The 72,089-nt window shown below is 38.8% G+C and overlaps 3 protein-coding genes and 2 pseudogenes across 3 annotated transcripts; all 5 read left to right on the top strand.

The window, feature by feature from the left end:
• Positions 1 to 7,026: 7,026 nt before the first annotated feature.
• LOC147368346 (olfactory receptor 7A10-like) lies at positions 7,027 to 8,888 on the top strand. Its single transcript, XM_086408790.1, has 2 exons — positions 7,027 to 7,976; positions 8,694 to 8,888. The coding sequence occupies exons 1-2, from the start codon at positions 7,057 to 7,059 to the stop codon at positions 8,773 to 8,775; spliced, it is 1,002 nt and encodes a 333-aa protein (XP_086264916.1). The 5' UTR covers positions 7,027 to 7,056; the 3' UTR covers positions 8,776 to 8,888.
• Positions 8,889 to 9,395: 507 nt separating this feature from the next.
• On the top strand, positions 9,396 to 34,657 carry LOC147368347 (olfactory receptor 7A10-like; annotated as a pseudogene).
• Positions 34,654 to 35,597, top strand: LOC147368348 (olfactory receptor 7A10-like; annotated as a pseudogene).
• Positions 35,598 to 52,280: 16,683 nt separating this feature from the next.
• LOC147368349 (olfactory receptor 7A10-like) lies at positions 52,281 to 53,303 on the top strand. Its single transcript, XM_086408789.1, has one exon. The coding sequence runs from the start codon at positions 52,305 to 52,307 to the stop codon at positions 53,301 to 53,303; it is 999 nt and encodes a 332-aa protein (XP_086264915.1). The 5' UTR covers positions 52,281 to 52,304.
• Positions 53,304 to 64,048: 10,745 nt separating this feature from the next.
• Positions 64,049 to 64,837, top strand: LOC147368350 (olfactory receptor 7A17-like). Its single transcript, XM_086413563.1, has one exon. It carries the CDS (start codon positions 64,049 to 64,051, stop codon positions 64,835 to 64,837), a length of 789 nt encoding a protein of 262 aa, XP_086269689.1.
• The last annotated feature ends 7,252 nt before the right edge of the window (positions 64,838 to 72,089 follow it).

Below are 72,089 nucleotides of genomic sequence, written 5' to 3' on the forward strand. Positions count from 1 at the left end.
TCTTGCCATTCCCTCCTGGCTTGGACAGTTTCTATTTAAAGATCAGCTGTTATCCTTATGGGAATTCTTTGTGTATTATTGTTGTTTTTTCTTGATGCTTTTAGTATTTGTTCTTTGTATTTGATCTTTGTTAATTTGATTAATATGTGTCTTGGGGTGTTTCGCCTTGGGTTCATCCTGTTTGGGACTCTCTGGGTTTCTTGGACTTGAGTGATTATTTCCTTCCCCATTTTAGGAAAGTTTTCAACTATTATCTCCTCAAGTATTTTCTCATGGTCTTTCTTTTTGTCTTCTACTTCTGGGACTCCTATGAATCGAATGTTGGAGTGTTTAATATTGTCCTGGAGATCTCTGAGATTGTCCTCATTTCTTTTAATTAGTTTTTCTTTTTTCCTCTCTGATTCATTTATTTCTACCATTCTGCCTTCTAATTCACTAATCCTATCTTCTGCCTCTGTTATTCTACTATTTGTTGCCACCAGAGTGTTTTTTATCTCATTTACTGCATTATTCATTATATATTGACTCTTTTTTAATTTCTTCTAGGTCCTTGTTAAACCTTTCTTGCATCTTCTCAATCCTTGTCTCCAGGCTATTTATCTGTGATTCCATTTTGATTTCAAGAGTTTGGATCAATTTCACTATCATTATTCAGAATTCTTTATCAGGTAGATTCCCTATCTCTTCCTCTTTTGTTTGATTTGTGGGCATTTATCCTGTTCCTTTACCTGCTGGGTATTCCTCTGTCTCTTCTCCTTGTTTATATTGCTAAGTTTGGGGTATCCTTTCTGTATTCTGGCAGTTTGTGGAGTTCTCTTTATTGTGGAGTTTCCTCACTGTGTGTGGGTTTGTACAGGTGGCTTGTCAAGGTTTCTTGGTTAAGAAAGCTTGTGTCGGTGTTCTGGTGGGTAAAGCTGGATTTCTTCTCTGTGGAGTGCATTGAAGTGTCCAGTAATGAGTTGTGAGATCTTTATGGTTTTGGAGTAACTTTGGGCAGCCTGTGTATTGAAGCTCAGGGCTGGGTTCCTGTGTTGCTGGACAATTTGCTTGGTATGTCTTGCCCTGGAACTTGTTGGCCCTTGTGTGGTGCTTGTTTTCAATGTAGGTATGGAGGCATTTGATGAGCTCCTGTAAGTTAATGTTCCCTGGAGTCAGGAGTTCCCTGGAGTCAGGGTTTGGACTTAAGCCTCCTGCTTCCAGTTATCAGTCTTATTTTTACAGTAGTCTCAAAACTTCTGCTTCTATACAGCACCATCAATAAAACCTCCAGGTTAAAGATGAAAAGTTTCTCCACCATGAGGGTCACCCAGAGAGGTTCACAGTGTTACATGGAGAAGAGAAGAGGGAGGAGGGAGTTAGAGGTGACCCGAATGAGATGAGGTGGAATCAGTAGAGGAGTAAGTGGGCTAGCCAGTAATCACTTCCTTATGTGCATTCCACAACTGGACCACTCAGAGATGTTCACGGAGTTATACAGAGAAAAGAAGAGGAAGGAAGGAGACTGAGATGGCCAGGAGGATAAAAGGGGGGAATGAAAAGTAGAGAGACAGATCAGCCAGTAATCAGTTCCCTAAGTGTTCTCCGCCGTCTGGAACACACAGAAATTCACAGAGTTGGGTAGAGTAGAGAGGGAGGAGACACAGGCGACCTGGTGGAGAAAGAGGACAGTCCAAAGGGGGAGAGAGCAGTCAAGCCAGTAATCTCACTCACTAGTGAAAAATGGGTACTGAAGATTGGATTCTTAAAGGTACAAAATTGGTAACAAATACCTAAAAGCAAAAATTAAAAATCTAGAGTAGAGTTTGGAATTTCAAAAATACAATGTTAAAGAAAAGAAGAAGAGAAAGAAAGAAAAAAAAGTCACAAAAATTATTTAAAAAGAATATAGGTACAAAATTGATAATAAATACCAAAAAGCATAAATTAAAAATCTAGAGTAGAGTTTGGAATTTCAGAAATACAGTGTTAAAGAAAAGAAGAAGAGAAAGAAAGAAAGAAAAAAAAAGTCACAAAAATTATTTTAAAAAATATGTATAGGTACAAAATTGATAACAAATGCCAAAAAGCTAAAATTAAAAATCTAGAGTAGAGTTTGGAATTTCAGAAATACAATGTTAAAGTAAAGAAGAAAAAAAAAAAAAAAAACAAGAAAAAGAAAAAGAAAAAAAAAAAAAACAAGGTTACAAAAATTATAAAGAATATATATATGAAGTTTGCTTTAAAAAAATAGCGTCTTTTTTTTTTTTGCAAAGTAATAGTAGGTTATAAAAGTGAAAATTAAAGGAGTAATAGAGGTCTTAAAATTTTTTAAAAAATTAAAGAAAGAAAGAAAGAATGATCGTAAAAATAGTAAAAATATATCTAGGACTTTCTCTGGTGTTGTGGGGTCAGTTCATTTTCGGCTAGTTCCTTGGTCCGGCTTATATTTCTCAAGATCTATAGGCCCCTTCCTATGTAGTCCGTACTAACGACAGGGTTTTAATCTATTGCCTGTCGCTTCCAAGGCAGTTCCCTCTGTTATAGATTCTTCTGTTTGCTGGTCTCTTCAGTGTCTGATTTCCGCCCTGATACAAAGGGGGCGGTGGTGGACACTTTTTTTTTTTAGGCTCATTGTTCAGTCGCGCTGTGGGGAGGGAGGGATGCTGCAAACAAATAACACTGGCATGTGCTCGCAGTGCCTCAGCCACACTGGGCCTGCCCCCGCTCACGGCGCGTGTAGCCTCCCTGCCCACACTGCTCAGGCTCTAGGTTGCTCCGCCGGGAACCATCGAGGCTGGCCCTGGGCTGCTGCGTCTCCCAGGTCTAAGCTGCTCAGGTTGAGGCACTCGGGTAGTCCTCAGAGGTGCAGAGTCGGTTGGGCCTGCGTTTTGTGCCCTTCCCAGGTCCGAGCAGCTCAGGTGATGAGGTGTTTGGCAAGCATGCTTCCTGCGACTTATCACTTCCCCACCGCTCGGTTTTCTGGGTGTACAACTGGCACACCTTCTCAGGTGGATGTTGACCGTCCAGAACCCCAAGAAGTCTTAGTTAGCAAAGAAGCCTGCTTACTGTTTTTTTTTTTTTTTTTTTAACTTTACAATATTGTATTAGTTTTGTCAAATATAGAAATGAATCCGCCACAGGTATACCTGTGTTCCCCATCCTGAACCCTCCTCCCTCCTCCCTCCCCATACCATCCCTCTGGGTCGTCCCAGTGCACCAGCCCCAAGCATCCAGTATCGTGCATGGAACCTGGACTGGCGACTAGTTTCTGGCTGCCTGTCACCAGAGGGGGATGATCTGCAGCTGGCTACCTCTGTTCAGTCCTTTGTTCTTTGCATGGGCCTGGCAGTGTCTTAGGTTAGTGCTGGCTTTTCGCGTAGTAGTTAACCCACAGTCTGGTTTGGTAGCCCAAATTAGTTTGCTCAGGTAGCGCTCGGGGCATTCCGGCCAGATCCTTACTCTAAGCAATGCATCCCGCGCCTCCCTGCCCAGCCCCCACTTGCTAGTGGCGGGTACTGGCATCCGTGCTGCTTCTCCACTGCGGGAGTAACTGTTGGGCTCATAATCTGTGGGTTTTAATTGTTTATTTATTTTTCCTCCCTGTTATATAGCCCTCTGTGCTTCCAAGGCTCAGCACAGGCTCGGCAGTGAGAGTGTTTCCTGGTGTTTGGAAACTTCTCTTTTTAAGACTCCCTTCCCGGGATAGACCTCTGTCCCTCCCTCTTTTGTCTCTTTTTTTGTCCTTTATATTTTTTCCTACTTCCTTTCAAAGACAATGGGTTGCTTTTCTGGGTGCCTGATGTCCTCTGCTGGCATTCAGAAGTTGTTTTGTGGAATTTACTTGGCGTTTAAATGTTCTTTTGATGAATTTGTGGGGGAGAAAATGGTCTCCCCGTCCTATTCCTCTGCCATCTTAGCTCCTCCCCCAATATTTTTCTATATAAGTGTACACACTTTAAAACACAAATCTTAATAAAATATGAGGCCTCTGTTCATTTGAATAATAAATCATAAAAGAAAAAGTTTATTGCAATCATATAGATGCATAAATGTGATATACTGTCCTCAGAGATAAATCATATGTTAAAAGGATATATTATCTTGGCCTCTGTAGGATTTTATGGAATCTGGTGTGGGGAAACCTCTGCATGTTGGACTAGCAATAGAATCAGGTCTAGACTGTGCCCATAGCTATTGTAAATAGTGCTGCTATAAACATTGGAGTACACTGTCTTCTTAAATTACGGTTTTCTCAGGGCATATGCCCAGTAGTGGGATTGTTGGGTCAACTGGTAATGTTATTCTTAGTTTGTAAGCAATCTCCATACTGTTTCCCATCACAATATTATAAAGCAATTATACTCCAATTCAAATAACTTAAAAAAATAAACAAAAATAGAAACACTTCCATACTGCCATGTATTTATTTTGACTATGTGGAGAAGAACACATGCCTCATACATTGTTTTACATGCCTTTTACATTGCATATTGCAGTATTTGCAAATATAGAAATAAACACATAGGTACATACACAGACAGATATACTAACATACAAAGGACTGAACAAAGAGACCCCTGATATGATTTTGTCTGTATCCTTTCTCTGAAGGATGCTCTTTGGTAAGTTATTTTGTGTTTTATTTAATCTATTATATTTAATTCTTAGGAAAGATAGTTTAATTCCCTAGTAGGTCCTCCCCTCAGAATATGGAAAATATTCGTTTTGTGTGTCCTCCATACCTATTTTAGCATTTCCCTGCCTCTATTCATCCTTTCATCATCTTTCAGCCTTGGCAATTTTGTGGGACCATAATCTTTCAAGTTCAAGTGATTTATATTTATTCATCTGCCATTTCCAACTAAGTCTGATGTGGGTGGGGTCAGAATGGCAGTGAGTAGCATCATTACATGTGTCAAGATATTCACAGCATAGGAAAATAACAAGGAATTAGAAGTAGACATTGATGGCTTATACAATTAAATTAAGTGTGTGAGGAAATGTCCCTTTCCTTTAGAATTATTAATTTTAAAAATGGTTCGTGAAAGAGCTTCCTATAAGCAATGTGAAAGCATAGATGAAGATTTTGAAGACAAAGGAGGCGTGAACATTTCCCAGTAAGAAAGCGACTGAGACTCAAAAAAAGGGAAGAAGTATTATAGTGACTCTGAGCATTAAAGCTTTCACATCTGTGAAACAGTCAAGTTCAATGCTTACTAGATCTATGTGGCCGAGAGCAGGGCAATGTGAATGTGAAGTTTATAGAAAGTACACAAGATGAGCATCCTTTTAAGCTACAGAATTTTGGCTTCATTCTCCAGTGGTGATTCGCTATTCTGAATTATATGTTTATTCATTTTACTCATTTTCCTACTTCATTCAGTAAACTATCTTTGCATCATAAGGATATCAGTCCTTTTCTTTTGAATAAATTGATATTTTTCTGCTTTACTGGTTATTCTGGGCATCACGGGGCTTCTTTGGTGGCTTGGTGGTAAAAAATCCTCCTGTAAGGCAGGAGATGCAGGAAACACTGACTCAACCCCTGGGTGGGGAAGATCCCCAGAGAAGGAAATGGCAACCCGCTCCAGTATTCTGGAAAACCCCATGGACAGGGCAATAACAGAAGTTGCAGCACTCCCCAAACTAAAGAAGATTTCTCCTCATCTCCTTCTCTCAGAGACCACCTAATTTTATTAGGTTATTTTTCTCCCTCATGTCTATTTCTTTCTTACAACTATGCTTTTTGAACTTTTTTAAATGTTTCATCAAATAAAGAGGGAAAATAGTCATATTAAAATGGAGAGCCATGTTTCACTGTCCATAGAAAACTTAATAACTGGAATTTGGGTACCACTTCCCCATAATTGAGGTTATAGATAATCTGGTTTTGACAGCTCATCTTGTATTATTTCTGTTCTAATTTTGCAGCTGAAGTTGAGAGTGTGTGTGTGTTTGTGTGTGTGTCTGTGTGTGTGTTGTGAGGTATGAGAGTTCTTATGGCAAGAGGAGCTGAACTCATATACACAAATTATTCTCCTTAAAATACAGACAGCAGAGAGTAACATGGAAACTTACACTGCCGTATGTAAAATAGACAGCCAATGGGAATTTGCTATATGACTCAGGGAAATCAAACAAGGCCTTTGTAACAATCTAGAGGGGTAGGATAGGGAGGGAGATGGGAGGGAGGTTCAAGAAGGAGGGGACATATGTATATGTATGGCATCATGTTATTTGGCAGAAAACAACAAAATTCTATAAAGCAATTACCCTTCAATTAAATACAAAATCAGAATGATGGCCATCATAAGATTAGAGCAAAAATATATTAAATAAAATAAATAAAATTTATAATGCACAAGAACAACATGTGAATGATGGACTCCCTGTATCTTCATTCCTTAGCACTCTGCCCTATTTCTCATCACTCTCCCTCTTGGTCATTTCCCCTTGACATGCAAACTTCCACTTGAACCTTGACTATCAGAAACTTCCAATTGAGCCTTGACTATCAGACCCTTCCTCAGGGTCTTTGCACTGGCCCTTCATCCTTCCAGGCCCACATTTCCTGAGATAACCTTGACACCCCAGACCCTCTTCCTTGATATCTCTGTTCAAATGTTACGTTGTTTGCCAGCCTAGCTGGACACCCAGTAAAATATAACACCTTTACTACTACCTTCTATATACCTTCTCTACTTTTCTTCATTTGACATCTTATTATATTTCTACTTGTTTACATTCTTTCTCCATCATTAAACTGTAGGGACTTGTGACTCTCAGCATACTCTGCTTATTCAGGAGATGGTGAGTACTCAATATGTAGCCTCAATACTTTGTCAGAATCCCTCATTCAAAGTTTACAATACATGACCTCTTGGTGAAAAGACAGAGATGAACAGGAATTTGTAATCAGAGGATGTCCCAAAAGGGAAAAGTTTCACACCAAAACTGTAGGTGTGGATTTCTTGACCGCAAAATATAAATTGTACATTTTAAATTATACCAGTAAGGTCTGTTTTTGTTAAATCAGTCTTATTATTATTTTTATTGCTAGGTAGAGCCCTGCACTACATGGAATCGGGAAACGATACACAAATTTCAGAATTTCTTCTTCTGGGATTTTCAGAGGAACCAGAACTGCAGCCCTTTATATTTGGGCTTTTCCTCTTCATGTACCTGATCACTGTGTTTGGAAACCTGCTCATCTTTCTGGCTGTGAGCTCAGACCCCAAACTCCACACCCCCATGTACTTCTTCCTTTCTAACCTGTCCTTTGTAGACATCTGCTTCACTTCCACCACCATCCCAAAGATGCTGTGGAACATCCAGAGGCAGAGCAAACATATAAGTTATGCAGGCTGTATTAGCCAGATACACTTTTTCCTACTCTTCGCAGGGCTGGATAACTTTCTCTTGACTGTGATGGCCTATGACCGCTACCTGGCCATATGTTACCCTCTGCACTACACAGTCATGATGAACCCCTGGCACTGTGGACTGCTGGTTCTGGTGTCCTGGGTGATGAGTGCTCTGAATTCCCTGTTACAAAGCTTAATGATACTGCGGTTGTCCTTCTGCACAGGCTTGGAAATCCCTCACTTTTTCTGTGAACTCAATCAGGTTGTCCAATGTGCCTGTTCTGACACCTTTCTTAATGACATAGTAATATATTTTGCAGCTGCAATCCTGGGTGGTGGTGCATTCACTGGAATCATTTATTCATACTCTAAGATAATCTCCTGCATACGAAGAATTTCATCAACTCAGGGGAAATATAAAGCATTTTCCACCTGTGCATCTCACCTCTCGGTTGTTGCCTTATTTTATTGTACAGTCTTATCTGTGTATCTTAGCCCTGCTTCTACCCACAGCTCACAGTCAAATATAACAGCTTCAGTGATGTATACAGTGGTCACACCCATGCTGAACCCTTTCATCTACAGTCTGCGGAATAAAGACATAAAGAGGGCTCTGAGAAGATTCATTGGGGTGTCATCTTTAAAAATGCCAACTTACCTCTGGTTGAAGAAGTGTAAATGATTGCCATGCTAAAGAAACTGGAGTAAGAAATCACTATTTTTTTGACCAGATTGTAGGTGTAGATGATGCTTTTTCTATTATTTCCTGGTATTTCCTTTGCTTTGACCTTAACTTCTATCTACACTTAAGAGATTCAATTTTTTAAGATTTCCACTCTAACATATAAAATATTTTTCTGCTTTCACACAGTCAGAGAATAATAAATAAATGATCATGATATCTGGCTATTAGTCATTTATTAATGATATAGACAGGTGCAGATTAGTTTGCATTAATGGTGGAAGTTAGATTGGGCAAAAAAATAGATAAGGACTTTTTTCCAAGCAGAGAAAGTGCCCAGGGGTTTATAAAACATGGCAGATTCATGTTGATATATGGCAAAACCAATACAATATTGTAAAGTAATTAGCCTCCAATTAAATAATTTATTTAATTTTAATTAATTTAAAGAATTTAACTTAATTTATTTATCTATAAAAAATAAATAAAGATGACCTGAAAAAAATTCAAATCCACCACATGTAGAAGAAAAACTAGTTCTTTCTTAACAAGAAAATGAAGCAAAATTTAGCAGACATGCAGGACCATACGTATGGAGAAAAATTTGGTTGCCAACTAACTGAGTGCATCAACTAGGTAAGAATGGGCTAATTTGAAGTAATTGATAGGACAAGGAGTAGAATTGTGATGGATGCCGGATCAAAAGTGTGTGGTCTTGGTGGGAAGGAAATGAAACTGGGAGGTGACTAATGAATTGAGAATGAAAGGAAGACTTGAAAGCCCTGAATTTTTGCTGGGCATATGGTTGGATGGCATCACCAACTCAATGTACATACATTTGAGCAAAATGACCTTCCTTTCAAAATCTTTTCATACACTAGGATTGTAATGCCTCCTTCCCTTCATCCCTCCCTCCCTTTCTTCCTTCCTTCTTTCCTGAGTTCTTTTCTTCCCACCATTCTCCTGTTGTTTTTTTTTTAACCCCACAATGACTATTTCTTGTCTTCTGTATTGTCATACCTTAAACACCATCTTCCCCCATCCATATGTAAACTGATACCCTTGACCCCTAACTACTCACTGAGAAATCAGAAGAACTTAGAAACAATTTTCCAAAGGGATGCACCTCCATAACAATCCACCCACCAACTCTACCACTAAAATCTCTGCCTTCCTACCTGTCACTCTAAACACTGCTGCTATGAAAGCCAGTATATATATATATGTAGAATCTCATCAGCTCAAGGGAAGTATGAAGCATTTTCCACCAATGCATCTCACCTCTCAATTGTCTCCTTATTCTTTTGTACAAGCCTAGTAGTGTACCTTAGCTCTGCTGCTACTCCCAGCTCAAGTATACTGCCTTGGTGATGCACACTCTGGTCACACCCATGCTGAAACCTTTCATCTACAGTCTGAGAAACAAAGACATAAAGGGGGCTCTGCAAACACTCTTTGTGATGGTGAGTCCAAAAAAGCCATTTATACTGGATTTGAAGAAATGCCCATGACTACAGAGCTCAAAGTTTGAGAGTCAGTAGTTGTGATTCTTTAATCAGATTGTAGATGTAGAAGTTGCCTTTTTATTTGTTTCCTGGAATTTTTTATTGTTTTCACCTGCTCTGTACAATGTAATTACCTCATTATCATGAAAATATCCAAAGGCTTTCTCTTCTTTTTCTTTCCTCCTGTGTCCCTTCTTTTTTCTCAAACTTTGATATGAAATGTTGGAAATTCCCATGTATCTCATGGAACTGCCATAATTTATTAAGAATCATTTCTTATTAAATGACAAATATCACCCCATGTAATATGTCTTCAGTTTTACTAAAAAGACTAGTCATGAGTTACCACTCTATTGGGGAAAAAAAAAAAACACCTAAGCTTGGAAACTTGGTCGTGTTTATAACATTACAGAGAGGAAAAACCTGAGACTACAGTTGTTTTATGTCTATGTCCATTGTTCCTTTTTAATATCACTTTCTGAATAGGTGTTCCTGATAATGAGGACTTTAATGTACTAGTGTCTTTTTTTTATAATAAGCCATTGAGTTTTATTCTCCTAAATAGGATTCTGTTCTCTTAGCAGGCTCTATATCCACACTGAATACCATAGTTACTGGAAAAAAACTTATTATCAAATACATGTCTGACAGTTTCAGTCTATACAGAAACAGAAACCACAGTAAACAGATTGACTTCATATGACCTTCAAGTCAGAGAAGACATTGAAAATCATGAAACAAACTTGAAATTATATTTTGTAATATTATGCATGTCATTCCTTTTCAAACTATACATCTACTCAATAAATTAAGGAAAATGTCCTTACCCGTAGGTAAAGACAGTACGAAATAGAGGTATTAGCATAATATATAGGAAGCAGAGAATACTGAGAAGTTAATATACAAGAATTTCACAAACTAATAAACAGGCAGTTCATCTCCTAGACTATATGTGGAGACATTCACAACATCCATAGTTTTATCCATTTATGAATGGAATTTACATACCAGAAATGAATGTATGTTTCAGGGTCTATATTTCAGATTCAGTTGTAATTTTTTGTCTAGATAGTTCATTAAAGATTAAAAATGTTTTTAAATTGTAAGAAAAATTTTGAAAATAGTATGGAACATCAGTGTCAATGTATAAGATGATTTCTTCATTGAAGTGAAGGACTGATGAAACTGTTTTATATTTTCTTATTGAGTCATCTTATTCTTCCTGCTTGAAAACTTGTAGTGATGCCTACAACCATTATTTTCCCCATTGTTCTACATAAAAAACCTGAATCATTCTAAATACTGTCATAAACAAAATGAGCAGTAAATGATATTATCCACTTCATATCTCCCATATGATACAATAGAATTCCTTCAGTTTGCATAATCAGGATTCATGAAAGAACTCGAATTTCTGCCTACTCAAATCATTCAGGGTCAACAGATTTTGTGTACAAATATGTATGTCCTTGCAAGCTCTCCTTGGTATCTGGACATGAATATCAATGAAGTCACTTTTTAATGCAGTTCTGTAGGCTATCAGACTGCCCAAGTGGTCTAAGGCATCAGACTCAAGCTAATACGATTTTGTGAAGAAAAATTTAAAAAAAAAACAAAACTTGAGTAACAAAGTAATCAGAAATGCTGTCTCCAAATGTCAGAACATGGTCTAACGTGGGGCCAGTAATCCAAAAAAGACTGGATATGTGTATGTATAACTGATTCACTTTGCTGCACACCTGAAACTAACCCAATATTGTAAATTAACTGTATTCCAATAAAACATTTTTTTAAAAGAAATAGTAGATTCCCACTTCATTCACTTTGATTATTATATCTTTAGTGGGTTGCTTTATCAGCCATCCTAAAATAAAATGGTAAAACATAATGTGCGTGCATGCTAAGTCACTTCAGTCGTGTCTGACTCTTTGTGACCCCATGGACTGTAGCCCACCAGGCTCCTCTGTACATGGAATTCTCCAGGGAAGAATACTGGAGTGAGTTGCCATGCCTTTCTCCAGGGCATCTTCCTGACCCAGGGATTAAACTGGTGTCTCTTATGTCTCCTGCATTGGCAGCCAAGTTCTTTACCACTAGCACCACCTGGGAAGCCCCAAAATATAATGTATTTATTATTTAATGGGATGGTATGGTTTGGAATTTTTCCAAGCACTGTTAGTTTCCTCATGAGCCTGTAATTAGCTGTCTATCTCTACATAGGGTTTCTAAGACTCATCTGTGCCTGGCTATAGTGCTCTTCCATCTTAAAATAAATTATAGTTAGTTTGTTCATTTCTATATCTAGTTAATCTAGTTTACAGGAAAAAAATATTTTATCATATGTACATTGCCTTAATTTATTCCACTGCTGCTATGGTCATACATAACACTTTACTTTCTTCCCAGTTAGAAGACATATCATCCACACTTGTTCAGTGTGGCTCAGCTACCTGTATTCAATCTTACCCTGAGTCATGCATCTTTAGATTTTTTTTCCCCTTTAACTAATTACAGTATGCCATGGATGGCATCACTGACTCGATGGACATGAGTCTGGGTGAACTCCAGGAGTTGGTGATGGACAGGGAGGCCTGGCGTGCTGCGATTCATGGGGTCACAAAGAGTCGGAGACGACTGAGCAACTGAACTGAACTGAACTGATGTGATAAACTGGAGAAGGAAATGGCAACCCACTCCAGTTCTCTTGCCTGGAAAATCCCATGGATGGAGGAGCCTGGTAGGCAGCAGTCCATGGTGTCGCAAAGAGTCGGACAGGACTGAGCAACTTCACTTTCACTTTTCACTTTCATGCATTGGAGAAGGAAATGGCAACCCACTCCAGTGTTCTTGCCTGGAGAATCCCAGGGATGGTGGAGCCTGGTGGGCTGCCGTCTATGGGGTCACACAGAGTCAGACACTACTGAAGCGACTTAGCAGCAGCAGCAGCATGCGATAAGCTGAATATATTTAACATGTACTAGTAATAGAGGTGGAGAAGGAAATGGCACCCCCACTCCAGTATGCTTGCCTGGAAAATCCCATGGACAGAGGAGCCTGGGTAGGCTGCAGTCCATAGCATCGCTAAGAGTCGGACACGACTGAGCGACTTCACTTTCACTTTTCACTTTCATGCATTGGAGAAGGAAATGGCAACCCACTCCAGTATTCTTGCCTAGAGAATCCCAGGGATGGGGGATCCTGGTGGGCTCCCATCTATGGGATCGCACAGAGTCGGACACGACTGAAGCAACTTAGCAGCAGCAGCAGTAATAGAGGAAGTAGAGGGACATTCTCAGGGTGACATCGAAACAAGATGGCAGTGTAGGAAATCCTATACCTGTCCCCTCCCAGAAACATCAAATTGGATAACTATCCATTCACCAGAATACCTTCATACAAGCAAAGCATTTCTGGTGAGGCTTTACAGCACCTTGATGAAGGAAACTACTTTTTTTAAAGATGCATTGAATAGAATAGGAAGGACAATTTCATATTATCCTTGCCACTCCTACCCCAAATCTAGGCATCTCAGGACCAAGACAGAAACATCCAAGTGGGGGAAAGACAAGTGAAGGAGGTATTTGACTTCACTTCATATTCCAGTGCCATGTCTTTAGTAGTGTCAGTCTAGCCCTTGTGGTCTAGACCCCAAACAAGTTCCTGCAAACACAAGATCTGAACTCACTGCAGCACCAGGCTATTCCTCATGCTTTCAGTGTCCATGCAAGCTCCAGCAGACAGCTTATGCTGTCTCCTTCAGACACAGGCTTGTGGCTCATCTAAGCATCAAGGCTGGCCCCTGAGACCCAACATCCAGGCTTGACATGGAACCAACCCAGCATATGGTCCCCATTCTCTAGGAAATCTCCCTCAAACTAAAGATCTCAGCCTTCACCAGAACAAAACCAAACTCTACCAATTGAAATGTCAAGCCCATAGCAGGGGTCCCTGACACATGGTTGGCAACTTTGGACAAAAATTTCATTCCTGATCATAGAACTACATGTCATGCTCACCACCACAGACTCAAGCAAGTGATTTCAAAATCCAGCCCTTGCTTGTATGGTCTCAGACATTGGATAGACCACAGGGACCCGAGAATTAGGCAACTTGATTACTCAGACCCCAGGCCTGCCCACCCAAGGACTCCAGAAGCACTTCCACCTGTGGACATCATCAGGGAACTCACTCAGTATCTTTTGTAGGATGACTGCAGAAGGACTTGGGCTACTATCAGGAAGAAATTTTTTAAAATCTGTTTTCAGATTTTACTGTTTTCTACAGCAGATGCACCAATTTACATTACCACTAACAGTGTAAAGAGGGTTCCCTTTCCTCCAGACCCTCTCCAGAATTTATTAGCTGACTTTTTAAAGATGACATTTCTGACCAGTTTGATGTTGTACCTCATTGTTGTTGATTTGCACTTCTCTAATACATAGAGATGATGAGCATCTTTGCATGTGCCTATTGGCCATCCTCTGGAGACATGTGGATTTATGTCTTCTGTGCATTTTTCAATTGAGTTTTTTTTATTTAATTTGAATGTTTTTGAAATGAACCCCTTGTTAGTCACATCTTTTGCAAATATCTTATCCCTGTCCATAGGCTGTCTTTTCTATTTATTTATGGTTGCCTTTGGAAGCAAAAGCTTATAAGTTTGATTAAGTCACACTGGTTTATTTTTGCTTTTATATCTATTGTCTTGGAAGACTGACCTAAGAAAACACTGCTATGATTTATGTTGGAAAATGTTTTGCCTGTGATCTTTTTTAGAAGGTTCATATAAGTGTATTCACTTATATTTAACTCTCTAAGCCATTTTGAGTTTATTTTTGTGTATAGAGTAAAGATATGCTCTCACTTCATTGATTTACATGTGGTTGTTCCAGATATCTCAACACCACTTGCCAAAGAGACTGTCTTTTTCCCATTGTTTCTGTTTTCAAAATTTAAGTGTACATAGGTCTGTGGGTTTATTTCTGGGCTCTCTACTGTATTATATTGATCCACATGTCTGATTTTTGCCAACAGCACAGTTTTGATAACTATAGCTTTATAGTATTGTCTGAATGTGGGAGGGTTCTGCCTTCTGCTTTGTTCTTTTGTCCTCAGGATTTCTTTGTCAACTGTTGGTCTTTCATGGTTCCATATATATTGTTGGATTATTTTTTCTAGATCTATGAAAAATGTCATGGGTATGTTGATAGGGATTACCTTAAAACTGTAGATTGCTTTGGGTAGTATGTCCATTTAACAATATTAATTCTTCCATTCCAAGAGCATGAAATAATTTTCAATTTCTTTAAATCATTTTTGTTATTGTTCAGTTACCTGGTCATGTTTGATTCTTCATGACCCATGAACTGCAGCACACCAGGTTTCCCTGTCCCTCACCATCTCTGGTTGTTTGCTCAAGTTCATGTCCATAAAATTAGTGATACTATCCAACCGTCTCATTCTCTGTCACCCGCTTCTCCTCCTGCCTACAATCTTTGCCAGCATCAGGGTCTTTTCCAATATTGAATCATTTTGAATTTTCTTTCTTAATGTTTTGTAGTTTTAAGTATATAAGTCTTTTTCCTCTTTGGTGAGGTATTTTCCTGAGTATTTTTTAGATGCAATTTTAAATGAAATTGCTTGTTTACATTCCCTTTCTGAGATTTCATTGTTAGTGTAAAGAAATGCGACTGATTTGTGTATGATAATTTTGTATCCTGTTACCTTGATGAATCTGTTCATCAGTTCTACTACTTTTTGTATGGAATATTTAGAGTTTCATGTGTATATAGAGCATCATGTTGTCTGTGTTTAATGACAACATTACCTTTTACTTGAAAATCTGAATAAATTTTATTTCTTTTTCTTGTCTTCCAGTTCTATATTAAAGAGAAATGGTGAGAGTGGGAATCATAGTCTCGGTCTAGATTCTAGTGGAAAGTCATTCCGCTTTTCAATGTTGAGTATCATATCAGTTTTCAATTATCATAAGTAGTTTTTATTATGTTGAGATATGTTACTTATATGGCATTCCTACTGATTTAGATGGTAAAAAATCTGCCTGAAATGCAGGAGACCCAGGTTTGATCCCTGGATCAGGAAGATGCCCTGGAAAAAGGAATGGCTATCTGTTCTAGCGTTCTTGCCTAGAGAATTTCATTGACAGAGGAGTCCCGTGGGCTACAGTCCATGGAATTGCAAAGAGTTGGACATGACTAAGCACTAACATTTTCCCTATATATTTACTTTAATAAAGGTTTTTATTATGAAAAGATGATGAATTTTATCAGTACTTTTTCATTTTCCTATTATGATTTTTATTATTTCCTTCCTTTTATTATTTTTTTCCTTCCTTCCAACTTTGGGCTCTTTGCTCTTCTTTTGCTACTTCCTTTAGATGTAAAGTTAAATAGTTTGTTAGATATCTTTCTTGTTTCTTGAGTAGGTATGCATTACTATGAACTTTCCTCTTGTTAACACTATTGCTTTATCTCAGAGGTTAATATATGTCATATTTTGATTTTCATTTGTCTTCAGGGTTTTTTATGACTCCTTTGATTTCCTAAATGACTCAGTATTGTTCAGTAGATCATGTTTAGCTTGCAGATATTTGTGATTTTCCAGCTTTTTTCTTATAGTCCATTTGTAGTTTCATGCCATTACAATCAGAAAAATGCTTAATATAATTTAAGTCTTCTAAATTTATTAAGATTTGTATTGTGTCCCAACATATGGTCTATTCTTGAGAATGTTACACATGCACTTATGAAGAATGTGTATTCTGCTGCATTCCATTTGGATGGAATCTTGCTACTCAAAGAGTGGTCCACACACTAAGACCTGTAGTATCAACACGAGCAGAAGGTTTCTTTGATTTTCAGAATCTCTGGGCCTATCAGAACCTGATGAATCCCAATCTACATCAGAACTACAAACCCACATGATTCTTATGCACAATGAAGTTGGGGAAATGCTGGTCTGGAACTGGTTTTCTCATCATCTCAAGTTAACAATTGGACTGCATAATTATTTGTATTGAGTACTGTAGTTGTCTAGTAGTATTGTTTCAGACATTGACAAATATCTCCCAAGGGAAAATTATCTTTGTTTGACAACCAGTGGCCTATGGTTGAAACATGGTGCATCCTGACAGAATTCTGACCAAAACCCTTTCCTTCCTCAGTCTGAGCCTTTAAACAGATAATTTAACTGCTTAAAATGCATTCCTGCAATGGAAAATTGAGCTCACAATACTACTTCTGAGCACAAACTTTTCTTAAACTTAAATCAAGTAGTGCCTGTAAGATGCTAATCTCAGGTTCAGTTCAGTTCAGTTCAGTCACTCAGTGGTGTCCAACTCTTTGCGACCCCATGAATTGCAGCACACCAGGCCTCCCTGTCCATCACCATCTCCCGGAGTTCACTCAAACTCACATCCATCGAGTTGGTGATGCCATCCAGCCATCTCATCCTCTGTTGTCCCCTTCTCCTCCTGCCCCCAATCCCTCCCAGCATCAAAGTCTTTTCCAATGAGCCAACTCTTTGCATGAGGTGGCCAAAGTTCTGGAGTTTCAGCTTTAGCATCATTCCTTCCAAAGAACATCCAGGACTGATCTTTAGAATGGACTGGTTGGATCTGCTTGCAGTCCAAGGGACTCTCAAGAGTTTTCTCCAACACCACAGTTCAAAAGCATCAATTCTTTGGTGCTCAGCTTTCTTCACAGTCCAACTCTCACATCCATACATGACCACAGGAAAAACCATAGCCTTGACTAGACAGACCTTTGTTGGCAAAGTAATGTCTCTGCTTCTGATTATGCTATCTAGGTTGGTAATAACTTCCCTTCCAAGGAGTAAGCATCTTTTATTTTTATTTTTAAAATTTATTTATTTTAATTGGAGGCTAATTACTTTACAATATTGTATTGGTTTTGCCATACATCGACATGAATCTGCCATGGGTATACACGTGTTCCCCATCCTGAACCCCCTTCCCACCTCCTTCCCCATACCATCCCTCTGGGAGTCTTAATTTCATGGCTGCATTCACCATCTGCAGTGATTTTGGAGCCCCCCCAAAATAAAGTCGCATTAAAATATATAAATGTGCTCTTTAATAATTAACAAATATTTTATAGTAAGGGACTAAGTATCAGATCTTAACTTGTGATAAAGTGTGACATTCCTAAATTTTGGGGCAAACGTGTCAAGATGCCAAAGAATGTACCATCCATAAAAAGTGTAAAAGTTAGTCACTCATTGTGTCCAACTAATTGTGACCCCATGGGCTTTAGCCGACCTGGATCCTCTGTCCACAGAACTTTTCAGGCAAGAATACTGGAGTGGGTTACCACTTCCCAGGAGATCTTCCTGACCCAGGGATCGAACCCAGTTCTCCTGCATTGCAGGCAGATTCTTTACCATCTGAGCCACCAGGGAAGCCACTTTTTTGGGCAATTGTATCAAGAAGCCAAAGAATATGGCATCCATAACTATATATCAAAAGAACACTGTCTTCCCTCTAGTTGAAGGAAGAAAGAACAGTTTTCTGACAATAAAGTCCAGTGTGCTCACCATAAATTAATCTTTTAAGGTTCAAAGGGACTTCAATCTGAGAGTTCCCTTAGTCTCAGCCTTTGGAAAAATATTAAACCAAATTCTCCAAAGAAGACATACAGATGGCTAACAAACACATGAAAAGATGCTCAACATCACTCATTATCAGAGAAATGCAAATCATAACCACTATGAGGTACCATTTCACACCAGTCAGAATGGCTGCGATCCAAAAGTCTACAAGCAATAAATGCTGGAGAGGGTGTGGAGAAAAGGGAACCCTCTTACACTGTTGGTGGGAATGCAAACTAGTACAGCCACTATGGAGAACAGTGTGGAGATTCCTTTAAAAACTGGAAATAGAACTGCCTTATGATCCAGCAATCCCACTGCTAGGCATACACACTGAGGAAACCAGAAGGGAAAGAGACACGTGTACCCCAATGTTCATCACAGCACTGTTTATAATAGCCAGGATATGGAAGCAACCTAGATGTTCATCAGCAGATGAATGGATAAGAAAGCTGTGGTACATATACACAATGGAGTATTACTCAGCCATTAAAAAGAATACATTTGAATCAGTTCTAATGAGGTGGATGAAACTGGAGCCTATTATACAGAGTGAAGTAAGCCAGAAGGAAAAACATCAATACAGCATACTAACGTATATACATGGAATTTAGAAAGATGGTATCAATAACCCGGTGTACGAGACAGCAAAAGAGACACTGATGTATAGAACAGTCTTATGGACTCTGTGGGAGAGGGAGAGTGTGGGAAGATTTGGGAGAACGCCATTGAAACATGTAAAATATCACGTAAGAAACTAGTTGCCAGTCCAGGTTCGATGCACGATACTGGATGCTTGGGGCTAGTGCACTGGGACGACCCAGAGGGATGGTATGGGGAGGGAGGAGGGAGGAGGGTTCAGGATGTGGAACACATGTATACCTGTGGTGGATTCATTTTGATATTTGGCAAAATTAATACAATTATGTAAAGTTTAAAAATAAAATAAAATTTTAAAAAAAGCGTTAAGATAAGGTGGTCCAAGTTAGACCCCCGAAAAACATACATGATTGCATTCAAAGAGTAATAAAGACTGGATTCACTTGACTTTGAACCTGTTCTCTTGAGAGCAGAGCATCATTAGGAGAATTTTTCTTTCATTTTATTCCAATTACACATTAAGAAATCATGTACATAGAAGTAGAAATAGTGAGAGGGAAAGGTGCCTAATAAGAAGGTTCAGTTCAGTTGCTCAGTCATGTCCAACTCTTTGCAACCCCATGAACCGCAGTATGCCAAGCCTGCCTGTCCAACATCAACTCCCAGACTCCACCCAAACCCATGTCTATCCAACCATCTCATCCTCTGTTGTCCCCTTCTCCTCCTGCCCTCAATCTTTCCCAGAATCACAGTTTTTCCAATGAGTCAGCTCTCTGCATCTGCTGGCCAAAGTATTGGAGTTTCAGCTTCAGCATCAGTCCCTCCAATGAACACCCAGGACTGATCTCCTTTAGGATGGACTGGTTGGATCTCCTTGCAGTCCAAGGGACTCTCAAGAGTCTTCTCCAACACCACAGTTCAAAAGCATCAATTCTTCTGGGCTCAGCTTTTTTTACAGTCCAAGTCTCACATCCATACATGACTACTGGAAAAACCATAGCCTTGACTAGACGGACCTTTGTTGGCAAAGTAATGTCTCTGCTTTTGAATATGCTGTCTAGGTTGGTCATACGTTTCCTTCCAAGGAGCAAGCATCTTTTAATTTTAATAAGCAGGTATAGAAAGCTATTAGTATGTCCCCTGCTGAGGTCCCTTAGTGTTTGCAGCCTTAAGCTGGACACGACACAGAGTTGCTTTTGGAGTCATAAGTCTGGATCAGGGGCCAGTGTTTTACTACACTCTGCTGTCTTGTCTGGTGACAGATTCAGTCTTCATCATCAGTCACCCAAGGAGTGACTCACATTCCACAAGAGACCTCCTTCTACGAAACTCCATCTAGGTAAGTCTGAGAGCACAGGAATTACTCTAGGAAAGATTTAGAGAAAATGAAACCTGAAAAGTTTTACCTGAAATCATCTAAGTGTCTGAACAGCCTAGTCCAGAGATGAGAGATAACTGTTTGTTTTCTTGGTTAACTAGTAATGTATAATTTATTTATTTAATATAATAATAAGATGTGTCTGTTTGAGTCTGCAACACAAGCTGACAATTAAGTGATGGGAATAAAGGTCCAATTAGAGGACACTGTAAAATAAGTGAAATAAATTACATGGTTCTGTGAAAATTAAAACATATGTGAGTTATGCTGTTCAGAAGAACAGAAACATGTATTATGTGTGAGGGACTATGCAGAACATCAAGTATTTTTTTAATTTCAAATTTGGGGTGTATTTGAGCATGCTCTGTATTCATTGAAAAGATCCAAATCAAAGGAGGTAGCTATTACTTTGCAACAACCGTTATTGAGATATCTATTTCACAGTATCTTTTCTCATGCTGTGTGCTCATATGAAAAAAAATGCAATTAATAAATCTGAAGAAGAACACTAGGTACTTTTTCTTTGCAACTATTTCATTATTTGTGAGTTTGCATGTATTGATATTTTTAGTTTTTTTACACATTTACTTTTTTATATTTTTATTTTATAGTATAAAGAGTTCTTGCACAGTATATGTGTGTATATATATATATATATACACACACACACACACACACACAAAATGGTCTGAGTTTTAAAGATTCTTTTTATTCCATATTTTCAGAAAAATTGATTTTTCCACTAACTGCTATTTGACATCAATTCACTTACATATATATATATAGAGAGAGAGAGAGAGAGAGAGAGAGAGAAAGAGAGAGAGAGAGAGAGATGTGAGAAACTGTATATATTTTGCATTGTTAGTTATAAAAATGTGAGAAACTGTATATATTTTGCATTGTTAGTTATATTAATTTTGTCATGTCTTACCATGTTACATTTTATGCAGAGAAAGTTTTCCTCTATGCTTGGTAGTAATAACAGCCTTTTATATGTATAACACTCTTCTTGTATGTCTATATTTCTTTAATGATAATTTTTTTTCCTTTTTCGATTAGATTTGCTTTTATAAATATCAATGCAGGGGACCTGGTTTCAATCCCTAGGAAGATTCCCCAGAGAAGGAAATGGCTACCCACTCCTGTATTCTTGCCTGGAAAAATCCATAGACAGAGGAGCCTGGTGGGCTACAGTCCATGGGGTCACAAAGAGCTGGATACGGCTGAGCGACTAAGCATAGCACAGCAAGCAACTAACACTTTCACTTTCCTCTAATTTAGGGTATAGATTATCTGCTTTTGAGAGCATGCTTTGTATTATTTCCATCCTAATTTTGCATCTGGAGGTGAAATGATGGTGTGTGTGTGTGTGTGTGTGTGTGTGTGTGTGTGTGGTGTGTGTGTGTGTATGTTGTGAGGCATAAGAGTCCTTACAACAGAAGGACCTGAACTCATTTAAGCAAATTATTCCCCTTGAAATACAGACACCGGAATGTTAGCATAGTATTAAAATTAAAAGTGGATCCAGTCCCATGTACAGAATTCCTTGGGAATAAAATCAATAAAGTGTAAGAACAGCACGTGAATGAGGGACTCCCTGTATCTTCATTTCTTAGCATTGTCTGTCCAATCTCTCCCTCTTGCTCATTCCCCTTGACACTCAAACTTCCACTTGAGCCTTAGTATTAGAAACAATTGCTTTCTTCAAGGTCTTTGCACTACCCATTCTTCCTGCCAGGTCAACATTTACTGAGATAACTTTGACATCCCAACCTCTCTTCCTTGAGGTCTCTGTTCAAATGTTACCTTGTTTGACAGCCTAGCTATATACCCAGGAAAGAATATCACCTCATCCACCACTTCCTATATATCTTCTCTGTTTTTCTTAATTTTATTTATCAGTATTTGACATGTTATAAGATTTCTATTGTTTATATTCTTTCTCCATCATTGAACTGTGAGGACTTTTGTCTCTCAGCACACTCTACTTCTTGCTTAGGAGATGGTGAGTACTCAATATACACCTTCAATGTTTTGTCAGAATTTCTCATTCAAAGTTTGCAATGCATAATCTCTTGAGGAAAAGACAGAGATGAACAGGAATTTACAGTCAGAGGATGACTGAAGGGAACAAGATTCACACAAAAATTATAGGTATTGATCTCATGACTGCAAAATACAAATTGTAGAATTTCAACTATGTCAGTAAGGCCCAGTTTTGTTAAATCTATTATTTTTTTTTTTATTTCTAGGTAGTGCCCTTCAGCACATGGAATTAGAAACTGGAGCCTATTATACAGAGTGAAGTAAGCCAGAAAGAAAAATACCAATACAGTATACTAACGCATATATATGGAATTTAGAAAGTTGGTAACAATAACCCTGTATGGTTTTTGGACTCTGTGGGAGAGGGAGAGGGTGGGATGATTTGGGAGAATGGCATTGAAACATGTATAATACCATATATGAAATGAGTCTCCAGTCCAGGTTCGATGCACAATACTGGATGCTTGGGGCTGGTGCACTGGGATGACCCAGAGGGATGGTATGGGGAGGGACGAGGGTTCAGGATGGGGAACACATGTATACCTGTGGCGGATTCATTTTGATATATGGCAAAACCAATACAATATTGTAAAGTTAAAAAGTTAAATTAAATATAAAAAAAAAGAAAGGAAATGATGCACAAATTTCAAAATTTCTTCTTCTTGGATTTTCAGAGGAACCAGAACTGCAGTCCCTCATATTTGTGATTTTCCTCTCTATGTACCTGATCACTGTGTTTGGAAACCTGCTCATAATCCTGGCTGTCAGTTCAGATCCCCACCTCCACACCCTACGAACTTCTTCCTCTCCAGCCTGTCCTTTGCAGACATCTGTTTCATCTCGACCACCATCCAAAATATGCTCTGGAACATCCAGACAGAACAAAGGTATAACGTATGAAGGCTACATCAGCCAGATGTTTTTTCCTGCTCTTCACAGGGCTGGATAACTTTCTCCTGACTGTGATGGTCTATGCCTGCTATCCGGCCATATGTCACCTTCTGCGTGACATAGTCATCATGAACACCAGAATCTGTGGACTGCTGGCGCTAATGTCCTAGATCTTGGGTGCCCTGAATTCCTTGTTACAAAGCTTAATGATGCTTCAGTTGTCCTTCTTCACAGACTTGGAATTCCCTCACTTTTTCTGTGAACTCAATCAGGTTGTCCAATATGCCTCTTTTGACACTTTTCTTAGTGACACAGTAATATATTTTGCAGCCGCAATCCTGGGTGGCAGTCCATTCACTAGAATCATTTATTCAAACTCTAAGATAGTTTCCTCCATATGACACAATTCATCAACTCAGGGAATGTATAAAGCATTTTCCACCTGTGCATCTCACCTCTTGGTTGCTACCTTATTTTACTGTACAGTCCTATCAGTGTACCTCCTACCCACAGTTCACAGTTAAATATAATGGACTCAGTGATGTACACAATGGTTACACCCATGCTGAACCTCTTCATCTACAGTCTGTGGAATAAACACATAAAGAGTGCTCTAGAGAAGGCAATGGCACCCCACTCCAGCACTCCTGCCTGGAAAATCCCATGGACGGAGGAGCCTGGTAGGCTGCAGTCCATGGGGTCGCGAAGAGTCAGACACAACTGAGCGAATTCACCTTCACTTTTCACTTTCATGCATTGGAGAAGGAAATGGCAATCCACTCCAGTACTCTTGCCTGGAGAATCCCAGGGATGGGGGAGCCTGGTGGGCTGCCGTCTGTGGGGTCGCACAGAGTCGGACACGACTGAAGCGATCTAGCAGCAGCAGCAGGAAGATTCATTGAGGTAGCATCTCTAAAAATGCCAACTTATCTGTGGTTGAAGAAGTGAACATGATTGCAGGGCTCAGAAAATCAGAGCCAGAAATCGTTATTCTTTTATCAAATTGTAGGTGTAGACTATGTTTTATCTATTTTTCCTGATATTTTCTTTTTTTGTATATTTTTTGCTTCACACAGTCAGAGAATAATTAACACATGATCATGAGGTCTGGTTATTAGTAAATCATTAGTGGGATATGTATCGGAGAAGGCAATAGCACCCCACCCCAGTACTCTTGCCTGGAAAATCCCATGGACAGAGGAGCCTGGTAGGCTGCAGTCCATGGGGTCGCTAAGAGTCGGACACGACTGAGCGACTTCACCTTCATTTTTCACTTTCATGCATTGGAGAAGGAAATGGCAAGCCACTCCAGTGTTCTTGCCTGGAGAATCCCAGGGACGGGGGAGCCTGGTGGGCTGCCGTCTCTGGGGTCGCACAGCGTCGGACACGACTGAAGCAACTTAGCAGCAGCAGCAGCAGTGAGATATGTATGTATATATATATATACATGCTAATACACCTTTATATACATACATATACAGGTGCAAATTCAGTTCAGTTCAGTTCAGTCTCTCAGTCATGTCTGACTCTTTGCAACCCCATGAACTTCAGCATGCCAGGCTTCCCTGTCCATTACCAACTCCCAGATCTTACTCAAACTCATGTCCATCGAGGGGCAAATTAGTTGAGATTAAATGTAGAAGCCAGATTGGGGGAGAAATAGATGAGGACATATTACCAAGCAGAGGAAGTTCACAGGAATTTATAAAGCATCAGAATTCAAATCCACAACTATAGAAGAAAAACTAGCTCTTACGCAATGAGAAAATGAAGTAAAATCTCCCAACATGTAGTCCTGCACTTATGGAGAAGAATGGTTTGCAGCAAATTGAGTGTATCAGCTGGGTAAGAATGCACTGATGTGAAGTAATTGATAAAACAAGGAGTCGAAAATGTGATGGATGTCTGACCAAAAGTGTGTGGTCTGGGTGGGAAAGAAATGAAACTGGGAGGTGACTAATGAAATGAGAATAAAAGGAAGAGTTGAAATCTAAATTTTGCTGGGCAGATGATTCGATGACATCACAGACTTAATGGGCAAGAGTTTGAGCAAATTCTGGGAGATAGTGAAGGATAGGGAAGCCTGGTGTTCTGCAGTTCATGTGGTGTCAGAGAGCTCAACATGACTTAGTGAGTGAACAACAACAACAATCAGAAGAAGAGAAACAAGAACAGATAGGAAGCTGTGATAAGAGTACAATATAGGAAGTTATTCATAGGATTGAAGAAGATGCTAAGACCCAGGGGATTTTCCTTCCAAAATCTTTCCACACACTAAGATTATAATGCCTCCCTCCCCTCATCTCTACCTCCATCTCTGCCTTTCTCTCTTTCTTCCTTCATTCTTTCCTTCTTCCTTTTCCCTTTCCTCTTCTTCCCACCATTCCCTTCTTTTTTTTTTAACTCTTGATGACTATTTCTTGTCTTCTGTATTCTCATACCTTAAACACCATCTACCCCATCCTTATTTTAAACTGATACCATTGGCTCCAAACTTGCTGAGAAATCATAATAATTCAGAAGCAATTTTCCAAAGTGATCTGCCTCCATAACAATCCACCCACCACCTCTATCACTAAAATCTCTGCCTTCCTCCTATTACTAAAAACACTGTTCCTATGAAAGCCAATATCTACACAGATTCTCTTCCCCTACTAAAGAAAATCTTCAGAAAATCTCCTGTCTTTTGAGCATCAAATTTGCTGTCACCAGTAGATTACACACCAAATTATCCAAACACTCTGCCACTTTCTCCATATTTCTTGATGAAGTTTATAATATGTGATTTGTGTGTTAATAAAATTGTGTTATGGTACCTCATAGTGGTTTTGATTTGCATTTCTCTGATAATGAGTGATGTTGAGCATCTTTTCATGTGTTTGTTAGCCATCTGTATGTCTTCTTTGGAGAAATGTCTATTTAGTTCTTTGGCCCATTTTTTGATTGGGTCATTTATTTTTCTGGAGTTGAGCTGTAGGAGTTGCTTGTATATTTTTGAGATTAGTTGTTTGTCAGTTGCTTCATTTGCTATTATTTTCTCCCATTCTGAAGGCTGTCTTTTCACCTTGCTAATAGTTTCCTTTGATGTGCAGAAGCTTTTAAGGTTAATTAGGTCCCATTTGTTTATTTTTGCTTTTATATCCAATATTCTGGGAGGTGGGTCATAGAGGATCCTGCTGTGATGTATGTCAGAGAGTGTTTTGCCTATGTTCTCCTCTAGGAGTTTTATAGTTTCTGGTCTTACCTTTAGACCTTTAATCCATTTTGAGTTTATTAGAACAGTCTTATGGACTCTGTGGGAGAGGGAGAGGGTGGGAAGATTTGGGAGAATGACATTGAAACATGTAAAATATCATATAAGAAACAAGTTGCCAGTCCAGGTTCGATGCACGATACTGGATGCTTGGGGCTAGTGCACTGGGACGACCCAGAGGGATGGTATGAGGAGGGAGGAGGGAGGAGGGCTCAGGATGGGGAACACATGTATACCTGTGGCGGATTCATTTTGATATTTGGCAAAACTAATACAATTATGTAAAGTTTAAAAATAAAATAAAATTTAAAAAAAGAAGCATCTAAAAAAAAAAAAAAGAAAATTGTGTTATTTTGACCCCACATTCCCCTCCAGATACTGCCCCTGTATCTCTGGTCTCCACTTCATGAAAATTTATCCAGAGAGCATTCCAAAAGTACTAGCTCCTCTTTCTCTTCTCTATATAATAGAATGTGAACAGATAACTGCCAGATGTACAATCTGGATTTAAAAAAAAAAAAAAAAGGCAGAGGAACCAGAGGTCAAATTACCAAGCTCCATTGGATCATTGAAAAAACTAGAGAATTCCAGAAGAAAAAAAAAATCTACTTCTGCTTCATTGACTATACTAATGCCTTTGACTGTGTAGTTCATAACAAAACTGTGGAAATTTCTTAAAAGATGGAAATACCAGACCATCTTTCTTGCCTTCTGAGAAACCTATATGCAGATCAAGAAGCAATAGTTAGAACTGGACATGGAACAACAGACTGGCTCAAAACTGGAAAGGGAAAAGGTCAAGGCTGTGTGTTATCATCCTGCTATTTAACTTACATGCAGAGTACATTATGCAAAATGCCAGATTGGATGAAGCAAAAGTTGGAATCGAGATTTCCAGAAGAAATATCAATGACCTCAGATATGCAGATGAAAACACCTGTATCATAGGAAGTGAAGAGGAATTAAAGAGCCTCTTGATGAAGGTGAAAGAGGACAGTGAAAAACCTGGCTTAAAACTCAGCATTCAGAAAACAAAGGTCATGACACTCAGTCCCATCACTTCATGGCAACTAGATGGGGAAACAATGGAAACAGTGACAAAATTTATTTTTGGGGGGCTCCAGAATCACTGTGAATTATTACTGCAGCCATGAAATTAAAAGATGCTTGTTCCTTGAAAGAAAAGCTATGACCAACCTAGACAGCATATTAAAAAGCAAAGACATTGCTTTGCTTACAAAGGTCCATCTAGTCAAAGCTATGGTTTTTCCAGTAGCCATGTACAGATGTGAGAGATTGACAATAAAAAGGGTGAGCACTGAAGAACTGATTAATTTGAACTGTGGTGCCACAGAAGACTCTTGAGAGTCCCTTGGACTGCAAGGAGATCAAACCAGCCAATCCTAAAGGAAATCAATCCGAATATTCATAGGAAGGACTAATGCTGAAGTTGAAACTCCAATACTTTGGCCACCTGATGAGAAGAACTGACTCATTGAAAAAGACCCTGATTCTGGGAAAGTTTGAAGGCAGGAGATGGGGACAACAGAGGATGAGATGGTTGGATGGCATCACTGACTCAACGGACAGGAGTTTGAGCAAGCTCTGGGAGTTGGTGATGGAAAGGAAAGCTGGGCGTGCTTCAGTCCATGGAGTCAGACTCGTGCACAATGAGCAACTGAACTGAGCTCAGATCATTTATGATTAGATATCTATTTGCACAAAAGGACAGAAATGGTATGGACCTAACAGAAGCAGAAGATATTAAGAAGAGGTGGCAAGAATACACAGAAGAACTGTACAACAAAGATCTTCACAACCCAGATAATCACGATGGTGTGATCACTCACCTAGAGCCAGACATCCTGGAATGTGAAGTCAAGTGGGCCTTAGAAACCGTCACTACGAACAAAGCTAGTGGAGGTGATGGAATTCCAGTTGAGCTATTTCAAATCCTGAAAGATGATGCTGTGAAAGTGCTACACTCAATATGCCAGCAAATTTGGAAAACTCAGCAGTGGCCACAGGACTGGAAAAGGTCAGTTTTCATTCCCATCCCAAAGAAAGGCAATGCCAAAGAATGCTCAATCTAGCACACAATTGCACTCATCTCACATGCTAGTAAAGTAATGCTCAAAATTCTCCAAGCGAGGCTTCAGCAATACATGGACCATGAACTTCCAGATGTTCAAGCTGGTTTTAAAAAAAGACAGAGGAACCAGAGATCAAATTGCCAACATCTGTTGGATCATGGAAAAAGCAAGAGAGTTCCAGAAAAACATCTATTTCTGCTTTATTGACTATGCCAAAGCCTTTGACTGCATGGATCACAATAAACCAAGGAAAATTCTGAAAGAGATGGGAATACCAGACCATCTGACCTGCCTCTTGAGAAATCTGTATGCAGGTCAGGAAACAACAGTTAGAACTGGACATGGAACAACAGACTGATTCCAAATAGGAAAAAACAGTATGTCAAGGCTGTATATTGTCACCCTGCTTATTTAACTTCTATGCAGAGTACATCATGAGAAACACTGGACTGGAAGAAGCACAAGCTGGAATCAAGATTGTCAGGAGAAATATCAATAATCTCAGATATGCAGATGACACCACCCATATGGCAGAGAGTGAAGAGGAACTAAAAAGTGATGAGAGTGAAAGAGGAAAGTGAAAAAGTTAGCTTAAACTCAACATTCAGAAAACGAAGATCATGGCATCTGGTCCCACCACTTCATGGGAAATAGATGGGGAAACAATGGAAGCAGTGTCAGACTTTATTTTTGGGGGCTCCAAAATCACTGCAGATGGTGACTGCAGCCATGAAATTAAAAGACGCTTACTCCTTGGGAAAAAAAAAAAAAGTTATGAGCAACCTAGATAGCATATTGAAAAGCAGAGACATTACTTTACCAACAAAGTTCCGTCTAGTCAAGGCTATGGTTTTCCAGTGGTCATGTATGGATGTGAGAGTTGGACTGTGAAGAAGGCTGAATGCCGAAGAATTGATGCTTTTGAACTGTGGTGTTGGAGAAGACTCTTGAGATTCCCTTGGGCTGCAAGATCCAACCAGTCCATTCTGAAGGAGATCAGCCCTGGGATTTCTTTGGAAGGAATGATGCTAAAGCTGAAACTCTAGTACTCTGGCCACCTCATGCGAAGAGTCGACTCATTGGAAAAGACTCTGATGTTGGGAGGGATTGGGGGCAGAAGGAGAAGGGGATGACAGAGGATGAGATCGCTGGATGGCATCACAGACTCGATGGACTTGAGTCTGAGTGAACTCCGGGAGTTGGTGATGGACAGGGAGGCCTGGCATGCTATGATTCATGGGGTCGCAGAGTCAGACACGACTGAGCGAATGAACTGAACTGAACTGAACTGAAGGGGAAATGACCTATATTCTGGTCTACAATAAGATAGAACAGAAGAAGGACATGGATCATCTTTGAGCAGTAATATGAATCCTTATTTTTAGGTTCATTTTACTCTACTTTATCTTTCCAGCACTACAAATAAACACACAGATAATATATCCTTAAGAAACAAACATTTTAAGATTTGAAGATGTTGTAAATTAAAGTTTTACAAAACAAAACTATTAAAGGAAAAAATTAAGCTAAAATCATAGTTAAATGATTAAAAAGAAAAAAGTATTTAATTGAGAAATGTTTCAGAGCTAATTCTTTGACAAAAGTCAAATAGAAAAAATCAGATATTTAAGAAAAGCAATAAAAAGAAAGATTAGGGAAAAAATAGGAAAGATAAAAATGGACGCATGCATAAGAAAATGCTTAAGTTTGCAAGATATTATAACTGTAAGTCAAATTTTTGAAAACCTCTAAGAAATGAATTTATTGATTAATTTATTGGTTGATTCAGGATGGAGGATAATATATCAATAGTTAAGAAAAGAATGAAATGAACATCACAACTTACCTGAGAATGCCATGGAAATGTGTGACATGAATATTGGATGAAATTCCCTTTAAGTCTTAAAGAAAAAAGAAAGTCTACCATCACTAATACTGTTTAATAATCCCTTCAATACATACCTAAGGGCTTCCCTGGTGGCTCAGACAGTAAAGAATCTTCCTGCAATGCCGGAAATCTGGGTTGAATCCTGGGTCATGGAGATCCCCTGGAGAAGGGAAGGGCTACCCATTCTGGTATTCTTGCCTTGAGAATTCCATGGACAGAGAAGCCTGGTAGGTCTGTGGGTCACACAGAGTCAGACACAGCTGAGTGAATCACTCCAGTATTCTTGCCTTGAGAATTCCATGGACAGAGAAGCCTGGCAGGTCTGTGAGTCACACAGAGTCAGACACAGCTGAGTGAATCACTTCAGTTTGAGATCTAAATATCATTGTTTGAGGATAATAGATTGGTGGCTAATAATGAATTGACAACTGAAAACCTCTTTTCAATGAATATGATTTTAGTAAGGCAACTGATATAAAACAAACATGTAAAAACCAATAACCATTTTAAGGTGACATTCAGTAGCACATAGTACATTCATAGTGTTTTGCAAAATCACTTCTATTGTCTGACTCTTTTGTGACCCCATGGAGTGTGGCCTGCCAGGCTCCTTTGTCCATGGGATTTTCCAGGCAAGAATACTGAAGTGGTTGCCATTTTCTTTTCCAGGGTATATTCCTGAGCCAGGGATCAAACCTGTGTCTCCTGCATTGACAGGTGGATTCTTTACCACTGAGCCACCAGGGAAGTCCTAAAATAAAATAAAATAAAATAATCACTTCTATCTAGTTCAAAACATTTCATCACTATGGGTGCTTCTTGTACAAATTTTTTAATTTATCTGTAAATCTCAAATTGTTCAAAAATTAAAACTTCCCCAAAAAAGAGAGTGCAAGGAAAAAAAAATTAGTGTTCATCAGTATAGTTAAAATTCTTTGAAAAAAATAATAACAAAAATAGAAATATCTTGGATCAGGGAACAGAAACTTGCAAATACACAAAGAGTAGTAAACTTACTCAGTAAGCTAAAATTTTTTGAGGACTACCATGATAAACATGTATTGCAAAAATAAGTTTTAACATTCTAACATGAAAGCAGATAATGCTGATAGATCCTTAGCATTTGGTTTCAGAAGAGAAATAAAGGAAGCTGACAGGAAGTAAGATTGAAAAGAACTCCGGAATTGAATTGTGTAGAATGTTTTAGTAAACAAACTTTACCATTACATTTTCCCCACTTGTTAATACTCTGAGAGATCTGCCTGCCTTCACACCTGTTTCCAACAGCACACACTCTACTGCCATCACTGAGCCTAGTCCCCTGGATACTTTCTTTCCTGGGTGATGGATGTTCAACTCAACTCCAAGGAAGTGCAGGCAGGTGACATCAGGAGTCACTTCTCAGAAAGAGCACAGCTGAACTTCCTCCTTCCTGACAATGGAGCTGTAGTGAGAGAAGTAAAGGGCATATTTACTATTTCTGGGGCTTCAGAGATTGAATTCTCACAACTACTCATTAAGTTAATTGTTCCATTGTTACTCTATTTTCAGAGAAATTTGGTTCCCATGAGTGAGGAAGCCAAAATACAAAGGGGCTTCTTTCTAGTTTCCTACCCATGGGAGCATCTTAAATGTGAGGTAGGCATATCCCCTCCTCTTGCACCTTAGTCACAATGCTGTTTTCTCCATGGATCTAATATCCACGTTCTTTCCCATGAACATTTCTTTAACATTTAAGATTGAATTTTTTTGACTATCTAAGACACGCTGGCAAATTGTTCATAACTAAGCAAGTCCCACGCACCTGCACTTGGAGTTGCCAACGAAGAATTGGGACATGCTCATCTCTCAACAAAACCATTTCCAATGACTTCCATTCATGCCATAATGTTGGAATCTACAGGAATTTCTAGGCATACAGTGAAAGAAATATGAGAAGAGGTGGATGGTTGGCAGTAGAGGCAGGACTTTGCAGGTATCTGTAGCTTCATAAGGTCAAAACAAGTCCATTGGACACTCCTCATTATTCCAGCCAGAAGAACAAACCATTTTTATTAACACACAAGGGACTGACTTTAAAGTTATAATCAACATTAACAATCTGTAAGAAAATAAAAACCAGGAAGCACTTTGGACGATTGTTTTGAGTGACTATTTTCATCTTGAACAAAGACATCAACAGGATGAGATCCTTTCTGTTGGTTTCTGCCACACAACAACATAAACCAGCTGTAAGTTTACAATTATCCCTTCTGTCTTGAGCCTCTCTCCCAACTCCCCCATCCCACCACTCTAGATTGTCATAGAACACTAGGCTGAGTTTCCTGTATTACACAGAAACTTTCTACTAGCTGTTTTACACATTGCAGGTGTGTAAAACCTATCTATCTTAATGCTTTTCTCTCAATTCATCCCACCCTCTTATTACCCTCACTGTGTCCACAAGTCCATTGGCTACACCTGTGTCTCTCTATTCCTACCCTGAAAATTAGTTCATCAGTGACTTTTTAAAAATTGAAATATAGTTGACATATTATATTACTTTCACGTGGAGTATATACTGATTTGGCATTTGAATACATTGAAAATGATAACAGAGATAAATCTAGTAAACACTTGTCCCCATGCAAGATTATAACAATATTACTGACCATATTGTCAATGTGCCATATTACTTTCCCATGATGTATGTATTTTATCACTGGAGATTTTTCCTCTTGATCCCATTCCCCTGTTTTGTTCCCCCCACACCCTGCCTACAAGCACTCACTCACTTGTTTACCAAATCTATGATTCTGTTTTCAGTTTACTTTGTATGCTTGTGTGTTCTGATTCTTAGATTCTACATGTAAGTGACATCACGTGGTCTTTGCCTTTGTCTAATTTATATCACTTAGCATGATATCCCTAGGTTTTGCAACTGGCAAAATTTCGTTTTTATATGGCTGAGTAATCAGCTCAGTTCAGTCATTCAGTTGTGTCCGACTCTTTGCAACCCCTTGAACTGCAGCACACCAGGCTTCCCTGTCCATTATGAGCTTCCAGAGCTTGCTCAAACTCACATGCATCAAGTCGGTGATGCCATCCAACCATCTCATCCTCTGGCATCCTCTTCTCCTCCTGTCTTCAATCTTTCCCAGCATCAGGGTCTTTCCCAGTGAGTTAGTTCTTTGTATCGGGTGGCCAAAGTATTGGAGTTTCAGCTTCAGCATCAGTCCTTCCAATGAACAGTCAGGACTGATTTACTGTAGGTTTGACTAGTTTGATCTGCTTGCTGTCCAAAGGACTCTCAAGAGTTTTATCCAACACAACAGTTCAAAAGTATTGATTCTTCAATGCTCAGCTTTCTTTATAATCCAACTCTCACATCCATACATGACTACTGGAAACACCATAGCTTTGACTGGATGGACATTTGTCAGCAAAGTAATGTCTCAGCTTTTTAATATGCTGTCTAGGTTTTGAATGTTGAGTTTTAAGCCAACTTTTTCACTCTACTCTTTCACTTTCATCAAGAGGCTCTTTAGTTCTTCACCCTCTGCTATAAAGATGGTGTCATCTGCATATCTGAGGTTATTGATATTTCTTCCTACAATCTTGATTCCAGTTTGTGCTTCATCCATCCTGACATTTTGCATGATGTACTCTGTATATAAGTTAAATAGGCAGGGTGACAATATACAACCTTGTTGTACTCCTTTCCTAATTTTGAACCAGTCCATTGTTCCATGTATGGTTCTAACTGTTGCTTCTTGACCTACATACAAGTTTATCAGGAGGCAGGTAAGGTGGTCTGGTATTCCCATTTCTAAGAATTTTCCACAGTTTGTCATGATCCATGCAGTCAAACGCTTTAGTGTAGTCAATGAAGCAGAGGTAGATGTTTATCTGAAATTTTCTAGCTTTCTCTATGATCCAATGGATGTTGGCAATTTGATCATTTGATCCTCTGCCTTTTCTTAATACAGCTTGAACATCTGGAAATTCTAGGTTCATGTACTGTCAAAGCCTAGCTTGGAGAATTTTGAGCATTACTTTGCTAGCAATGGAGCCTGAAGGTCTACCGTCCACAGGATCACAGAGTCAAACATGACTGAGCACACACACACACACACACACACACACACACACACACACAAATAAAACTTAGGCAAAGACTGAGAGGCTAACAGAAATTTGTAAACAGACATGGCAGAGGGGAAGCTTTAATGGGGACAAATTTAACACCGAAATTATAGCTATTGGTTTCATGACTGCAAAATACAAATCGCAGAATTTCAACTATAGTGATGCTTTATGAAAATTGTTCATATTATTTTTGCGCTGTTTCCAGGTAACCCTGCTACATGAAACCAAGAAATGGTACACAGATATAAGAAATTCTTCTTCTTATATTATCAAGGAAACCATAACTACAACCCCTAATATTTGGGCTTTCCTCTCCATGTACCTGATCACTGTGTTTGGAAACCTACTCATCATCCTGGTTGTCAGCTCTGACTCCCACCCCCACCCCCAAATACTTCTTCCTCTCCAGTCTGTCCTTTGTAGACATCTGTTTCATTTCCATCACCATCCCAAAGATGCTGTGGAACATCCAGACACAGAGCAAAATTATAACATTTGCACATTGCTCCACATCAGTCAAGTATATTTTTAATATAAATTTATTTATTTTAAATGGACAAGTATTTTTTTTTACTATCTTTGCAGGATCGGATGGCTTCCTCCTGGCTGTGATGGCTGATGACTGCTTTGTGACCATCTGTCACCCCCTGCACTACACAGTCATCATGAATCCCCAGTTCTGTGGACTGCTGGTGCTGGTGTCCTAGATAATGAGTGCTTTGATTTCCTTGTTACAAAACTTAGTGATGTTGTGGGTGTCCTGTAGAGTCTTGTTAATCCCCCACTTCTTCTGTGAACATTATCAGGTGATCCAACGTGCCTGTTGTGACACCTTTCTGAATGACATCATGATGTATTCTTCAGCTGGATTACTAGGTGGGGGTCCCCTCATTGGAATATTTTACTCTTACTCTAAGATAGTTTCCTCCATAAGAGGAGTTTCAGCTCAGGGGAAGTATAGAGCATTTTTGCCTGTGCATCTCACCTTTCAATTGCTGCCTTTTTTTTTTTTTTTTTTTTTTTTTTTGCCTTATTTTATGGTATGCTTCTAGGAGTGTATCTTAGCCCTGCTGATATTCACTGGTTAAACTCAAGTTTAGCAGCCTCAGTGATGTACACTGCAGTCACACTCATGCTGAACCCCTTCATCTACAGTCTGTAAAATAAAGACATAAAGAGATCTCTGAAAAGATTCATTTGGATGGTTTCTACAAAAAGGCCAACTATTCTAGGACTGAGGAAGTACCCATGATTGCAGGGCTAAAATCAATGGACCCTGAAACTACCTTTATTGGATCAAATTGTGGAAGTAGAAATTTCTCTTTCTGTTGTGTCTTGAAATTTCCATGTCTGTGACTTCAAGTTCTCTCTACACTTAAGTACTCAATTTATCAACTTTTCTGCTCGGATACCCATACAGTTTTTCCATTTGTCTATTCTCCTGTTTTCACAGAGCTTTCCCAAACTTACAACAAATAGTTGCAAAGTTCTGGTTCTTGAGAATATGAATGTCTTAAGAACAATCTCTTCTCAGGTGAAATATTATCACAAGTTTTTTTTTTTTTTCTTTTGTTTTACTAAGAATAGTCGTGAGTTGTATTACTCATATGGAATAAACTCTACTTGGCACCTTCTCTGTGAAATGTATGTAGCTCACCTTATTAGACTTTTTTTCCTGTCTCATATATAGATAGTTTGCCATTTGCTTTCCTACTGTTGCAAAATTTTCCCCAATCTTGTATCAGAAATATTTGGAAATTCCTGTTTTTACCCCCCATAGGGCAGCCTGAATGTCTTACAAATAATTTCTTCTCAAACTATATTTATCATCCCAAGTTTTTTTTTTTTTTCCCTTTTTATACTGGAGTTATTAGTTGTATTTCTCATGTGAATAAAAACTACACTTGAAAACCCAGACAATGTATATTTTATAACAGAGGAACATCTGAGACCACAGTATGCCATATTTGCATACATCATTTATTTATATATAACTACCTTAACTGTTCTTCCTGATAATGTAGAGTTTAACTAATAATGTGCTTTATAGATGGGCTTCCCAGGTGGCAGTAGTGGTAAAGAAGCTGCCTGCCAATGCAGAAGCTGCCCGTTCAATCCTTGAGTCAGGAAGATATGCTGGAGAAGGGAATGGCAACCTACTCCAGTATTCTTGCTTGATGAATCCCATGGACAGAGGAGCTTGGTGGGCTACAGTCCATAGGGTCTCAAAGAGTCAGACACTACTGAAGTGACTTAGCATACATGTTCATGCTTTAGAGGTGGTGACTGAGTTTTAGTCTCCTCCTTAACATTCTGTATTTTTATTCAGTCATGTCCACATCCCTGACATAGCGACTGGCAAAATGTTTATCAAATATGTATCTCCATGTGAAGTCTACACAGAAACATAAATTTGAATAGATAGGTTGACTTAATATGGTCTTTGAGTCAAGGAAGACCTTAACTATATATGATGAAGCAAAATTTTAAATTAGATTTTATATTACTAAGCAATAAATTTCATTCTCATGCTGTATTGAAGTGTGGAAGACTGGTGCCCAGGCAAAAGCTTTTCTTTTTTTTTCTTTTTTGGTTTGTTCCATTTGGATGTAGAATTATTTGAAATATTTATTTTTATTATTCAATTAGCTTTTTTCTGCTTAAAAATGTACATTTCTCCCTACAAATGTGAATCCTCTACTGATCTTAATGAAATATTTCCTCTTTCATAAATTTTGTCATATTCGCTAATTTTTTTTTTTTGGTTAGTCTAGCTAAAGTTTTGTCAATTTTAACTTTTCAAAGAACCAGCTCAGTTTTTTTAAAAACAATATTTGATATTGCTTTCCTCACCATTATTATATTTCTCTGACTCAATCTTTGTTTCCTTTCTTCTTCTAATTTTGGACTCAGTTTCTTCTCCCTTTTCTAATACCTAGTCATAATTTTTCTTTTATTTTACTAAGAGTAGTAATCAAAATAGCATGGTGCTGGCATAATAAGAGACATGTTAAGACCAGTATACCACAGTGGAGAGCCTGGAAGTAAACCCATGCATACATGATCACTTAATATTTGACAAACCAGACAAGAATGCTCAGTGGAGAAGAGACTGTCTCTTTAATAAATGGTCCTTGAAAACTGGGTATTCACACTTAGAAAGATGAAACTAGACTCTGCTTATACCTCTCACAGTTCTACAGTCTTAGCACTTTCAATTATACAACTCAGTATTTTCAACTGTATTCATCATGCTATTTATGAGATCTTCAACCTAATTATCTTGTATCTAAAAATTTGGACTCTCTTGCCAATCACTCCTCAATCCCCATGCCCAGCACCTTACAATAGCCATTCTACTTTTCTTCTATATGTTTATTTTTTATATTAAACATAAGCAATATCATATAATTTTTATCTTTTTCTGACTTACTTCACTTAGCATAATGCTTTCAAGGTCTAGCCATATTGTTGCAAATGACAGGGTTTCCTTCTATTTAAATTTAAATTTCCTTGTCGATTTCTACCACATTTTATCCATCAGCAGTTTGTCTCCATACAATGACTGTTGTGAATGAACGTAGGCCTGCAGATGTCCTTTAAGATAATGTTTTTCACTTCCTCTGAATATATCCTAGAAGTGGAATTGCTGGATTATATTGTAGTTCTATTTTAATTTCTTGAGGAGCTTCCATGCAGTTTTGCATGATGGCTGTACTAGTTTACTATCCCACCAAGAGTACTAAAGTGTTTCCTTTTCTCCACATCTTCTCCAGTATTTATTAGCTGTTGTCTTTTCAATAAAATACATTCTAATGGTGTGAAGTTATATCCCAGCATAGTTTTGATATACATTTACCTGAATAGTCATGGTAATTGAACACCTTTTCATGTATTTGTTGGACAACTGTATATCTTTGTCCTTTGGAAAAATGAAAAAATGTCCAAAGGAAAAATGTCCTTTGCCCTTCTTTTTCTTCCAGTATTCTTTAGATATAATTGACATGTAGCACTGTGTAAACTGGGGCTTCCCTGGTGGCTCAGGCAATAAAGAATTTGCCTGCAATGCAGGAGATCCAGGTTCAATCCTTGGGCAGAGGAGATACTCTGGAGAAAGAGAAGACAACTCACTCTGGTATTCTTGCCTGGAAAATCACATGGATAGAGGGGCTTGGCAGGTTACAGTCCATAGGGTCACAAAGAGTTGGATATGACTGAGTGACTAACAATTTACTGCTGTATATATAAGGTAGTAGTCAGTCAGCTTGCTTGGTAAGAAGCTACTCCTCAAATCACAATGGCTTACAATAATGAAAGTGTATTTTTATCATATTAGACACATCCTGCAAGGTGTCTATGGCTGTGACCTGACTGTGCTAGTTTGCACGCATATCTTCATTTTGGGAGTCATGCCGATAGACCAGCTCCTATGTGAAAGGTGCTCTTTCTCATTATAGAGAGGGACAGTAGTAGAAAGGGTAGACTTTCCTAAAGCCTCTTTGAGCTTCTCCTTTGGCACTGAGCACCTCATGTCTGCCCTCATTCTATCCAGCAAAGTATGTGACACATCCAAGTTCAAAGCCAATCATTGGGGACATGCACTCCTTCCACCTGAGGCACATTCAAGACTCAAAGCAATGGGTGAGGATGTGCAGTCCTCCTAAGAGTAAGAAGTAAGAGTAAACCAATACTTGTGAAGAATTTAAAAGGTCCACCTGGGGAAGAAACAACCACACAGATAGTCTATACTTCTATTAGCAGCAAATCTTTTTCAATTATATGCTATAGACTTGCAACAAAGGAAGATAAGAAGAGTTGGAGAAAGGTATGATTTAAGAAACAGCAGTTTTACACACATACTTAGTAAGGTATTTGTTGCTGTTTAGTCTCCAAATCCTGTCCAACTCCTTCTGAGCACATGGACTGTAGCCCACCAGTCTCCTCTCTCCATGGGATTTCCCAGGTAGGAATACTGTAGTGGGTTGACATTTCCTACCGCTGGGGATCTTCCCAACCCAGGGATGGAACCTGCGTCTTCTGCATTGCAGGTGGATTCTTTACCACTGAGACACCAGGAAGCCCTAGTAGATCATAGAAACATGGTAAAATAGACAGAGAGAATAAAAATTCTTCCTGAGGCTATATAGAGCCAACATGAGGGTGTCACAGTTTATGTCCTGTGTAGAACAACTGATGTGATGTGTCCTCACAATCACTCTGCTTCCTGTGTGGGGCCCTCAGAGCAGATATGCCTTCAAGATCACATCTCACTCTCTCCCAAGAGCAGTCATCCTGGACTCATTTCTATTCAGTAAATTCTCTGAAGTCCAAACGATCTTAGTAATTTTGGAACTTGGACAAAATCATAACAGGTGCTATGGATTGAGCATCTGTTTGTGACACGTAATTTTCTGTGACTCTAAAATATCATCAACTTCTCACATCAGCTCCTTAGGTGGAAATTCCCCAGTTTATAGATAAGGAAATAAAGGTTAAAAGTCTATTTCCTGTCAAGAGAGAAATACTCAAGAAGCACATGTAAACTTAGGTATTCAGATATTAAATGACCAGATCCAACATCTGACCACCTTTCATCAGACCTGAGGTGGGAAGGAAGAATCCTAATGGGAAAATCTAAAATACATACACCTGACTGTAACACTGGCCCACAGTCTTGATACTCATGAGAGTGGTCCACAGAACAGGACCTGACCTGCAACATCAACAACATCTGGGAACTTTAAATTTAAATTAAAAAAAAAAGAAATACTGAATCTCTAGAACACTCTATTCTTGTCAAATCAAAGCCTGTATTTGAAAAATATTCCGTAGTTATTCACACACTCATTGATGTTGGGAGAAGCGCTTATTTAGTGAACATTGTTTCTCAACATTGACATTGTGATGGGTAATTCCTTGTGTTAGGGGATGTCCTGTGCATTTTAGTTTTGTTAAATTGTATCACTTGCCTCAGCATACTTTGTTTCAATTGTACTTCCCCAGATATGACAATCAAATATTTCTCCAGATATTTCCAAGTGTCCTCTGGAGCCAAAATCATCTCTGATTGAGAACCACTGAGCCAGAGCAAAAGAACTAGGAAATAGTCTGTGTTGTAATCAAAGCACATGCCTTACTCAGTTCATAACTTTGAGCCAATCACCTCATAATTCTGAAAATTTAGAAGAAGATTCAAAATAGTATAGTCCTCATAGGATGGCCTGTTGTAAAATTTAAATGAGACAATATATTTATGATTCTAAGCTCTGCCTATGGTGTGTCAAAAAATCTAAGTGTATCTCTTATAATTCCCAAACATTTTATAAGTAAAGGGTGAAAAAACAGTTTAACACTTCTATTAAAAAACCAATACAATATTGTAAAGTTAAAAAATAAAATAAAATATTAAAAAAATACAAAATTCCTAATTGATGTGAGGAAAGCATTATGAATCCAAGGGTTATTTTACCCATGATTTTATAGCAAAGGGACACACTTCTCTCCCTTATTGAAGACATAATACTAATTTTCTGGATATATCAAGAGCTGCCTTCTCACCATAAACCAGTGCCTTCAAGACCCAAGATACCGAGTCAAGACAGGTTCCTCAGGATTAGACTTGGAGGAAATTATGATTGAAGTTTATAAAACATTTTAGTGTCAGACCTCTGGAAGCCAGGAGAGAATCTGGAGTAGTAATAAGAACTGAATATACTTGACTTCTCACCTGGTCACTTGGGATCAACAAATCAGTGGGGGAAAAAATCCATTCTGTCCAGACAAATTCCCCTGAGGAAACGATGTGATCAAGGTTGGAGTAATAAGGGAAAATGTGCTGAGCACGTATAATGAGCAGGTACAGGAACTATAAGGAGCTATGACCATCTCCGTGGCTGCAATGTCTGAGCAGCTCCACCTTGAGCTGGAGTGGGCATGGTTTTTGCATTTGCACTCCCTAGTCCTATTCTGCTTCACTCCTTCCTGCTCTCTTGTTGGAAGACAGAACTTCAGTCTCCATCATCAGCCATCCAGGGAGGAATTTGGATTTCCACATAAAGACCTTCCTCTCAACTGTTCCAGCCAGGTGAGTAAAAGACTCCAGTGGGCACTGCAGGAGAAAGTTAGAAAGAGTGAAACCTATGAAACCTATGAACATTTACCTGAGGTCATTTGAAAAGACAAACAGCTGGCCTGGAGCATAGAGGTCTCCGTGATTGTTTGTTTGATTGACTAATTTATAATACATTTATTTAGTATGTTAAAAAATAAATGTCTATCAGATTCAGCAAATCAAGGATTGTTGTTAACAGTTATGGGATGGGAATGAAAATCTAGTTGGATGAGACTCAAGAAGAAATGGTGGGGGGGGGCTTGTTCAGTTGCTCAGTAGTGTCCAACTCTTTGCAACCCCAGCATGCCAGGCTTCCTTGTCCTTCACTATCTCCTGGGGTTTACACAAACTCCCACTGAATTGGTAATGCCATCTCATCCTCTATCATCCCCTTTCCTCCTGCCTTCAATCTTTCCCAGAAGTTTTACTGTTTAAGGGAGTAGGAAAATAAACTATTAGATTAGGAATGGTTTGCAGTGAAATGTGGACATTTCATTATTTGTTTTAATTTTTAAGATGGGGTGTATTTGAGCAACTTCTATATTCATTAGGATCCCAGGTGGCATAGTGGTAAAGGATCTACCTGCCGATGCAGGAAACATGAGACACAGGTTTGATTCCTGGGTCAGGAAGATTCCCCTAGGGAATCTTCCCCTGGAGAATCTTCCCTTGGAAAATTCACTTTGGTATTCTTGCCTGGGAAATCCCATGGATAGAGGAGACTGGCGGCTTCAGTCAACTGGGTCACAAAGAGTCAGACATGACCGAGCATGCGCTGAGCACACACAGATCAATGGAGTAGTTATTGCCTGATAGCCACAGTTCTTGAGATACACATTTCACGGAAGCTCCACTCACCCTGAATATTCACTTGACAAAGAAGTTGCATTTAATATATAAACAGGCATATGTTAAAGGGATTAACTTTGCAATTAGTTCACCAGCTGAGAGACTGAACATAGTTTTAGATTTATTAGCCATTTACTCTCTCTACTGCTAATTGTCTGTGTAAGCTTTTTATTTTATATACTGGTGTTTGAGTGATTTTATTCCTTTTTTTGGCTATTTTATTTCCTTTATAAATCATTTCATCACCAACTTAGAAAATGCCAGGAACAGCACTCCAACATGTGGAAGAAGGATAGAATTAGACATATTTTTAATACTTTGAAAAGTCTTACTGCTGAAAATAGAGATACATGTAGTGTTTCTCTCCCCACCCTTCCCCTTCCCTGCAGTGGTGTGTTAGGTGTCTTTTTGTGACACCATTTCACCCAAAACTGGTCTAAGCTGCAACCAGTTCCCTTACCACAGATTCCCTATTCCTCTCTTCCTTTATTCTTTTTTTTTATTGCATTCTTTCAAACAAAAAGTTATGATTTTTAAAAGAAGCTTACTATTTACCATTTAAATATTATGTATGTATATATATATATATATATGCTTGCTATATATATATAGTTTCTATATATAATTGCTCAAATATACCCCACCATATATATATATGCTTTCCAGGTGGTTCAGTGTGTAAAGAATCCACCTGCAATGCAGAAGATGCAGGCAGACACGAGTTTGATCCCCAGGTCAGGACAATCCCCTGGAGGTGGGCATGGCAACTCATTCCAGTATTCTTGCCTGGGAAATCTCATGGTGAGAGGAGCCTGGTGGGCTACAGTCCGTGGGGTTGCAAAGAGTCAGACATGACTGAAGTGACTGAGCATGCAGGCACCCACGCACATGTATGTATGTATGATGTATTTGTTGGGTTGTGTGAGAGTTTATAAATTGTGAGTTGTCCAGTACATCAGTTGGCTATATTTTGTCCTCCCACCCATTGCTTTTTAAACATAGTAGTCATCCTTTGCTGCCACCTTGTCGAAAACATGTTTGTATTCAGCTTAAGATTGCTTACATCTTTTTTAAAAGCATGTTTGAATCCATTTATGTTTATACATTTGGAATTTGTAGTGTTAGATACTGCTTCCTTCACTGTTTTTAAAAATTATATTTCCAATCCTTTTCATAAGATTACACCTATTTCATTTATATTTAAACTTATGTTAACTTGAGTGTTGTTATTTTGTATATTTTCTTTTAGATTCATCTTACTCTTTTCCTAATATTCAATATTGTTTAGTAAAATTGTTTCGAATCAGCTACATTTAATCTGCTTTTATTTCCCCTGATATTCTTTGTGTTTTATAAAATTTATTTCTGCATAAATGCACACCTTTCTGAAACCTCAAGAGTGAACACTGAACAAATCAGGTGAGGTCCCTGTCTGTTAGGGTCTCACATTCTGATGGAGAAAGAATATTACAATAAAATAAATGCATATGTGACAAAAAGTCCTCAGGCATAAACCAAATGAAGAAAGGGGAAGATTTTTGTAGAATGTGGAAGGTTTGTAGCATGTGAACTTTATCTTTGGAATAGGAATCAGAAACAAAAGTAGAATGTGACCAACAGGTTTGTCAAAAAGAGATCAGAATACAAAGCCAAAGAATAACAAAGAAAGATGCAACAGAAAAAAAAGAGAGAGAGAGAGAAAAGGGCCAGCTTCATCCAATATTGGACCATATCAAAAATGGTGGTGTTTCAGTCCCTATGTCGCGTCTGACTTTTGTGACCTCATGGACTGTAACTGATCAGACTCCTCTGTCCATGGGATTTCCCAGGCAAGAATACTGGAGCGGGTTGTTATTTTCTTCTCCAAGGGATCTTCCTGACTCAAGGATAAAATCTGGGTTTCCTGAATTGCAGGAGGATACTTTACTAACTGAGCCACATAGAAAGCTCATAATTTTAAAAAGTAATAAATGCACTCAAACACAGAAAAGACAGGAATAACTAATTCCTACACCTCAGAGGAATGAGATGGATACTGTAATAAGACAGTGGAGGAATAAAGATGTAGTGAGTGTGTGGTTCCTTGGGTCTGAGGTCACTTTAGCATGCGTACTGCTTCATGTTCTCTCTGCAAACTGATTCTTCTGTTGAGCTCTTTATTTTTATTGTTTCTCTCTTAGCAGGAACTAGGCTTCTTTCAAAACTATTCTTGTGTTTACTGCAATGGATAAGAAATGTTTTTGACTGAGTCCTAGAGTAAACAGGTGACCCAAGTGGTAAAGAACCCACCTGCCAATGCAGGAGATGTAAGAGGCATGGGTTCAATCCTGGGTCAGGAAGATCCCCTGGAGGACGGCATGGCTACCCAGTTCAGTATTTTTGCTTGGAGAATCCCGTGTACAGAGGAGAGTGGCAGGCTACAGTCCAAAGGATGGCAGAGTCAGACACGACTGAAGTGACTTCACACCCTCGCAGGCACAGTGAAACAGGAAATTTACATATGATCTAGTATGTGTGCACAGACAAGGAATAAATACACATGTATGCACCTGTGCAAACACACAGAAACACAAGGAAGCTAAACAAAGAAAACCAAAAACATTTACTACATATGACACATCCTGATATTTTCATGTTTTACTGTATTCTATTTTGGTCTTACAAACTGCATAGACTGTAGCTGTAACAGGTCTGAACCTCTAATAGAATATAAAAAACATTCCTCCAGCATGTCTTCCAAATCTATTTACTGTTTCCCAGCTTCATTTTGTTTTCTAATCATAGGCAATTTCTTTGAGAACACATTCTTTCATTCCTTTATGCAATATATATCTATTCAGCTACTGTTTCCAACTAAAGTATGGGGTGTTAAGGATTATGTATGACATTGATACCTGGCTCATGACATTCACAGACTAGCAGAGAATATAAATATGGAATTAAATTAAAATTGCACACTGATTACCTTATTGTGTAAATTATTGTAAGAGAGTATCTTTTGTGGAAATGTTTAAAAAAAGAAGATTCATATAGATGATATGAGTTCAGTTCAGTTCAGTAGTACATTCTTGTCCAACTCTTTGCAACCCCATGCACTGCAGCACGCCAGTCCATCACCAACTCCCAGAGTTTACTCAAACTCATGTCCATTGAGTCAGTGATGCCATTCAACCATCTCATCCTCTGTCAACCCTTCTCCTCCTGCCTTCAATCTTTCTCAGCATCAGCGTCTTTTCCAGTGAGTCAGCTCTTCGCATCAGGTGGCTAAAGTATTTTAGTTTCAACTTCAACATCAGCCGTTCCAATGAACACTCAGGACTGATCTCCTTTAGGATTGACTGGTTTGATCTCCTTGAAGTCCAAGGGACTCTCAAAAGTCTTCACCAAATCACAGTTCAAAAGCATCAATTTCTGGTGCTCAGCTTTCTTTATAGTCCAACTCTCAGATCCATACATGACCACTGGAAACACTGTAGCTTTGACTAGAGGGATCTTTGTTGGCAAAGTAATGTCTCTGCTTTTTATTGAAGAATTACTTTTTTTTTTTTAACTTTACAATATTGTATTGGTTTTGCCATACATCAACATGAATCCACAAGTGTACACGTGGTCCCCATCCTGAACCCCCCTTCCACCTCCCTCCCTGTACCATCCCTCTCGGTCAACCCAGTGCACCAGCCCCGAGTATCCTGTATCAGGCATGTCTCTGCTTTTTAATATGTTGTCTAGGTTGGTCATAGCTTTTCTTCCAAGTAGTAAGCATCTTTTAATTTCATGCTTGAAGTCACCATCTGCAGTGATTTTGGAGCCCCCAAAAATAAAATCTGTCACTGTTTCCATTTTTTCCACGTTTATTTGGGATGAAGTGATGGGACTGGATTCTATTATCTTAGTTTTAAGCCAACTTTTTCCCTATGGACAGAGCTTCAAGACATTGTACAGGAGACAGGGATCAAGACCATCCCCATGGAAAAGAAAAGCAAAAAAGCAAAACAGCTGTCTGGGGAGGCCTTACAAATAGATGTGAAAAGAAGAGAAACAAAAAGCAAAGGAGAAAAGGAAAGATATTCCTATTTGAATGCAGAGTTACAAAGAATAGCAAGGAGAGATAAGAAAGTCTTCCTCAGCAATCAATGCAAAGAAAGAGAGGAAAACAACAGAATGGGAAAGACTAGAGATCCCTTCAAGAAAATTAGAGATACCAAGGGAATATTTCATGCAAAAAAAGGCTCGATAAAGGACAGAAATGGTATGGATATAACAGAAGCAGAAGATATTAAGAAGAGGTGGCAAGAATACACAGAAGAACTGAACAAAAAAGATCTTCATGACCAAGATAACCACGATGGTGTGATCACTCACCTAGAGCCAGACATCCAGGAGTGCAAAGTCAAGTGGGCCTTAGAAAGCATCACTACGAACAAAGCTAGTGAAGGTGATGGAATTCCAGTTGAGCTATTCCACATCCTAAAGGATGATGCTGTGAAAGTGCTGCACTCATTATGCCAGCTAATTTGGAAAATTCAGCAGTGGCCACAGGACTGGAAAAGGTCAGTTTTCATTCCAATCCCAAAGAAAGGCAATGCCAAAGAATGCTCAAACTACCACACAATTGCACTCATCTCACATGTTAGTAAAGTAATGCTCAAATTCTCCAAGCGAGGCTTCAGCAATTCGTGAACCATGAACTTCCAGATGTTCAAGCTGGTTTTAGAAAAGGCAGAGGAACCAGAGATCAAATTGCCAGCATCCACTGGATCATCGAGAAAGCAAGAGAGTTCCAGAAAAACATCTATTTCTGCTTCATTGACTATGCCAAAGCCTTTGACTGTGTCGATCACAATAAACTGTGGAAAATTCTGAAAGAGATGGGAATACCAGACCAACTGACCTGCCTTTTGAGAAACCTGTATGCAGGTCAGGAAGCAACAGTTAGAACTGGACATGGAACAACAGACTGGTTCCAAATAGGAAAAGGAGTATGTCAAGGCTGTATATTGTCACCCTGCTTATTTAACTTTTATGCAGAGTACATCACGAGAAATGCTGGGCTGGAAGAAGCACAAGCTGGAATCAAGATTGCCCAGGGGAAATATCAATAACCTTAGATATGCAGATGACACCACCCTTATGGCAGAAAGTGAAGAGAAACTCAAAAGACTCTTGATGAAAGTGAAAGAAGAGAGTGAAAAAGTTGGCTTAAAGCTCAACATTCAGAAAACAAAGATCATGGCATCGGGTCCCATCACTTCATGGGAAATAGATGGGGAAACAGTGGAAACAGTGTCAGACTTTATTTTTCTGGGTTCCAAAATCACTGCAGATGATGAGTGCAGCCATGAAATTAAAAGACGCTTACTCCTTGGAAGGAAAGTTATGACCAACCTAGATAGCACATTCAAAAGCAGAGATATTACTTTGCCAACTAAGGTCCAGCTAGTCAAGGCTATGGTTTTTCTAGTGATCATGTGTGGATGTAAGAGTTGGACTGTGAAGAAAGCTGAGTGCTGAAGAATTGATGCTTTTGAACTGTGGTGTTGGAGAAGACTCTTGAGAGTCCCTTGGACTGCAAGGAGATCCAACCAGTCCATCCTAAAGGAGATCAGTCCTGGGTGTTCATTGGAAGGACTGATGCTGAGGCTGAAACTCCAGTACTTTGGCCACCTCATGAGAAGAGTTGACTCATTGGAAAAGATCCTGATGCTGGGAGGGATTTGGGGCAGGAGGAGAAGGGGACAACAGAGAATGAGATGACTGGATGGTATCACCAACTCAATGGATATAAGTTTGGGTGAACTCCAGGAGTTGGTGCTGGACAGGGAGGCCTAGAGTGCTGCGATTCATGGGGTTGCAAAGAGTCAGACACAACTGAGCAACTGAAATGAAATATTTCACTCTCCTCTTTCACTTTCATCAAAAGGCTCTTTAGTTCTTCTTGTTTTCCACCACAAGGGTGGTGTCATCTGCATATCTGAGGTTATTGATATTTCTCCCAGCAATTTAATTCCACCTCGTGCTTTATCCAAACCAGCATTTCTCATGACGTACTCTGCATACAAGTTAAATAAGCAGGGATTCAATATACAGCGTTGATGTGCTCCTTGGAAGCAGTCTGTTTTTCCATGTCCAATTCTAATTGATGCTTCCTGACCGGCGTATAGGTTTCTGAAGAGGCAGGTCAGGTGGTCTGGAATTCCCATCTGTTTTAGAATTTTTCACAGTTTATTGTGATCCACACAGTCAAAGGTCTTGCTGTAGTTGATAAAGCAGAAGTAGATGTTTTTCTGGAACTCTCTTGCTTTTTTGATGATCCATCAGATGTTGGCAATTTTATCTGTCTTCTCTGGCTTTTCTAAATCGAGTTTGAACATCTGGAAGTTCATGTTCATGTACTGTTGAAGCCTGGCTTGGAGAATTTTGAGCATTCCTTTGTTAGCGTGTGAGATGAGTGCAATTGTGTGGTAGTTTGAGCATTTTTTGGCATTGCCTTTCTTTGGGATTGGAATGAAAACTGACCTTTTCCAGTCCCATGGCCACTGCTGAGTTTTCCAAATTAGCTGGCTTATTGAGTACAGCACTTTCACAGCATCATCCTTTAGGATGTGGAATAGCTCAACTGGAATTCCATCACCTCCACTAGCTTTGTTCATGGTGATTCTTCCTAAGGTCCACTTGACTTCACATTCCAGGATATCTGGCTCTAGGTGAGTGATCACACCATTGTGGTTATCTGAGTCATGAAGATCTTTTTTGTTCAATTCTTCTGTGTATTCTTGCCACCTCTTCTTAATATCTTCTGCTTCTGATAGGTTCATACCACTCTGTCCTTTATTGTGCCCATCTTTGCATGAAAAGTTTCCTTGGCATCTCTAATTTTCTTGAAGAAATCCCTAGCCTTCCCATTCTATTGTTTTCCTCTCTTTCTTTGCATTGATCACTGAGGAAGACTTTCTTATCTCTCCTTGCTATTCTTTGGAACTCTGCATTTAAATGGGTATATCTTTCCTTTTCTCCTTTGGCTTTTAATTGTCTTCTTTTCATAGCTGTTTGTAAGGCCTCCTTAGACAACCATTTTGCCTTTTGTCACTTCTTTTTTCTTGGGGATGGTCTTGATCACTGCCTCTTCTACAATGTCAAGAACCTTCATCCATAGTTCTTCAGGCACTCTATCAGATCTAATCCCTTGAAATTTTTGTCACTTTCACTCTATGATCATAAGAGGTTTGAGTCATACATGAATGGTTAGTGGTTTTCCCTACTTGCTTCAATTTAAATCTGAGTTTGGAAATAGGGAGTTCATGATCTGAGCCACAGTCAGCTCCTGGTCTTTTTTTTCTGACTGTATAGGGCTTCTCCATCTTTGGCTGCAAAGAATATAATCAATCTGATTTCAGTGTTGACTGTCTGGTGATGTCCATGTGCAGAGTCTTCTCTTGTGTTGTTGGAAGAGGGTGCTTGCTATGACCAGTGTGTTCTCTTGTAAAAACTCTATTAGCTTCATTCTGTACTCCAAGGCCAAATTTGCCTGTTACTCCAGGTATTTTTTGACTTTCTACTTTTGCATTCCAGTCCCCTATAGTGTTTTAAAAGGACATCTTTTTTGGGTGTTAGTTCTAGAAGGTCTTGTAGGTCTTAATAGAATCATTCAACTTCAGCTTTTACAGCTTTACTGATTGGGGCATAGACTTGGATTACTGTGATATTGAATGGTTTGGCTTGGAAGTGAGCAGAGATCATTCTCTCATTTTTGTGATTGCACCCAAGTACTACATTTCAGACTCTTTTATTGACTATGATGGCTACTTCATTTCTTCTAAGGAATTCTTTCCTACAGTAGTAGGTCCTCTGTAGTAATGGTCCTCTGAGTTAAATTCACCCATTCCATATGCAGCCTAAAAAAGAAGATGGAGTCTTTTTTTTTAATCAGTGGAAAATTGGCTTACAATGTTGTGTTGGTTTCTGCCAGACAACATCGCAAATCATCCATAATTATATAAGATGGGCTTCCCTGATAGCAGTTGGTAAAGAATCTGCCTGCAATGCAGGAGACCCAGTTCAATTCCTGGGTTGGGAAGATCCACTGGAGAAGGGATAGGCTGCCCACTCCAATATTCTTGGGCCTCTCTTGTGGCTCAGCTGGTAAAGAATCTGCCTGCAATGCAGGACACCTGGGTTTGATCCCTGGGTTGGAAAGATTTTCTGGAGAAGGGAAAGGCTACCCACTCCAGTATTCTGGTATGGAGAGTTCCAGGGACTGTATAGTTCATGGGGTTGCAAAGGGTCAGACACAACTAAGAAACTTTCACTTTCACTTTTCACTTTTATATACATGTGTGTGTGTGTGTGTGTGTGTGTGTGTGTATCACCTCCCTCTTGAACCACCCTCTCCTACCCCTATCCCACTCCCACAGAAAGCCAGTCTGAATACAAAATTGTCATATTTAAATAGAGCCCTGTTTTATGTGTCCAGGGTATTTAGGTACTACTGAAGCTGAAGCTCCAATCCTTTGGCTATCTGATGCAAAGAGCTGACTCTGCAAAAATAGTACTGGACTTTAGGTACTATTACTACACTTAGGGAAGAAAGATAATCTAATGTTGACAGCTTGGCTTGTGACATTGTTTTTCCTAATTGTGTGCCTGAGATTGAGAATAGCCTGGTCATTGCAAGGAGGCCTCTTGGTACCTCCAAATTTTCTAATACTATATCTTATCACTTTACCTCATGGACTTTCCCATGGATACAAAAGCTTCCTTTCAAACTTGATTTTCTGAAACAAATACCTTTTCAGGTCCTTTCACCTGGGGGTTATCTCTGTCCACCTCACACATTTCCTTCAGATAACCTCACATTTCCGGCCCTCACTTCCATGAGGTCTCTGTTCAGATGTTTGGCAGACTATCTGAACACTCCATAAAACATTGTTGTTGTTGTTATTCACTCAGACATGTGCAGCTCTTTGCAACCCCATGGACTGCAGCACACCAGGCTTCCCTGTACTTCACCATTTCTGGAAGTTTGCTCAAACTCATGTCCATTGAGTCAGGTGATGCCATCCAACCATCTCATTCTCTGTGGCCCTCTCCTCCTCCTGCCCTCAGTGTTTCCCACCATCAGGGATTTTTGCAGAGTCAGATCTTTGCATTAGATAGCCAAAGGTTTGGAGCTTCAGCTTCAGCATCAGTCCTTCCAATGAATATTCAGAGATGACTTCCTTTAGGATTGACTGGTTTGATCTTGCAGTCCAAGGGACTCTCAAGAGTCTTCTCTAACACCACAGTTCAAAAACATCAATTCTTTGGCCTTTAGCCTTCTTTATAGTCAAACTCTCACATCTGTACGTGACTACTGGAGAAACCATAGTTTTGACTATAAGGAAACTTTGTCAGCAAAGTGATGTCTCTGCTTTTTGATATGCTATCTAAGTTTGTCATAGCTTTTCTTCCAAGGAGCAAGCATCCTTTAATTCCAGGGTGCAGTCACGATCCGCAGTGATTTTGGAGCCCAAGAAAAAATAAAGCATAATACCCCCATTGACTTTCTTCTTCATACTAGATCTCTTTCTTCATAGCAACTATCTCTCAGTACAGTATGCTCTTTATCTAGAAGTAGGTCAGTCCTCAATTTATATTCCCCCAAAACATGGCAGAATTTCTCATCTAAACTCCCCAATACACGACCATTTGGGGAGGAGGCTAGATATGGGCCAGAAGTTGATACTCAGAAATGGCACAGGGGATCTCTTGAAGGAGAAATTTTCATACAAAAATTATGGATTTTAATTTTTGAATGCAAAATTGTAGAATTTCAACATTATTACAATGCCAATTTCAGATAAAACTAGTCATGTCATTTGTTTTTTTTTGTTTTTTTTTGTCTGTTTGTTTCCAGGCAGTCACCTCTACTACATGGAATTGGGGAATGATACAGAAATTTCAGAGTTTCTTCTTCTGGGATTCTCACAGGAACCAGAACTGCAGGCCCTCATATTTGGACTGTTCCTCTCCATGTACCTGATCACCGTGTTTGGAAACCTGCTTATCATCCTGGCAGTCAGCTCAGACGCCCACCTACACACCCCCATGTACTTCTTTCTCACCAATCTGTCCTTTGTAGACATTTGTTTCACCTCTACCACTATCCCAAAGATGTTGTGGAACGTCCAGACCCAGAGCAAAGTTATAACCTATGAAGGCTGCATCACACAAATGTATTTTTTCCTACTGTCTGCAGTGTTGGACATCTTCCTCCTCACAGTGATGGCCTATGACCGCTTTGTGGCCATCTGTCACCCACTGCACTATATGGTCATTATGAACCCTAGGCTCTGCTTTCTGCTGGTTCTGGTGTCCTGGACCATCAGTATCCTGAATTCCTTGTTACAAAGTTTAATTTTGTTACAGCTTTCTTTTTGCACTGTTGTGGAAATCCCTGACTTTTTTTGTGACCTCAGTCAGATAACCCAACTTGCCTGTTCTGACACCTTTCTTAATAATATGGTAATGTATCTTACAGTTGTGCTTCTGGGTGGTGGTCCCCTGGCTGGTATCCTTTATTCTTACTCAAAGATAGTTTCCTGTATATGCAGAATCTCATCAGTTCAGGGGAAGTATAAAGCGTTTTCCACCTGTGCATCTCACCTCTCAGTCATCTCCTTATTCTTTTGTACGAGCCTAGGAGTGTACCTTAGCTCTCCTGCTACCCACAGCTCACACTCAAGTGCAACAGCCTCGGTGATGTACACTGTGGTCACACCCATGCTGAATCCCTTTATCTACAGTCTGAGAAACAAAGACATAAAGGGGGCTCTGAAAAGATTCTTTGTGATGGCAAGTCTAAAAAGGTCAGTTATTCTAGATTTGGAGAAGTGCCCAAGATTGCAGATCTCAAAGTCTCAGAATAAGTAGTTGTGATTTTTTAAATCAGACTTTGGAAGTATAAGTTGCCCTGTTATTTATTTCCTAGAATTCTCATTTTTTTCCAACTACTCTACACAATTTAATTACTCACTTAATTACTCTGTCAGATATCCAACCATTTTTATTTTCTTCTGTTCTTTCTTCCTATTTTTCCTACTTCATCCCCAAACTTTGATATCAAAAAGTTGGAAATTCTCATTTATCTCATGAAACTGCTTGGGTTTATTAAGAACAATTTCTTTTAAAATGACAAATACCATACCAGGTGATGCATCTTAGTTTTGCTAAAAGAATACTCATGAGTTACCACTTCATCAGAAAAAAAAAAAAAAAAAAAAAACTAAACTACAGAGTTCAATTTTATAACATTGTGGGAGAGGAAAAACCTGAGACTACAATTTTTCACTTCTGGGTCCATCATTCCTTTTTTGGCCTGAACTGGTGTTCCTGATAATGCAGACCTTAACATAACAGTCTATTTTATAAAAGGTCATTAGGTTTTATTCTCCTGAATAGGATTCTATTCTCTTGTAAGACTCTATGTACACATTCCCTACCATAGTCATTAGCAAAGCTGATTATCAAATACAGATCTGCCAGTGTAGTCTACACAGAAACAGAAACTGAAATAAATCAATTGACTTAATATGATCTTTAGCCATATTATAACTATGTCAGAGTCATATGATTTAATATGAATCAGAGATGGCATTGTATATAATTAAACAAATTTTAAATGATACTTTGTATTATTACATATGCCATTTATTTTTAAGCTGTATGTACATTCATTAAAGTATGGAATATCAGTGTAAATATATAAGATGATTGATGAACCTGTTTTCATTTTTTCTTATTGACTTATCTCACTCACACTACTTAAAAATTTCAGGTGATGCCTACAGCTATCACTTTTTCCATTGTTCTAAATAAAACTTAGCATCTATCCTAAATGTTGTCAGAAACAAAATAAGCAGTGAATGGGAAGTATCATCCACTATTTATCTCACATACACAAAGCAATTCCTTCGACTATCATGATCAAAACTGAATCATAAGAATGTGCTTTCCTGTATAGACATAAGACCTAGGGTCAGCCTGTTTTGTACACAAACATGCATGTTCTTGCAAGCTCTCCTATCAGGAAAGGAACATCAGTGAAGTCACTTTTTAAAAAAATTTTTATTATTATTATTTTTTACTTTACAATTTTGTATTGGTTTTGCCATACATCAACATGCATCCCCACGGGTGTACAGGTGTTCCCCATCCTGAACCCCCCTCCCACCTCCCTCCCCATACCATCCCTCTGGGTCATCCCAGTGCACCAGCCCCAAGCACTGAAGTCACTTTTTAATAGAGTTGTGTGGGGGAAAAACGTTGGATGAGAGTAATTGAAAATGCCATTTGCAAATGTTAGAACACAGTGAAATATAACAAGCAATAGATTATTATCTTTGCTCTAAATATCGTTCCACTGATGATTATATTTGTTAGCAGGCTGAGTAACCATCCATCATAAAATAAAATATTAAAACATAATGTATTTATTATCAAATGGGATGGTATGGTTTGGAGTTGTTCCAAGTTATACTAGATTTCTTGTGAGTCTGTAATTAGCTGCCAGTTTCTGTAATTAGCTTGCAGTCTCTATATAGTTGGAGAAGGAAATGGCAACCCACTCCAGTATTCTTGCCTGGAGAATCCCAGGGACAGAGGAGCCTGGTGGGCTGCCATCAATGGGGTTGCACAGAATCAGACACGACTGAAGGAACTTAGTAGCAGCAGCAGCAACAGCTCTATACAGTACTTCTAAGGCTCACCCATGATCCTGTGCCTGGGTGTAGTGCTCATCTCTCTAAAACCAAACTATGGACAGTTCATCCATTTCTATATCTAGGTTAACATAATTTACAGAAAAAAATGAGTTGTCATAAGTAAGTTGTCTTAAATGAGATTGAGGACCAAAGAATTGATGCTTTTGAACTGTGGTACTGGAGAAGACTCTTTTTTTTTTTTTTTATGTTGTTTTATTTGAGAGTCCCTTGGACTGCAAGGAGATCAAACCAGTCCATCCTAAAGAAAATCAGCCCTGAATATTCATGGGAGGACTGATGCTAAAGGTCCAATACTTGGTCACCTGATGTGAAGAGCTGACTCATTGGAAAAGCCCCTGATGCTGAGAAAGATTGAGGGCAGGAGGAGAAGAGGTCAATAGAGGATGAAGTGGTTGGATGGCGTCACTGACTCAGTGATGGGAGTCCGACTCTTTGTGGCACCCATGGACTGTAGACTGCTAGGCTTCTCTGTCCATGGGATTCTCCAGTCAAGAATACTGGAGTGTGTTGCCATGCCCTCCTCCAGGGAATCTTCCCGACTCAGAGATTGAACCCGGTGTCCCTTGTGTCTCCTGCATTGACAGTGGGTTCTTTACCACTAGCGACATGTGGGAGTGAAAGTGAAAGTTGCTCAGTGTGTCTGACTCTTTGAGACCCCGTGGACTGTAGGCAGCCAGGCTCCCCTATCCATGGGAATTCTGCAGGTCAGAATACTGGGCTCTGTATCCATTCCACTCTCAGGGGATCTTCCCAACCAGGGAATGAATCCAGGTCTCCTGCATTGCAGGCAGATTCTTACCTTTTTAACCACCAAAGAAATCAGTGCCACCTGGGAATCCCATTGAACAGGGTAAGGAAAGAAAATTTCGTATGACTCCCATCTCCTCTACCTCAAGTGAGAAGGGAGACACCTCAAAGTGGGGAAAGAAGAGTGAAGTGAACATCTGTACTTATAATCTGGAGTAACAGGAGGAATATGTGCCCAACAAACAGATATAGGGAGCAAAATTCTTCATAGTTGCAAATTCAGGGCTTAATGGGACACCATTGTTTCTTTTGGGTGTTCAAAGCCTGTCTCAGAGACTGGCATTTCACTCCTTCCTGTCATCTTTCCAGGGGGAAGATTTCAATCTCTACCATCAACCATCCAGCGGGAATTTGTGATTCTTCCTGGAGACTGCTCTCTCAGAGATCACAATCCTTGAGTCTGAAAGCCCCGTAAACATTTTAGGAGTGAATCAGAGAGAAGGAAAACCAAGAATACTTACCTGAGCCAATCCTCCCTGAACTATGGCCCCCAATCACTGTGATTGGTTGCTTGTTTGCCTCATTCATTAATTAATTTACTTATGATGCCTAAAAATGAAGTGAATACTGTACTCAGCAAAGCAAGGTCAATGTTGAAAATTAAATTGAAGTGTGTGTTAAGTCACTTCAGTCGTGTCTGACTCTTTTGACCCTGCAGAATGTAGCCCGCCAGGCTCCTCTGTCCAAGAGAATGCTGGAGTGGGTTGCCATGCCCTCCCCAGGAGATCTTCCCGACCTAAGTATCGAACCTGCATCTCTTACAACTCCTGCATTGGCAGGAGGCTTTTTTACCACTAGCGCCACCTTGGAAGCCCAACTAGAGGATAGATTGGGAGATGTAAAGTGCTTCTGGTAAAAGTGGAAAATAAGTCCAAGGATCTTTGTAATTAACTGGTGTAGAGAAATATCCTTATTAGAAGAGGAGGGAATGCACAGTGAAGTGATGGCATTCTTTTTATTTTAAAAGATGGTGCATACTTGACTGTATATTAATGAGAAACACAGACCAAAGAATTCTTGAAAGGATTCTCTTGCAATAACATTTCATTAGATATATTTCTCATGGTATCCTCTCAGTGTGGGTATTCACATGAAAGAAAATTATATAATATATCAAACCAGACATGGTAATGACCTTTACTTTCAAATTATTTCATTATCTGTGAAGGTGAATATATTTGTGAGTTTGTTAGATATGTACTTTCTCCATCATAATTTGTCTATGGGAGTCCTTTCCTTTTGTATAATGATGTCATAGTATTTCTATTGCCATTTTTCTTCACACTCATTAAAAAAAGCAAAAGGGATTTTGTGTGTGTGTGTGTGTGTGTGTGTGTGTGTGTGTGTGTTAACCAACTAGCTGTTTTACATTTGGTTCATTTATGTATGTATAGATTTTTTGTTGAAGAGGGGACTACTAATTTTCTAGAGTTGTTGGGAAACATCCCCTCACAAGTCAATGCTTTGAAACTCCATGGGACCTAGTAAACACAGGTTATCATCCTCAGATTTGGAGAAAATGTTAGATCAAGTTTGAGATAAGATGTAATGAGGTGAGACTTCTGGAAGGCAGAAGAGTTCATGGAGAACTAAGAATAGACTGGATTCACCTGATTTCTACTAATCTGGTCTCTTGGGAACAGAGACTCAATAGGAATAATTTTCTTTTTGTTCAGATCAGTGTCCCACAGGGAAATTATAAACTCAGAAGTTGGGGCAACAATGGAAACGGTGCCTAAGGAGCAGCCTAGGGAGCTATAACTGTCTCCTCTGCTGTAATTACTTAGTGTGTGCATTCCTGGTGCTGGAGAGTACTTGATTGTTGCTTTTGGAGTCTTATCATAGCTCAGGAACCAACGCTTTGCTCCTTCCTGCTGGCTTGTCTGAAAAAGAGCTTCTATCTCCATTGCTGATCATCCAGACAGCAATTCAGACATCCACATAGAGATTTTTCTCTTAGAGACATTATCCAGGTACATCTGAGAACTCAATAAGTAGGTGAGAAAAAAGGTTCAGAGAGAAATGAACCCAAAAAATTTTACCTAAGCTCACACAAGAACCAGACCACTCTAGCCCTGAGACAAGAGCTTGCCATGTGACTATACTAGAGAGACTAATTAACCTATAATTAATTCACTTAATGTAGTAAAAAGAAAAGTGTCTTCTGAACTTAGAAATACAAGGAGTATTGTTGCAGCTAACTCATGGAATATAAAGTTCAGCTTAATGAGAATGAAGAAGGAATTCAAGGCATAGTGTAGTTCCCGTAAAATTAGAACATGGCTGAGGATATTTACGGTTAAGGGGAGTTGTATTATAGAATATTAGGTTCAGAGTCTTGTGCAGTGAACTAAAGGCAGTTTTTAAATGCTTAAGATGGGATGTATTTGAGCATTTATTTACTAGAAAGACTCATTTTTTTATTAGATAGTTTGTTTTATGATATTGAGCCACACGAACTGTTATCAAATTTTGTAGACTACTCCTTTGTTGGTTGCATATTTTGTAAATATTTTCATGTTTTGCATCTTTTATTTTCATGTTTGTCCATGTATCCTGTTTATGTTTGAGTATGTTTGTGTGTTGATTAGAAACAGACTAAGGGAGGTGAATATTTGTTTGCATAGATGTCCCTCATGTTGGATATCCATATGGATTACAAATTGTACCTAATATGAAAAAGAGTTATGCTAACAAGCTCTACTTTACAACTATTTCATTACTGAGAGGTGGGGAAGCAACAGTGACACTTGAAACGTAGGGAAAAAATCTAATTCATCTCATTGGCAGTGATAACCATTCATTTGTTAACAGGAAGGAATTACTCTATTTACTTATTGAATAAATCTGTCGAGCACCTCCAGACAGTGTATACTACTCTTTTACTATGTAAAAGAGAACGTTAGCATTTATAATGGTTCCATTGACCCCCCATGACAAAAAAAAAAAACTAATATGTGGTACATCAGAGATTCAAAACTCAGTTTTCAAGTGCCCAGAGTCTTTTCATATGGTATCATTTTAAAAAATATTTCACCATTTCAATTTTTTAAATGTACAATGGTTGTTGTACCCTGTATATTTTCTGTTTTAAATTGAGAATTTATTTCCTATGATCATTATTATAATGGAATATTTAATCAGTAAAGGATCATAACATTGTAAAATGTTGTTTGTTTTTCTGGAGACTAAATTGTGTGTATGTTTTTCCTGTTTTATTAGATATTCTGGGCATTGACGAGATATAACTAGGGTTCAAATATTGCCAGAACCAATAAAATTTTTTTTTCTCATCACAATTTCTCAGGAACCACGTGAGTATTCTAGATCTTTTCACCTACTGATGTGTAGGTCTCTCCTCTGTTTTTAAATTGACTTTTATATTTTCTTAAATACAGGACACAAAATGGTCATATAAATATGGATCTTCGTGTTTACATATCCACGGGAGGCTTAACAACTGGAATTTGGGTATTATTTCTACATTCTTTTACTTACTGAGGTAACATTGGTTTAAAACTTTGCATAAGTTTCATGTGAATATTATATTTTGACTTCTACTACAGTGTGCTCACCACCAAAAGTTCAGTTTCCATCCTTCACTACACAGTTGTCACTATTTACCCATTTTGTCTGCCCCCAATGCTCCCTGCGACAACTACTGTGTTCTCTGTATCTAAGTGTTTGTTAGAGCTATTTCCTTCCATCATACCTCCTAGTTTAGATGAACATTTGTCAAAAACGGTAAGACTTATTTTGCCTGAATAGCATTCCATGGTGGACACCTACCACGTCTTCTTTATCCATTCATCTATAAATGGCTGCTTCCATATTTTAGTTGTTTTCAATAATACTGCAATGACCATTGGTGTGCATACCTCTTTTCAAATTAGTGGGACTTTTGGGAGGTGTGGGTAAAATATTCAAAAGTGGAATTTTTGGATGATATGTCAGTTTTATTTTTAAATTTTGAGGAACTTCCACACTGTTTTTCAATAGTGACACCACTAATTTATATTCCTACCAACAGTGCATAAGGGTTACCTATGGTCTTCATCCTCTTTAACACATTATTTCTAGACTTTTTGATTAATAGTCCTCCTAATGGGCCAGAGGTGATATCTCATTTTGGTTTTGCTTTGCATTTCACTAAAAATTAGTGAGGTTGGACATCTTTTCCTGTGCCTGCTGGTCATTTGTATGTCTTCTTTGGAGAAAACGTCTATTCAGCTCTTCTGCCCACTTTTGAATTAGGTTGTTTATAGTTTGATTGCTGACTTATATGAGTTCTTTATAAACATTGGGTATGAACCCCTTATCTGATACATTATTGGTGATGATTATCTCCCATTTAGTAAGTTGTCTTTTCATTTTATTAATGTTTTGCCTTGCTAAGCAGATTAATTAATGTAATCCCATTAGATTATTTTTGTTTTTTTTCTGCCTTGGAATTATTTAACAGTATATTGCAAAAGAGTGTATTGCCTTTGTCTTCTTCTAGATTTCTCAGGTCTTGCATTCATTAGTTTAACCCATTTTAAGTTGATTGTTTTGTTGTTGTTAGGAATTAAATTTTTATTCTCTTGTTGCAATTGTAAGTGGGTTTATATTTGACTTTATTTTTTCCTGCTATTTCATCATTATTGTTTATAAACATTGTAGTTTTTTATATTGATTTTATACCTGTAACTTCATAGTATTCATTTGTTATTTCTAATAGTATTTAGTGGGATCTTTAGAGTTTCCTACACAAAAATTTATGTCATCTGCGATTTATGATAGATTTACTTCCTTTCCAATTCCAAAAAATAAATGTATTTTATTTATTTTCTTGCCCCATTACACTGGCTAAGACTCCAATACTATATTGAATAATAATAGGAAGAGTGGGTACCTTTGTCATGTTTCTAATCTTAAAGAGATAGCATCAAGTTTTTCAACATTGATTATGATGTTAGCAGTGAGTTTGTCATGTATGGGTTTTATTATGTTGAGATAAATTCCCTCTATACCCACTTTATTGAGAATTTATATGGTTAAAGTTTTTATGAATCTTTTGAACTCTCTTTCAACATCAGCATCTTTTTCTGGATCTACTGATCACATGATATTTATTCTTCATTATTGCTGTTTTCCATGTTAATTTACAGATGTTAAAACATCCTTGCATTCCAGAAACATAAACCACTTGACTACACTTTTTTATGGTGTGTGGTCCTTTTAAGAATTGTTGTATTCTTTTGTTAATATTTCATTGAGGCTTTTTGCTCTATGCCCTTCAGATCTATTGCACTACATTTTTTTGCTCTTGTTGTTGTTCTAGTTTGGTTTGGGAATCAGGGTAAATTTGGTCTCATGAAGTTATTAAGGATGGTTTTTTCTCTTTTAATTTTTGGAAGAGTTTGGGGAAGATAAGCAGTGTTTCAGAGAATTCACCCCTGAAGCTGTCTGGTCCAGAACTTTCAATTTGGGAGAGCTTTTTGGTTACTGTTTTAATATCTGTACTTTCTTTTTAATATAATTATTTTACTTTACAATATTGTATTGGTTTTGCCACACATTGACTTGAATGTCTGTACTAAATGATAAGTCTATTCAAATGTTCTATCCTCTAATGATTCAGTTATGAAATGTCATATAATTCTAAGATTCTGTTCATGTTTTCTAGGTTGTCCAATTAGTTGACTTATAGTTGTACATAATCTTTTGTATTTCTCAGGTATTCATTGCTATTTCTCCTTTTTCATTTCTGATTTTATTAATCAAAGACTTCTGCCTTTCTATTTTTTTAGTGAATCTAGTAAAGGTTTGCCAATTTTGTTTGTCTTTTCAAAGAACCAGCTGTTAGTATGACTGATCATTCCTATTTTTATAGTTTTTATTTCATTAATTTCTTCTCTGGTTTTTATTATTTCATTCTTTCTACTGAATTTGAGCTGTATCTTCTTCTTTTTCTGCTTCCTTTAGATATAAAGTTAGATTGTTTGTTGAGAGCATTCTTGTATCTTGAGGTAGGTCTGTGTTCTTATAAATTTCCCTCTCATTCTTTTGCTCATCTCAGAGATTTAGACATGCCACATTTTCATTTTTATTTGTCTTCAGATATTTTTCTTAATGACTCCTTTGATTTCTCAATTGACCAATAGTTGCTCAGTAGCATGTTGTTTAGCCTGCATATAGTCTTGATTTTTTTCAGTTCTCTTCTATAGTTGATTTGTAGTTTCATACCATTGTGATCAGAAAATGACTCATGAAATTTCAGTCTTCTGAATTTATTGAGACCTATTGTTTCCCAACATATGGGAAACAATACTCTTGAGAAAGTTCCATGTGCACTTGAGAAGAATGTATATTTTTCTGTATTTGGATGGAATGTTCTGTGCAAATCTATAATGTCCATCTGGCCTAATGAAAACATAAGGCTGTTGTTTCTTGTTGATTTTCTGTCTCAATGAGCTATGCAGTGATGTAACTTCAGTTCAGTTCAGTCATTCAGTCATGTCTGACTCTTTGCCATCCCATGTATCGCAGCACACCAGGCCTTCCTGTCCATCACCATCTCCCAGAGTTCACTCACACTCATGTCCATCGAGTCAGTGATGTCATACTCTGTCGTCCCCTTCTCCTCTTGCCCCCAATCCCTCCCAGCATTAGAGTCTTTTCCAATGAGTCAACTCTTCGCATGAGGTGGCCAAAGTACTGGAGTTTCAGCTTTAGCATCATTCCTTCCAAAGAACACCCAGGGCTGATCTCTTTCAGAATGGACTGGTTGGATCTCCTTGCAGTCCAAGGGACTCTCAAGAGTCTTCTCCAACACCACAGCTCAAAAGCACCATTTCTTTGGTGCTCAGCTTTCTTCACAGTCCAACTCTCACATCCATGCATGACCACTGGAAAAACCATAGTCTTGACTAGACGGACCTTTGTTGGCAAAGTAATGTCTCTGCTTTTCAATATTCTATCTAGGTTGGTCATAACTTTTCTTCCAAGGAGTAAGCATCTTTTAATTTCATGGCTTCAGTCACCATCTGCAGTGATTTTGGAGCCCCCAAAAATAAAGTCTGACACTGTTTCCACTGTTTCCCCATCTATTTCACATGAAGTGATGGGACCAGATGGCATGATCTTCGTTTTCTGATTGTTGAGCTTTAAGCCAACTTTTTCACTCTCCTCTTTCACTCTCATCAAAAGGCTTTTTAGTTCCTCTTCACTTTCTGCCATAAGGGTGGGGCCATCTGCATATCTGAGGTTATTGATATTTCTCCTGGAAATCTTGATTCCAGCTTGTGCTTCTTCCAGCCCAGCGTTTCTCATGATGTACTCTGCATAGAAGTTAAATAAGCAGGGTGACAATATACAGCCTTGACGTACTCCTTTTCCTATTTGGAACCAGTCTGTTATTCCATGTCCAGTTCTAACTGTTGCTTCCTGACCTGCATATAGGTTTCTCAAGAGGCAGGTCAGATCGTCTGGTATTCCCATCTCTTTCAGAATTTTCCACAGTTTATTGTGATCCACACAGTCAAAGGCTTTGGCATAGTCAATAAAGCAGAAATAGATGTTTTTTTGGATGTAAAAGAAGTGTCAAAGTCCTCCTCTATTATTGTGCTGCTGCCAATTTCTCCATTTAGGTCTCCTAATACTTGCTTTATATATTTCAGTTCCTCTATTTTAGATGGATATATCTTAACAACATTTAGTAGAACTTTATGTTCTCCATTTTTAGGTCTTCTTGAACTCTCAGTTTAAAAAAAAAAGTACCCTCATCCACTGTTTTTACACTTTTTTACACTATTCATAGAATCTGTCACCATGTGGCATGACATAAGATATTTATGTGCTTATATTTTTTATTATTATTTTTTGGCTTTTCTTTCTCAGAATTTTAAACCTAGAAAATGGCTAGTATTCAGCATATATTCCTCAAATGGATAAAAATATTTCTCATTAAAACTGTGTAATGCATGATCCTTTGAGAGAAAATCTGAAAGCTTTCTGCACATCATAATCTAACTGGGACTACCTTAGCACTGTAGATCACTGCTCATCATCCTGGCTGTCAATTCAGACTCCCACCTCCACACCCCCATGTACTTCTTCCTCTCCAACCTGTCCTTTGTAGACATCTGTTTCACCACCACAACAATCCTAAAGATGTTAATTAATATACAGAGCCAGAGAAAAGCTATATCCTATGAAGGCTGCATCAGTCAGATGTATTTTTACATGCTCTTTGCAGTGCTGGATGATTTTCTTCTGACCGTGATGGCCTACGACCAGTATGTGGCCATCTGCCACCCCCTGCACTACATAGTCATCATGAACCCTCGACTCTGTGGACTTTTGGTTCTGTTATCCTGGCTCATTAGTACCCTGCTTTCCTTGTTAGAAACCTTGCTTGTGTTATGGCTGTCTTTCTGTACAGATTTGGAAATCCCTCACTTTTTCTGTGAAATCAAGCAGATTGTCCAACTTGCCTGTGATGATACGCTTCTTAATGATACCATTATGTATTTTACAGCAGTGCTGTTTGGTGGTGGTCCCCTGGCTGGTATTCTTTACTCTTACTCTAAGATAATGTTCTCCATACATGGAATCTCATCACCTCAGGGGAAATATAAAGCAGTCTCCATCTGTGCATCTCACCTCTCAGTTGTCTCCTTATATTATTGTTCAAGCCTAGGAGTGTACCTTAGCCCTGCTACTGCTCCCCACAACTATCATTCAAGTGCCACAGCCTCTGTGATGTACACCGTGGTCACACCCATGCTGAACCCCTTCATCTACAGTCTCAGAAACAAAGACATAAAAAGAGCTCTGAAAAGAGTCATTCATATAAAAAGGGAAATTGTTCTGGGTTTGAAGAAGCATCCTTGAAGAAGACCTCAAGCTTTGGAACAAAAACTCCTATTCTTTGATTAGATTGTGGATGTTGAGCTTGCTTTTTCTATTCATTTCCTGGAATTTCTGTTTCTTTGACTTTTACACTTTAAATAAATTGTGCACTCACTTTTTGAAGCTTTTTCCTCTCTCTGATGAAAAGACAGTTATCCCCATTATCCACTTTCCTATTTTCAAAAAGTTTTTCCTAGCCTAAGAACAGAAAGACTTTGAAAGTCTGGTTAATTTCATGGTGCTACATGGATTACTTATGAATAATTTCATCTCAGATGATATATGCACATGCATGCATGCTCAGTTTCTTCAGCTGTGTCCCACTCTTTGTGACCCCATGGACCACAATGATGGATTCTCCAGGTGAGTATACTGGAGTGGGTTGTCCTGCCCTCCACCAGGGGATCTTCCCAACCCAGGCATTGAATTCATGTCTCCTGCATTGCAGGCAGCTTCTTTACCACTGAGCCATTGGGGAAGCCCCATGACATATGTATTATCTCAAATATTTTCAAAAGAACTACAAATACTGGAAAATGGATAACAAAGTGTCAATAAGCGTATATTTATCATTAATATTTTAAATGCCAATGAGCTAAATGTTTCAATTAAAGACATAGGGTGGCTGATTGAGTTAAAAAAAAAAATAAGACTTCTATCTTCTCTATGCTTTTTATAAGAAACTCACTTCAGAGCTAAAGAACCACAAAGAATGATAGTAAAAGGGTTGAAAAGATATTTCATGCATATGGAAAGTAAAAGAAATAGGAGATATGGAGAACATTATCTTGGGCGGGGGCGGGAAATAGACTTTAAAACAAAGGCTAAAACTTGGTGTTTGTGCTTGGCTGAGGAGCCAATGAGGCCAAGCTACTATCTGTGGGATTATGACTGAATGCCTCTAAGTCAGAATCCTGCCCAGGCTGAAGGATTCGGCAGTGCCACAGGAGCCTCAGATAGCCAGTCCCCTGCCGTCTCCACCAACGGCCCCTGCCCATGACCTTTGGGGCATGGCATGGCATGCCCTGCCCTGCGAACGGACTGGGGTCTAGTGCAGATAACCCTTTGTCCTGGGGCATGGGGAGCTGCCCCTGCCTGTCATGCACTGCACATTCATGCGGAACCTGGTGCTAAACCATTCCTAGTCAACCTGCTTCTGGGTGGAGGTTTCCTTTGTAGCTGAGCAGCTCCCTCCCTGCGATCTATTTTTGACACAGGTGTTTGTAAGGGGGTGGGGGGAGTAGAAATTTAAAAAGATAAAAGAAAAAAAGCCAAAACTAAATATAAATACATTATATAATATTAAAGTCATCAATACAAGAAGAGTGCATAATAGTTGCTAACATATAGGTGTTTAGTACGGGCTTCCCATGTGGTGCTAGTGGTAAAGAACCTGACTGCCAGTGCAGGAGATGTAAGAGTCATGGATCTGATCCCTGGGTTGGGGAAATTCCCTGGAGGAATGCACTGCTACCCATTTCAGTATTCTTGCCTGGAGAACCCCATGGACAGAGAAGCCTGGCAGACTACAGTCCATAGGGTCACACAGTGTTGGACACTACTGAAGTGACCTAGCACAACCCACACACATGTAACATAATATAGGAACACCTGGAAAAGACCCCAATGATGGGAAAGATTGAGGGCAGGAAGAGAAGGGAGCAACAGAGGATGAGATGGTTGGATGGCATCACTGACTCAATGGACATGAGTTTGAGCAAACTCCAGGAGATAGTGGAGGGCAGGGAAGTCTGACATGCATGCTTCAGTCCATGAGGTGGCAAAGAGTTGGACACAATGCACTGACTGAACAACAACAGTGGGAAGTTGCTGTTGAGCACAAGGAGCTCAGCTGGGTGCTCTATGAAGACTTATAGGGGAGAGGATAAGAGGGAGACTCAAGAGGAAGGGACATATATATACTTACGGCTGTCGCATGGCAGAAGCTAATACAATTTAGTTTCGATACAACAATACAATACAGAAACTACACTGTAAAGTAATTATATTCCAATTAAAATTTTGTTTAAAAAGACAATCATTGTCAATCTTAATATATTGAGGTCAGCTGGTTAACAACTTCCCTCTATATACCAACTCAATCCCCCTCCTTATATAAAATAATATATTCTAAGGTTCTGTGGATTAGGATGTGACCATTCTTTGGTGGCCCTTATTCTGATTATTAAAAAGTATCTTTCAGAAGTATAGTATTCAGAGTCACTTAAGTGCCCTTATATAAAAGAAACAAAGCTAAAATTTATCATGGCCTCTGGAATGAGTAAATATCATTCTTTCAAAATTACATGCAAAGGCCTTTTTTTGGGTGCAAAAGGCTTAAAACTATCTACTCTAGACTCTAACAAAGGATAATAGACTTAGTACCCAAAGAATGGTCCACAGACCAAATCCTGAATGCATTATCATCACCCAGAAGTTTGTTAGAAATTCAGCATCTCAGGGCCAACCAGGACCTACAGAATCAGAATCTACATTATAACTACAATCAAAGGGGATTCTTATGTACAGTGAGTTTGGAGAAGCATTGGACTAGAATAGGTATTCTCGTCTTCTCCCTGTTAACCTTGGGGCATAATAATTATTTGTTTTCTGTTCTATCCCACACATTGTGGGTGCTAGCAGCACTTTTTCAGATATCACCAAATATCCCAAGGGGCAAAATGATCTCTGGTTGGAAACCAGTGGCCCACAGGGAACTGGGAATATCCTGACAGAATTCCAATCAAGGTTCCCATCCCTCACTCAATTTATATCTTGGGCAAGTCACTAAATTCCTCCAAGTCCAATTTCTTCACTGGAGTACATACAGTACAATATCATAGAATTACCTTTCATAAAGATTAATTATAATCTGCAAATATAGGTTATATGGCTTAAAAAGAGATCAAAATGTATCTGTTCTTTTTGATTTTTTTATCTTTATTATTTTTTTTAGATTTTTTCCTTTTATTTATTTTTTAATTTAAATTTATTTATTTTAATTAGAGGCTAATTACCTTACAATATTGTGTTGGTTTTGCCATACACCAACTTTCTTTTTTAATGAGGGACTAAATGACAACCACTAATTTTACTTACTTAATTTGTGATACAAGTATAAAAATCCTACTTGTTTAAGCAAAAGTTTCATGAAGCCAAAAGGTATGGTGTTCAAAGTTTCATATTAAAGAATCCAATTCTTTACTTTGTTGAAAGGGTAACAGAAATTTTCTGCAGATATAGGGTTCTGTTGCCACCACAAATTAATGCTTTGAAGATCCAAAGGACCTAATCAAGACAGGTTCCACAGTCTTATTTTTGAGAAAATGTGGACTCATAGTGGAATAAGGTACTAGGAGGTTATACCTCTAGATGGCACAAGGGTTTATGGAGAAGGATTGATATTAATAGTATTCACCTGATTTGTGACCTAGTCTCTTGGGAACAGAGAATCATTAAGAGGAACTTCTGTCTAGACCAGTGCACTGGAGGAAATCACATGCTTGAGGCTGGAGTAACAAGAGGGAAATGTCCCTAATGACCAGATCTAGGCATCCATAAATATTTCCTGCAGTCCCTCAGCTTCTACATCCTTGAGTCAAAGGAGACATACTTGTTGTGTTGGAGTCCTGTGTCTGTAAAGGAACTGGCACTTCACTCCTTACTGCAGTCTTCTCTGGGAACATAGCTACAGACTACGTCTTCAACCACGCAGGAAGGAATTCAGACTTCCAGAGACCCTTCCTATCAGAGTGTGTCTCCACGTAATCCTGGGAACACACAGCTCCTTCAGGAAAGATTCAGAGACTGCAAGCTGAGAAATTTTACCTGAAAGTCATAAGAGATTGTAATGAGCATAGCTCAGAGCCAAGACTTGGACATGTGTGTTGGTCAACTAATTTGTAAATACATTATAATATGCTAAAAAGATAAATGTCTTTTAGACTTAGCAATACAGAGATCATTCTTGACAATTAAGTGATGAGAATAGAATTAAGTGGGTAAAATTTGGTTTGGAGGCATAAAGTGGTTCCAATAAAATTAGAACATATTCAGTTCAGTTGCTCAGTTAAGTCCGACTCTTTGTGACCCCATGGACACCAGGGGCCTCCCTGGCGTAGCATGCCAGGCCTCCCTGTCCATCACCAATTCCTGAAGCTTACTCAAACTCATGTCCACCGAGTTGGTGATGCCATCCAACCATCTCATCCTCTGGTGTCCCCTTCTCCTCCTACCTTCAATCTTGCCCAGAATCAGGGTCTTTTCCAGTGAGTCAGTTCTTCATATCAAGTGGTCAAAGTATGAAGTTTCAGCTTCAGCATCAGTCCTTCCAATGAATATTCAGGACTGATTTCTTTTAGGATTGACAGCTTTGATCACCTTGCTGTCCAAGGGAAACTCAAAAGTCTTCTCCTACAACACAGTCATAATAGCCACAGTGAAGTGAGCAACTGTTTTCTACCAGGTGATTTTCTATAAGCTCTGAAATATTAAAAAACTCCTCGACCTACTCCTTAGGAGGATTTTCCCTAGTCATGTAAGAGGAAACTGGAGAAGGAAATGGCACAAAATCCCACGGACAGGGGAACCTGATGGGCCATAGTCCATGTGTCACAAAAGACTCTGACACGACTGAGTGACTAAACAACAACAACATAAGAGGAAACAAAGCCTAAAAGTTTTACCATCTGTCCAGAGGGAAATACTCAAGAGATGTGTGTAAATTTGTTAAGGCAGAAGCAGAATGGTATTTGACCACCACATTTGATATTGGTCCAGCATTTGATCACCTTACATTCGACATGATGTGAGAAAGAAGAGTCTTGATGGAGAAGAACTAAAACATCTATGTGCATGCATGTGCGTGCTGTGTTGCTTCAATCATGTCTGACTCTTTGGGACCCCCTGGACTGTAGTCCACTAGGCTCCTCTGTCTGTGGGATTCTTCAGGCAAGAATACTGGAGTAAGTTGCCATGCCCTCCTCCAGGGGATCTTCCTGAGCCAAGGATCAAATCCATGTCTCTTGTGTCTCCTGCACTGACAGGCATGTTGTTTACCACTAGCACCACCTGGGAAAATACCTCCGTCTGACTCTAACACTGGACCACAGTCCTAATTCTCAAAGATTCTTCCAAAGAACAAGACCTGCAACATCAACATCTGGGAGATTGATACAGATGCAGAATCTCTGGGCCACTCTAGTCCTGCCAAATCAGAATCTGTATTTAATGATAAGATTCCCCAGTGATTCATATACACACTGATTTTGGGAGAATGTCTTGTGAAGAACCATGTTTCTCAACTTCACCACAGTTGACATTGGATGGATACTTCCTTGTGGTAGGGCGTGTCCTGTACTTTGTAGTTTGCTGACCTGCATCCTTGGATTCAACCCACTATGTCCAGGAACTCTTCCCCTTGTGGGAAAATCAAATATTTCTCCCCATATTCCCAAGGGTCCTCTGGAGACAAAATCATCTCTGATTGAGACCACTGGCCTTGTGTAAGAGAACTAAGAAGTATTTTGTATTCTAAACTAAGTGCATCCCTTACTCAGTTCATAACTTTGGAACAACCATGTAACACTTCTGAACCACAATTCTGCAAATTTAGAATGAAGCTCGTAATTGTTCCATCCCCATTGATTGGACTTTTGCAAAAAATGATTTAACCATGTCTTTTATGATTATCAATTTTTTAATAAATAGAGGACTTTATTTGCAATACAGAAAATAAATGGCTAATAAACCCCAAAATATATCCAGCATCCCAGGCAGTAAAGTCACTGCGAAGGAAAACCTTTGCCATCTGCCTGTTTGCATAGTAAATGCAATTCAAATGCCAACTTTTCATTTATATTAAAAGCATGAAACTCTTGACTGATGTATCAAAAGCATACTTTTTTGTTTTTAAAATCCTTATAAAACAAGGATTATTTTAATGATGATTTCATAGCAAAGGAACACAGTTCTTTTATTGAAAAATAAATACAAATTTTCTGGAGATATCAGGAGCTGTGTTCCTACCACAAGTCAATATTTCAGACTCAAAGGACATAATCAAGACAGGCTTCTCTGGCTCAGGTTTGGAGAAATCTTTGACTCAAGATTGTAAATCAAGATTGTTAAAAAGGATCCATATTTCACCCTTGGAAGCCAGAAGAGTTCATGGAATAGCAATAAGCATTGGATAGACCTGACAGCTAAACTAATCTCTTGGGGACAGCAAATCAGCACAGAAAATTTCCATTCTGTCCAGACATGCTCCCATGGGAAAATGTGCTCAGGGTTGGAGTAATAATGAAAATGAGCAGATACAGTGAATATAAAGAGCTTTTAATCTCTCCACTGCTGCAATGAGTGAGCAAGTTCAACCTCGAGATGGAGGGAGCATAGTTTTTGCATTTGGATTCCTAAATTAAGCTCAGGTACTCCTTCCTTCTTTATTGTCTGGAGACAGAGTTTTAGCCCCAGATGCTTCATCAAGCACCCAGGGAGAAATTTGGACTTCCATGTGGAGACCTTCTTCTCAGCCTTCCCATCCAGGTCTGGTAGACACTACAGGAAAAAGTCAGAGAGGATTAAACCCAATATTATTTACCTGAAGTCACTGGAAAACCCAAACAGCTGGCCCAGAGCCTTGAGATCTCCATGTTTGTTTGCTTGATTGGCAAATTAACCTATTTATTTAGTGATAAGTCTCTATCGGACTCGGCAATACAAGGAATACTGCTCCTTATTAAGTTTGGGGGATGAAAATCTGTTGGATGAGACTCAAGAAAAAACAGAAACTCTGAAATTTTCCTGAATTTTGCAACATATAGGTGTAGGAAAATAAACTTAGGTGAGGAGGAATTTGCTGTTAGGTAAGAACATTTTATTCATTTTTTAAAATTTTAACATAGGGTATATTTGATGATGTTCTGTCTTTATTAGAAGGATCCAGATCAATAGAAGTAACTATGAAATTGCAAGTCCAGTTATTGAGATTCATATTTCATAGAGTCTTCTCTCACACTGAGTATTCACTTGGAAAAATTGCATTTACTATGGAAACAGGAAGATGATAAAGAGTTTTACTTTGCAATGATTTTATTACCTTGAAGACTAGATATATCTGAGGGTTTATTAGCCATTTACTTTCTGTACTGAAAATTGTCTATGGATGTTCTTTGCTTTATGTATCGGTATCTGAGTGCTTTTACTTTTTCTGCTTTATTTTTTTCCATATAAT

The sequence above is a fragment of the Bos grunniens genome, chromosome 7 (genome assembly GCF_055505025.1).
Source record: "Bos grunniens cultivar Pamir isolate PY7600 chromosome 7, Bosgru_T2T1.0, whole genome shotgun sequence".
NCBI lineage: Eukaryota > Metazoa > Chordata > Mammalia > Artiodactyla > Bovidae > Bos > Bos grunniens.

Coding starts and splice junctions, on each gene's coding strand:
- LOC147368346 (XM_086408790.1), top strand. CDS start 7,057: ATGGAATCGGGAAACGATACACAAATTTCAGAATTTCTTCTTCTGGGA. Junction 7,977..8,693: donor CTGAGAAGATTCATTGGGGT/GTCATCTTTAAA, acceptor AGTAATTGATAG/GACAAGGAGTAGAATTGTGA.
- LOC147368349 (XM_086408789.1), top strand. CDS start 52,305: ATGGAATTGGGGAATGATACAGAAATTTCAGAGTTTCTTCTTCTGGGA.
- LOC147368350 (XM_086413563.1), top strand. CDS start 64,049: ATGTACTTCTTCCTCTCCAACCTGTCCTTTGTAGACATCTGTTTCACC.